General features: G+C 39.5%; 2 protein-coding genes across 5 annotated transcripts; one reads left to right on the top strand and one right to left on the bottom strand.

The window, feature by feature from the left end:
• The first annotated feature begins 22,007 nt into the window (after positions 1-22,007).
• On the top strand, positions 22,008-40,519 carry ELMOD2 (ELMO domain containing 2). The gene is made up of 9 exons (XM_075199495.1): positions 22,008-22,260; positions 24,221-24,366; positions 25,990-26,018; positions 28,177-28,274; positions 31,604-31,733; positions 34,176-34,309; positions 36,886-36,954; positions 37,918-38,051; positions 38,164-40,519. The coding sequence occupies exons 2-9, from the start codon at positions 24,222-24,224 to the stop codon at positions 38,301-38,303; spliced, it is 879 nt and encodes a 292-aa protein (XP_075055596.1). The 5' UTR covers positions 22,008-22,260; position 24,221; the 3' UTR covers positions 38,304-40,519.
• A 2,275-nt stretch (positions 40,520-42,794) lies between these two features.
• On the bottom strand, positions 42,795-47,686 carry UCP1 (uncoupling protein 1). Of its 4 annotated transcripts, none has more exons than XM_075189510.1 (6): positions 47,561-47,686; positions 46,039-46,252; positions 45,758-45,952; positions 44,719-44,820; positions 44,010-44,190; positions 42,795-43,161 (listed from the first exon to the last, which is right to left on the bottom strand). In XM_075189510.1, exons 1-6 carry the CDS (start codon positions 47,684-47,686, stop codon positions 43,047-43,049), a joined length of 933 nt encoding a protein of 310 aa, XP_075045611.1. In that variant the 3' UTR covers positions 42,795-43,046. The 4 variants fall into 4 exon arrangements, with proteins under 4 accessions (XP_075045611.1, XP_075045612.1, XP_075045613.1 ...); XM_075189511.1 differs by having other exon boundaries at positions 45,758-45,955; positions 46,045-46,252; XM_075189512.1 differs by lacking the exon at positions 44,719-44,820 and having other exon boundaries at positions 45,758-45,955; positions 46,045-46,252.
• Positions 47,687-62,225: the final 14,539 nt, after the last annotated feature.

The raw sequence follows: 62,225 nt of genomic DNA, 5'->3' as shown, positions 1-62,225 counted from the left end.
AGTGACCATCTTGCTTGTCGGGGGTTCATACATTGAGCTGACTGTAAATAGAGAAGATTTTTGTGGTCAGTAAAAAAGTCAAGGGGTGACGAGCCCCCTCCAGTAAATATCTCCACTCCTCTAAAGCCACTTTTATGGCCAATAGCTCTTTATCCCTGATAGTATAGTTCTTCTCGGCAGGTAGAAGAGCTCGGGAGTAGAAAGCACAGGGATGGAATTTCCTTTGTTCTGATCTTTGGGATAGAATGGCCCCTAGTCCAATATTAGAAGCATCTACTTCGAGGAAGAAGGGAAGGGTCACGTCAGGTTGTCAAAGAACAGGAGCGGTGGAGAACGCCTTCTTAAGGAATTGAAATGCTTGAAGTACCTCAGCTGACCATTGCTTGGTATTGGCGCCCTTACGGGTCAGAGCCACGATTGGGGAGACAATGGAGGAGAAACCTTGAATGAAGCGTCGATAATAGTTCGCGAATCCTAAGAAGCATTGAATCGCCTGAGAGTAGTTGGCTGGGGCCAAAGTAGCACTGCATTGACTTTCTCCGGATCCATCTCTAGACCAACTCCAGAAACAATATATCCCAAGAATGGAATCTGGGATAATTCAAAGGAACATTTTTCTAACTTGCAGAATAGTAAATTTTTTCGGAGTCTAGAAAGGACCTCTGCCACATGCTGTTGATGGGAGGACAGATCTTGCGAGAAAATCAATATGTCGTCCAGATAGACGACGATACAAACATACAACAGATCCCGGAAGATTTCATTCACGAATCCCTGGAAGACAGCTGGGGCGTTACACAACCCAAAAGGCATGACTAGATATTCATAGTGTCCATCCCTGGTGTTAAAAGCTGTCTTCCATTCGTCTCCGGCCTTGATCCGAATTAAGTTGTAGGCGCCACGAAGATCTAGTTTAGTGAATATTCGAGCTCCATTGATGCGGTCAAACAGTTCGGTAATTAACGGGATAGGGTAGCGATTTTTGATGGTAATGGCGTTAAGGCCTCGATAGTCTATGCAAGGTCGTAATGACCCATATTTCTTCTTAACAAACAAGAACCCCGTTCCAGCGGGAGAGGTGGATGGCCGAATAAACCCACGATGGAGATTTTCTTTGACACAGTCAGACATCGCCTGAGTAGCGACAGAGGGTATACACGACCCCTAGGAGGGTTCTTGCCAGGTTGTAAGTCTATCGGACAATCCCAAACCCGATGGGGTGGAAGGCGTTCTGACTGGGCTTTATCGAATACATCCGCAAAGGAAGCATACTGTGGAGGAAGGCCGGGCGGACAAGGTGCTATAGAAGATTTATTTATTTTTACTGGAACAACTCGAGTCAGACATTTGTGATGACAATTCGGACCCCAGGAAATGACTTGCGGAGTGTTCCAGTCAATCTGAGGAGAATGGAGTTGAAGCAACGGAAAGCCAAGTACAATAGGACTGGTAGTAACGGGAAGGACCAAAAAAGATATTTGCTCTCGATGTAAAGCTCCGATTTGAAGGGTCAAAGGAATGGTACGTTGAGTAATAATTCCATTGATAACTCGTGAGACATCTATAGCGGTGACAACAATAGCTGTTTCTAAAGGAATCACTGGTAAGGACCACTGACACACTAGTGAACTTGAAATAAAACTTCCGGCAGCACCAGAGTCCAGAAGTGCTTGAGACGTAAATGACTTGGTAGAAGTGGAAACAGTAACAGCGAAAGAACAAATTTTAGAGTCCATGAGACATGGAGAGGATTCCAGGGACCCTAACCTTAGCTCTCCGGAACAGGTTAGGGACTCGCGTTTCCCGACTTTCTGGAACAAGAGTTCAGCATATGAGTAGGGTCAGCGCAATAGATACAGAGTCTATTTTTCACTCGTCGCTCTCTCTCCTCAGAAGTTAGTCTAGAGCGTCCTATCTCCATGGGTTCTACAGGAGGTGGAAGGTGACGAACTCGAGATGTCGGGTGAACGGAGACTTTAGATGAACTTTCTCTTTCAGAATCTCTTTCTCGAAATCTCATGTCTACTCTGTGGCACAGAGAAATCAAATCATCCAAGGAAGAGGGTAACTCTTGTGAGGTCAGAGCGTCTTTAATTTTGTCAGCAAGACCCTGCCAGCTATCAGCGCCTCACTGTTCCATTGGAGTTCAGAGGCAAGTGTACGGAAATGGATTACGTACTGGCCTACTGAACGGGATCCTTGGCGTAGTCGGAGAATACTGGAGGCAGCAGAAATAACACGACCAGGTTCGTCAAAAATTCTTCGGAAAGTTGAAATAAATATGGCACTATCTTCTAATAGAGGGTCATTTCTTTCCTACAGAGGGGAGGCCCACGCTAGAGCCTGTCCGGAAAACAAAGAAATTAGATAGGCAACTTTAGAGCGATGAGTAGGGAAATTGTGAGGTTGAAGTTCAAAATGAATGGAGCACTGGTTGAGAAAACCCCTACAAGTTTTCGGGTCTCCATCATATTTAGCGGGAGTAGGCAGGTGTAGTGTAGAAGTGGTAGACACCTGGGATGGCACTGGGGGAGAAGAAGACACTGGAGGATCAACAGTAGCTGATACATTTTGCACAGGGTCTCCTCGGGCGGCTAGGGCCTGAAAACATTGGAACAGCTGTTGCTGCCGAACATCTTGTTGTTCAATCCGAGTAACCAGATGCTGCAGCATCTCCCTAGCTGTTGGTTTCGATCCTGGGTCTGTCATGGCCTGTTCTTACTATCACGGGCACTAGGAGTTTCTACCCAGGATTCACCAGGTGTGATTATGCTTACCAGAGGGGCGGAGTTTATCACAGCGATCCTCTGGGCAGTATGGTGAATGGTTGGAACAGTACAACAACTTAGGATAAGGAATGTCAATGGAGAGTCAGCGACTTGCAGCTATGCAGCAGGAGAGTCAGCGACTTGCAGCTATGCAGCAGGAGAGTCAGCGACTTGCAACTATAATGCGGAGGAAGGTATAACAACTGATGTGCAGTGAAGACTCGTGCCAGTGCAGGTGGGTAGCGGGGAGAGTCAGTGGTCTGCGGATAGCAAGTTGTACCACTGCTGTGATGGGAAGAGTTGTCCAGGTGCAAGTAGGAGCGGGAGCGTCAGTGGTCTGCGGATAGCAAGTTGTACCACTGCTGTGATGGGAAGAGTTGTCCAGGTGCAGGTAGGAGCGGGAGCGTCAGTGGTCTGCGGATAGCAAGTTGTACCTTTGCGGTGATGGGAAGACTTGTCCAGCTGCAGGTAGGTAGCGGGAGCGTCAGTGGTCTGCGGATAGCAAGTTGTACCACTGCGGTGATGGGAAGACTTGTCCAGGTGCAGGTAGGTAGCGGGAGCGTCAGTGGTCTGCGGATAGCAAGTTGTACCACTGCGGTGATGGGAAGACTTGTCCAGGTGCAGGTAGGTGGCGGAATAGCGGGTAGTCTGTGTCACTCACCGGACTGTGCCATTTCTCCTGTGTTCAGGAATCGTGGCCGTCCGCCATCCTGAGGGTCTGCGCATGTGCAGCCCTTATGAAACCTTCAGTACCTGTTGCTTTTAATTAATTGGATGATCAAGCAACCCTCCCTATTTAAACCACCTGTGATCATTACCTAGTGGCCTGATCTTGGAGTCTCATTCCCCATGAGCCTCTGAAGGTGTTCCTGTGTTTCCTCGTGTATTCAGCTCCAGCTGATTCCTGTCTACTACGATTGTGGTTTCCAGACCACTTCAACTCTCCTGTGTTCATCGTGTATGCACTTAGCTGATTCCTATCTGCTACTGCTGTCGGATCTCAGACTGTCTCTACTCTCCTGTGTTCATCGTGTCTGCACTCAGCTGATTCCTATCTGCTACTGCTGCCGGATTCCAGATCGCCTTAACTCTCCTGTGTTCAGCGTGTCTGCTCTCCGCTGCCTCCGTTACTACTGCCGGGTTCCAGACCGTCTCAACTCTCCTGTGTTCGTCGTGTCTGCTCTTCGCTGCCTCCGTTACTACTGCCGGGTTCCAGACCGTCTCAACCCTCCTGTGTTCATCGTGTCAGCTCTCCACTGATTCCTATCGCTACTACTGCCGGATTCCAGACCGCCTCTACTCTCCTGTGTTCAGCGTGTCTCCCCTCCGCTGCCTCCGCTACTACTGCCGGATACCAGACAGCCTCAACTCTCCCGTGTTCATAATGTTTCCAGTTTTACTTACTACTGGTTCCTGAGTATTGCTCCTTTGATTACCGGTTACCTTTCGTGCGCTGCACCAACCTGATTACCGCTTACATCCTCCAGTTGTCTCTCCTCCTGCCGGCGTTCAGCCGTTCAGGTATCCCTGCACTTCTCCTTGACAGCCTGCTCTCCCCAACCGCGGTATGCATACTTTCCATTGACTTTGCTATTGTATTGCATATCCGTCTGGACTGTGTTGTGTTCATCTCCGGAGTCTTCCATCTACTGAAGCTATTGTTACTATTGACTTTGTTTCCTATTACCTGGATCTCTATAGTGACTTTGTATACTTCAAGCAGCGCTTGTCAGTTATTATTTTATTGTGGTTATCATCGTGGGATCAAGTTCCGTGTGCCCCCCGTGTATCCTCTGTATTCCATTCATCTCCTCGTGCCCCTCCTCACATATATATATAGCAGTGGTACAACTTGCTGAATGCAGACCACTGACTCCTGTTTCCCATTGGCACCAGTTTCAAGTATCCTCTCACATAAGCAGTGGTACAACTTGCTGTACGCAGACCACTGACTTCCCCGTTACCTACTTGCACCTGGAACCCATTCCTTCACTATAGACAGTGGTACAACTTGCTATACGCAGACCACTGACTTTCACTACCTCCTCTCTATTCCTGGACATTCCTCCTCACTATAGCAGTGGTACAACTTTCTGTACGCAGACCACTGACTCTCCTCACGTTTACTTGTCCATCTGGTTCCTCGTGTTCATACATCTAAGTCATTACCAGTTGCTGCTAGTCATAGACTTTCATTGAGCATTCTCTCACCATCTGCTGATTCTCCTGTTCCGTTGTCACCCTGCTACCAGAGGACCATAGTACCAGCTATAATACTCTGGTAAGAACATCATCTGGTGATATCCTGGGCAAAGACTCCTAGTGCCCGTGACAGTCTGTAGCGGCAAGTATACCACTGATGAGCAAGGGAGACTTGTCCAAATGCAGGCAAGCAGCTGAATAGCAAATAGTCTGTGGCGGGTACGTTACCACTGATGAGCAGAGCAGGCTTGTCCAGGTGCAGGTATGCAGCGGAATGGCAAGCAGTCTATAGAGGGTACGTTTATCACAGAAGAGCAGATAAGGCTTGTCCAGGTGTAGGCATGCAGCGGAGTAGAGGTAGTCTGTAGCGGGCAAGTTTACCACGGATGAGCAGAGAGGACTTGTCCACAGCAAAACCGATCACACGAGCAGAACACAGGAAACACCTAGGAGTCTCAAGGGAATGAGAACCAAGAACAGGCAACTATACTAAGGACACAGGTGCCTTAAATAGTGAGTGGTGATTGATTCACCAATAGGATTAAAAGCAAGGTTTTAAGTTCAAGAGTCCTGCACATGCGCAATCCAGTCAAGATGGCGGCTGGCCACGGCTTAGGACAGGCGCCGGCAGGAATGAGAGAGAGCCACGTACCAGACCAGAGGCACTAACCGTCCGGTGAGTGACACCCTCATCCTTTCTCTTGCACGTCCAGTTATTTTCAGTTTGTATTTTTACAGCGTGTTCAATTTTCTTTTTCATTAAAGTGAGTTTTTTAATCGTTTTTATCTCTGATTATTTGCATATCCTAGATTTGTTACTTGATCTATTGATTCAGCCGGTTCACTTATCTTGTTTGGGCTTCCTGACACATATTTTTGTTTATTTGAGGTTAATGAGCCCCTCAACTGTGGTCTCCATGAGAAGTTGAAAGTGTCACTTGAACTGACTTTGTGATCCTCAAGAACTTGTATACCAAGCTGCCATTGGGACAGTTAAGATTTTCAACTTCAGGACTTTGTGGACAAGCGTGAGATATATATCCCTTTCTTCCCTTCCTTGGAGGCTACTGTTTCTCATTTACTACACATCATTTGTACACAGTGCATTTGGTTGGAACCATCTCCCTATAAAATTCCATTTATTTATGCTGGGTATTAAGATATATGATCATATACAGTTATTCGGTTGGATTACCCCTTTTCCGTTACCTTGTATTTATTGACGTTGTTTTGTTTTGTTTTTTTGTTTTTTTTATTTCACATGTTGAGCTTCATGACTACAGACCAGTAATATCAGCATTGTTTATTCTTGAACTGTTATTTTTATATTTGGTATGTACTATCATCATTACTGCAAGCGCAATTGGAATGCATTTGTTTATCAACTGAGACAGAGAGAGTGGCTGGGGTGAATCCAAAGTGGACGGTAGGCAGTCATCGTTTAGAAGGTAAGACATCTGTGTGTGTCTGTTCCGTTCCCCCACAAGCATTACAAATATGCAAACATATTTTTTTTATTAATTTAATGGTAATGGTATATCAACCCTACATCAACAGTGCTATTTTTGTATTTCAATGATAAATTTATTCCAATAAGGTCATACTTACTAACAAGTGGGATTAATAATGATCATTTATCTGCACTTATTGCAGCAATAAAAAAAATCTGTTATTGCAATTTATGATTTAAAATCTACTCAGTTACCTCAGCGATACTGCGTGGGGCCATAAGGTTCAACTTACCTTTACAATGAGCCAGTCTCAGGTGATCTGCGCATGCGTGACCTGGCTAGACAGACTTTCAGTTCCACTAAAATAAAAAAAATAGCAATAATAATAATAAATAAATTGGTAAACATAATAGATAAAAATATGAATAAAAAGAAATAAAACTATTTAAAATATATTGTCTATATATTTTTTATTTGAAGAATAAAGCATTTTTCACTGATTTTCTTCTGTTATTGACTAGAAATGCTCAGGCTCGGTTCCCTGAGAACCAAACACACCCAAACTTACAAGATCCGAGTACCGAGCCGGCTCGGTACTTTCGCACGCCCTTGGAATTGAAAATGAGGCAAAACGTCATTGTTACGTCGTCAGATATCGACGTCATGATGATAGTAATCCCTCTACGTCATCTGGTAAAGCCTAAGTTAAAGTGCATAGTGTTTGTAAGTCAGGGAAACAAAAATGTAAAAAAACACCTTTTACTTTGGTCAAGAAAAAAAGACCTGTAATCCAGGCCTTTCTCTATGAGTGCTAGTTCTGCAACTGTCACTGAAGCATCTTCTTGTAAGGTCAGTTCATGACCAACCAAAAGTGGTGTCCAAATACTGTTACGTGTGAAAGCCGAGCTGGAAGAAAATAGTAAGGCATTAGAGGAAAATGTATTTTCAGATTCATAAATGACACAAATCCTTGAGGAGAGTCTATCCACGAGTGCTGTGTGTAATCCTGACCATTCTGATAGAGTACCCATAAAGAAGGCCCCTTTCATCATTTCTCCAGATGTGTGCATGAACAGCCCAAGTGTAGCCGGTGATACACAAATTGAGGATGCCACTTTGGAATTGCAAGAGGATGAGGGTGATATTTGTGTAGCCGACAAGGGCGCTGATGAGGATGTTGATGAGGATGATGTTGTTTGTGTAAGTCCTGCACCGGTGGAAGCAGTTCTTGCACGTGATTAGAAGAAGGCCATTGGCATGCCTGGACATAAGACCAAAAAATACACCTCTTATGTGTGGAATTATTTTTACCCAAACCCTGACAACAGTTGTCTAGCCATTTGTAGTGTATGTAAAACCACAGTCAGTCGAGGTAGAGACCTTACCCATCTAGGAACCTCATCCATGTTACACCATTTAAACCGAGTTCATACAAAGCTGTTGGGAAAATTGGAAACTTATGCTAAAAAAATAACAACAAGCAGTCCATCATCAGCTAGGTCCCTTCTGTCAGCTAGATCCCGACACTTGCAATCTACACCCACAACAACGTCCTCATCAATATCCTCAGTAGCGATCAGAGTTAGACCTGCATCCAAGTTGCTAAAGCTCCACTATCCTGGATTCATCAGAAGAATTATTGAGCGTTAGTGCCAGTGCTGCTGCGGGTGAATCTTCTTCCCAGAAGCAGACCAAGAAGAAGACTACTAGTAGTTTACAACAATTGACTGTTAAACAATCCTTTGCAAGAGGAAGAAAGTATGAAAACTGAGGTCTTGTGTCCCCATTACCAAATTCCATCACAACACCATTTCACTAGAAAAGCTATTCCTCACCTCTACCAAAAGGTTCGTAAAAATGTAATTACAAAATGCCATTCTACCCACTGTACACTTATCCACAAATATGTGGACAAGCGGAACTGGGCAAAATAAAGATTATATGCCTGTGACAGCCCACTGAGTTGGTGAATTGCCTTCAGCAGCAGGAACAGCAGCAGCATGTACCCAACAACGCCAGATTATTCAAAGGCAGGCTACTCTGTGTACAGTGGCTTCACTAAGAGGCATACCGATGATAACCTGTTTGAAAAACTAAGGGATGTTATTGCAACATGGCTTATCCCGTTTGGAATCTCCTGAGGATATGACATTTATAATAACAGCAAAAATATTGTGAGAGCATTACAGTTGGGTGAAATCCATCACATTCCCTGTTTTGTTCACACAATCTACTTGGTGGTACAGAGCTTTTTAAAAAATGACAGGGATTTGCAGGAGATGCTGTCTGTGGCCCGTAAAATATCTGGACATTTCCAGCATTCGGCAACAGCATGTAGGAGATTGCAGCAGCTACAAGAGAAATTTAATTTGCCCTGCCACCAACTGAAGCAAGAGGTATATGCTTCTGGTGATGTAGGAACAGCGGAAAGCAATCCACGCTTACTCCACAAACCATGAAATTGGGAAAGGAGGGGGATGTATTTTACTCAAGCGCAGTGGAGAATACTTTCCGTGTTGTGCAAGGTGATGAAACCATTTGAAGCAGTCACCTGTGAAGTGAGTTCAGACACTGCTAGCTTGAGTCAAGTGATTCCCTTAATTAGACTTTTGGAAAAGCAGCTTGAGAAACTGAAGGAGGAGATTAAACAAAGCAATTACGCTAAGTATGTTGGACTTGTAGACCAAGTACTTTATTCGCTTTGCCAGAATCAAAGAGTTATCAAAATCTGGAAATCGGATCACTACATTTTGGCGACTGTGCTTGATCCTTGGTTTAAGAGCTTTGTCTTCTCTTTGTTTCCAACTGACCCAGATCAGAAGAGATGGAAGGAGCTCCTGGTGAGCAAGATGACAGTTCAAGTGTTACGTGACAGGACGGTGTCTCCTCCTTCAGTTTCTCACTCAACTGCTGCTAGGAAAAAACTTAGCTTTACGAAGAGACCCAGGGATGATGCAGATGACTCAGCAGAATTAACTAATTGTGGAGTTTGGATTGTAGGAAAAAGTGTGTGGGGTGTGCAGGATCATCAGCATATGGGCTCTTCATATTACTGTGGTGTCCAGAATATAGTCTCTGCATTTGCACTCTGGTCAACAGAATATGTGTTCTTTATTATACAGAATATAAGCTCTGTAAAATACTTTGGTCACAAGAATGTGGGCTCCACATTCCTATTGTGGTCACCAGACTAGAACAATGATTTCTACTGTGGTTACCAGAATGTGGATTTTACTCTAGTTACCATAGTATGGCTTCTGCACTGTACTCGTGTCACCAGAATATGGACTACCTATTGTATTCTGTATTCTAGTCATCAGAAAATAGGCTCTGTATTTTTATTTGGTCAAAAGAATTTTGGGTCTGCATTTTTACTGTGGTGACCAGAATTTAAATTTGGGTTACATTATACTATGGTCACAATAATGTGGGTTATGTATTATACTTTAGTCACAAGCTTCCAACACTTGAGGAGAGGCCATTATAGCCCTAAAATGGGGATTCCCTGGAAAGTGTGTATATAAGGATCTCTAAAGCATTTCAGTATGAACATCCTCAGAAAGAACCGAAGACCTCTCTTCAGGATTATAACATTTACAATGGACTAAATAATGAAGGCAATCTGGATTCCAATTACATACCCTAGTCAACATCAACAATGACTGGAAAAAGCATGAGGAGTCTTTGTAAGTCTTAAGCAGACGTCGGTTTTAACAAATATATGTGAAAAGCCCTAGGAAATAAATATAAATAAAAATAAATAAGAAAGTAAGACACCGGATTTATAATTCTAACACTTGATGACAAAGGGCGTAATTTGCCACAGGAATCTAAGAGAGGAATTAGGTGACCAACTGCCAGTCTGCAGGTAAAGACTGCATACAGGGTTACACACATGTACAGCAGTGCACCTAAGATAAGGTATACAGGTGTAAGACGTGTGACAAAGTAAAAGTATAAAGCGTGAGTTAACTTGCATGCTTTGAAAGTGTGTTTTTCCACAGCTAACAGCAAAACTGACAGGGTTTGTCTGCAGTGAAGAGTAATTATGGAACACCTGCAGAGAAATCCCTTTAAAGGCAAGGTGTCACCAGTCCATGAAACTAGGATGATCGGGAGGAGTGTCAAGCATTTAAACCTGTATTGTGCTACTGTTAAGGGTGACTGATAACAAACAGTGACCAGTGACCAGACAGAAAAAGTATGTCTAGTCAGTGTTAGGTTACTTGGTGTCATCCAGACGGAAGTGTATGCTGTTTTATTGTGATGGAACAATAAAAGTACTGCTTATACCGCGAGAAATTGTTAGTATATGCATCACCTAAGGGTGCACATGTCGCAAGTGGTGTTAGAAGTGGGATCACAAAGGACAGCCAAAGCCCAGCTGTCCATCTAGCCAACCACATGCAATGGTGGTGAGTTAAATGTAATGTCATACACCAAACTGTTATAAAGCTGTCAGTTGCAGTGGGGAGGTTGCTGTATTGCAGAAACAGCAAATATTTTGTCTGTGGAGAGAGAAAGGAAGGAGCAATATTACTGAGAACTGTTCAGCACCTGTTTTTGTTTTTCAAAGAAAGCAAAAGTTTTACAAATTGCGGGTTATTCACTGAGATGTGAGTTGGCTGTGGGCCATAAAAAAAAACCTGTACACAGAAGTTTGCTGTTTGCCTGTGTGGGATGCTAAAACACCTGTTTGCTTTCCTAATTGCCTGTGGAAAGTGCTGGATATATTTAAAGATCAGGTTTGTTGTTTAAAGGCTGCAAAAGCAAAAGAGTAAATGTTGCCAGTGCAAATTGTTTTTGCTTCAGCCAAGATGGACAAGAGAAAGAACAAAATATGCGAAAAAGAAAGTTTGCAAGCAGGGGGTGTCTGAAATTCAGTCCCAGCAGGAAAATTTGGAAAACCTGCATGGAAATTTGTAAAAGTTGAGGAAGTTGGAAAAGCTCCTGCTCTGTGCACAAACCTGGTGTTACCTGCATCAGATTATGTGGCCACGGAAGAGTATGACTCCTTGGAGAAAACTTTTAGAGATGAAAACCGCTGTCGTGTAGAACAAGTGTGGAATTTAAAGCAACAATATTATGAAAAGATAACAGCCCAAGAAACTATTTCTGTATACACTTATCCTGGGGTGAAACTTCCCACTCTTGAAAGAGGTTCTCTGTGAGCAAGTCTGGCTAGGCATGTCGGCAACTGAAACAATGGTCGGAAATCTTGTCTTAAAGGACCTGTCCAAGAATTCACAGTGTCTGGACCTTGATCAAACCAAACCAGAATAGTGGACACATATGGAAAGGTAAAAAGAGAATCAGTTCTTCGCAGGTTTTACTGGCTTGGAGTCTACTTAGTTATAAAAAGGTTTGTAGGGATTGTTTTGAACATCAGAAAACAAATTCCAATGTACAGTACAGTCACAGTTAGAAAGGGCTCATAAGCGTTCTTTTACAAAAATAAGGGGCTATGAGTGAAGAGAGAGAGAGAGAGGACAGCCTCTTTCAGAACAGTGTTCTCAAGTGCCAAGAAAACAAAATCCCCATTCAAACGCTGGTAGGCGAGGTTGAAAAGTGGTAATGGTAGACCCCAAACATGTGAGATATGTCATTGAACAAGGTTTGGCCAATTCTCAGTCAAACAGAATCAAGCATAGAGCAGATATTTTGCACAAAAATCCAGATACACTGTTACGGAAATCTGCGTTCTTTGAGAAGTGTGTACCACCCTACCTGGTGACGCTAGGGCCGTGATGGCTAACCTATGACACGCGTGTCACTCATGACACGCCGAGGCAGTTTGACTGACACTGCCAGACATGTCAATCAAACTGCCGGTTTTAAACATGCCAAATATTTTCTCTATACAACACCGCCGTGGACGCTTCTTTGACAGCGCCGTGGCTGCTGAACAACTCCCCATCGGCGAAATGGAGCTGCTGCACATGTGCGGTCGCAGCAGTTCCTCCCTTGCTTATCTCCCAGCATGACTTCACTGGCTGGCTTCCCTGTGGCACAGTAGGGCTTATAATAGATATTTCTAATATTTAATCGTAAAATAGCCTCAGATACTGGCCACAAGCAATCTTATGTAGTGTTTTTATTAATAGACCAAAGACTCCATTTCTGGTGAGCCTGCAGGGTATGCAGAGCTGTGTGATTATATATAAATATTTTATTATAGGATTAAAAAAGTAGGAGATTCCTCTACTTCTTTGTATTTGTATAAAGTATAAAGTACTGTTGTACTTTTCTAACTATATTTTCCAGAGTAACTATAAGAACCCTTGAAGGTACTGTGTAGGCTTCTCTGGCATAGTAAGACACCCCTGGGTGGGCAGCTAGCGTGGAGTGGGTAGAATTGAGCCAGATAAACCCAGTATCGTCAAACCTTATCTGATGGTAGATAAATAAACTAGCTTATGTGCAGCAGGAATGCCTACAGTACCCATTTGATCACCAGACTAAAAGCAGTCTTGGACATTCCTACCGCCACAGCTACTGTGGTCTGGAATGATATAGATGCAGAGAAATATAACATGGCCAACAATTTAGTCAATGGTGGTATTGCTATGTGGATGACAATCATAGGTTCTAGGTCAGTCTGCACAATCTGCAGAGTGTCCATAATGACATGATGTGGTGTCCAAAAGCAGCTTACCTGTGACCTGTAGACATGCTCCCTGGGACAGATATGTCCTTGTTGTAGCTGGTGGTAGAGGTGATGACATTGCTGGCCAAAGTGTAGATGTCCACTTCAGCATCAGTTGTCTATATGTCAGAATAATGAGACAGAAACAATTATTTAAAAGAATACCAATAATACCAAGCTAAAAAAATGAAAAACAAAATAAGTTGGTATGTCATCACAAATGATTGATTAGCAAAATAATATATATATATATATATATATATATATATATATACACACATATATATATATATATACAAGTTAACTCGTGCATGATACTCATGCATTCTAGTCAAATCAAGCTACTTAAGGTGTTAAAAAGGTTCTTGTCATGCATTTGGGCCATAGCCCAGGCCTCCTCAGGGGAAGAGCGTTACTTCCTGACGTAAGCGTCCTTTTTTAACGTGGTTTTGTCCACATGTCACCACCTCATCATTCTTCTTCATCACCTCATCCTTCATTTTCATCGCCACATCTATCCAGATGTCTATCCAGACACAGGGATCTCTCTAAGCGGTCCTGAGTATCACACTCCTCTCACTCTGTCACCCCCGGCAACCACCAACCACTCCCCACTGTCACCCCCGGCAACAAAAAACCACTCCTAACTGTCACTTCTCCTTCAAGAAATATATATATATATATTTTTAAATCTTTATAAACACTTTTAACAATTAAGAAATTAAATTAATAAATTAAAAACATCTTAGTATACCAAATTTCAGCCCTTTCTGAATTTTTTTTCCACACTCACTAAGAATATAGTAGGTCAGTGTATAATTCCGCCCAGCAGGTGGCGCTGCAGCTTGGTTTTATTTTTTCCACACACAGACAAACACACGCCACTAGACATTTATATTATAGAGATATATATATATATATATATATATATATATACATACATATATATAAATATACATATATATATATATATATATAAATATACATATATATTATATACATATATATAAATATATACATATATGTACATATACATATATATATAAATTTACATATATATATATACATATATATATATATATATATATATATATATATATATACATATTAGAGATGAGCGCACTCGGATTTCGTGAATCCGAGCCCACCCGAACGTTGCCGATCCGAGTCGGATCCGAGACAGATCCGGGTATTGGTGCCAAATGAAAACTTGAAAGCGAGGCTCCGAGTCATAATCCCGTTGTCGGATCTCGCGATACTCGGAACCTATAAATTCCCCGCTAGTCGCCGCCATCTTCACTCGGGCATTGATCAGGGTAGAGGGAGGGTGTGGTAGGTGGTCCTCTGTTCTGGTAGATCTCGTGCTGTGCTGTTTAGTTCTGTGCTGTGCTGTGCTGTGCTGTGCTGTGCTGTGCTGTTCTGTGCTGTGTTCTGTTCTGCAGTATCAGTCCAGTGGTGCTGTGTGCTGTGCTCTGTTAATTTTGAGTTCAGTGGTGCTGCTGGGTCCTGTGCTGTGTCCTGTTCAGTCCAGTCGTGCTGTGTCCTGTGGTCTGTGCATCTAAGGGCATAGTTATTTCCCCATTATTCCCAAGTGTTTAAAAAATTAAAAAAAAGTTAATAAAAAAAATATACAAAAAACTAATTAAATTTTTTTTTAATTACAACAAAATTTGCCAAACCAATCCTGCAGTATAAGCCCATTGGTACTGCAATATTACCAAGTTCACACATTCAGCAGTAAAAGTCCACTCCTCTACACAGTCCAGATACATTTATTGGTGCGAATCATACAAGTTCAGGGTTTTTAAATTATATTGTGGTGACCCACTCCTCTACGCAGTCCAGGTACATTTTTTGGTGCGATTAAGACCAGTTGATGGTTTTCTTATTATATTGTGGTGACCCACTCCTCTACGCAGTCCAGATACATTTATTGGTGCGAATCATACAAGTTCAGGGTTTTTAAATTATATTGTGGTGACCCACTCCTCTACGCAGTCCAGGTACATTTTTTGGTGCGATTAAGACCAGTTGATGGTTTTCTTATTATATTGTGGTGACCCACTCCTTTACGCAGTCCAGATACATTTATTGGTGCGAATCATACAAGTTCAGGGTTTTTAAATTATATTGTGGTGACCCACTCCTCTACGCAGTCCAGATACATTTATTGGTGCGAATCATACAAGTTCAGGGTTTTTAAATTATATTGTGGTGACCCACTCCTCTACGCAGTCCAGGTACATTTTTTGGTGCGATTAAGACCAGTTGATGGTTTTCTTATTATATTGTGGGGACCACTCCACTACGCAGTCCAGAAAGATACCTCGTTGCAACGTTTTGGACTAATAACTATATTGTGAGGTGTTCAGAATACACTGTAAATTAGTGGAAATGCTTGTTCATGAATGTTATTGAGGTTAATAATAGCGTAGGAGTGAAAATAAGCCCAAAAATTTGATTTTTGAACTTTTTATGCTTTTTTCAAAAAAAATCCGAATCCAAAACCTTAAATCCGAACCAAAATCTTTCGGCAGGTGTTTTGCGAAACAAATCCGAACCCAAAACATCGCGAAAATCCGAATCCAAAACACAAAACACGAGACACCAAAAGTCGTCGGTGCACACCCCTAATACATATATGTATATATATATATATATATATATATATATATATATATATATACACACTTATACATATATATATATATATATATATATATATACATATATATACACTTATACATAAATATAGATATATATATATATACACATATACTTAAATATATATATATATATATATATATATATACACATATACATACATATATATATATATATATATATATATATATATATATTTACATATATACATATATATGTACATATATATGTATATATATACAGTGCTTTTTTTCCCATAGAACGCTGGGAACGGCGTTCCGGGACCTTTTTTTTTTTGATTAGCGGCGGCTTCTCAGCCGGCCTTTAACAATAAAAAAAATCCAAAAAAAATCCATCTCTCCGGCGCGGCTGCGCCCTCCTCCCTTCTCTATTTGCTATGACTGTCGGGAGCGACGTCATCATGCACGTCGCGCCCGCCTTTCATTCACGGAGGTGTGAGCTGAGGAGCATATTCAACCTAAGAAGAGGAGCGCCACGCCAGAAAAGAAAAGTGAAAAGAAGTGAAGAGGAGAAAGGATGCAATAGAGGTAAGTTAAAGGAAAAATGGGGCGCCGTTTAAAAGAAGTGGACAATAAAATAAATGGTGAAAGAAATAATTAAAAAGGCCAGCATGAGGGTGGGGGGAAGGGGGGGGGGTATAAAAATTAGTGGGGCACAGCATAAAAACTCAAGGGGGACCAAAAATTTAGTAGGGGCACTGGCACAGGATGAACACTGAAGGGGGACATAAAAATTATTAGGGGCACTGGCACAGGATAACCACTAACGGGGGACATAAAAATTATTAGGGGCACTGGCACAGGATGAACACTAACGGGGGACATAAAAATTATTATTAGTGTGTATGTGGGGCACACTTTGGATTTAATACATGTGTGGAACAGGTTCTATATATAAAGGGCTAAAGTGACATCAATGGCTTCCAGTATTCTGTTGTCCGGTTTTTATTGTGTGAAATTGTTTGTATCAAATTGTTCTGGTATCTGCTTGGTCTATATATGCTATATGACCATCATATAATTGTTAGCCATATACCCTGATATATGATCAAAACATGACTGTGCCAGCTATAATAGTATATGCCTTAAGATTTATTTATTATTTTCTGATGTTTGGCTGGCTCACCGTCATCTAATAGTCAGCTGGTTTGTATCTAGTCTAAGGTCCCCAAGCCAAACCAGAGAGAGGTGCAAAGTAAGATCTTAATTTCCTTACTGAGCACTATGTAATGTGCCACATTATTTAGTGATACAAACTTGTAACAGCTATACTGTATGTATGCCACTGCTCAGCTTGTGGCACTGCTAATGTTGTCATTGGTTGTGTGGTCGAGTGCTCACTGCGGGCGGCGAGCGTTATGTTTCTTTACACTACTGACGTGTGTGGGGGTGTGAACAGTTAATGAGTACTTATAAAAGGTAAATAATTTTTTATTAGTAAAAAGCGTTGGTGATTAGAATTGTTTTTATTTATTTTTAGTGTACACGTGTGACCCCAAATTGAAAAATGAAAAAAATTACTAATTACTTCTCAAACACGGGTCCTGCTAATAAAAAGGCCCGAATATTACCAGACACAACAACAGAACATACGCAAATAACGACACATGTTGATATTTGTGAATCTGATCTTGAGAAGCAAAGCCAAAGTACAAATGACTGGCCGGACTGCTGGACCTCTGATCAAAAAAAAGATTTTTGCTTGAAAAATGAATGGCTCTGTTTTGCCAAAATGAAACTTGGCTGTACACCTTGTAGAAAAGTTGGAACTCTTGGAGTTGAAACGCAAATGGGAATGAAGCTTTCCAAAGAATGGTCCAACAATGAGATAACCTATTGTGGCAAAGATAGGAAGCAACAGTTGAGTTCACTTAGAAAAATTTTTTTTGATCATAGAGAATCTGCTGCACATAAAGCAGCATTAAAAATACTTGACAAAAGTGAAAAAATTACTATTGAGAATGTTTTTTTAACATCATTATCTCAGTAAAAAATAATAACGGCAAAAATCTTTAGAACTGCATATAAAGTAGCAAAGGAAAATCAATCATTCCATAATTTTGAGAATGAAATTGATCTGCAACAACTGAACGGAGTTGAAATGGGTCGTATTCTTCATTCTACAAATGCGTGTATTAACATTGTTAATCATACAAGTGAAGAAATGAGGAAAACTGTGGCTAAAGAAATTGTTCAATCCAATAATAAAATTTCATTGCTAATTGATGAATCAACCACAATAAGCAAAAAAACTACCCTCATAGTATATGTTCGCTGCTGTATCAAACGTGTTGGAATGAATTCTCCGATAAATTTGTTTTTGGACTTGGTAGAACTTGAAAAAGTAACAGCAGAAGGAGTATTTGATTCCTTACTCAAATGTCTTCACTCTTACGGGATGACAGAAGATTATTTAAAAAAATATTTGGTTTCCCTGGCGTGCGACGGCGCTGCTGTGATGTTAGGGTGTAAAAGTGGAGTGAAAAAATTGATGTCAGAACGTTTTCTTTCTATTATAGTTTGGCATTGTAGTAATCACAGACTAGAATTATCAGTAGGTGATGCTGTCAAGGAAACTTCAGGAATAAATAGATTCAAATCATTTATTGATAAACTTTATGTCTTATACCATGCTTCACCAAAGAATAGTAGAGAATTACATTTATGTGCAGAATTACTAGGGGCTGAGCTGCTGAAAATTGGAAGAATTTTAAGTACTCGTTGGGTGTCATCTAGTTTGCGTACAGTTTTGGCTGTGTGGAATAATTTTGAATCCCTTGTATATCATTTTGAAGAAGCAATACATGATCCTACAAGAGATAAAAATGATAAATGCACTTATGATGGCTTGAAAAGAAAAATCACATCTACAGAATTTCTATTGGACCTAGGATTGATGTGTGACGCTCTCCAAGAATTATCAGAATTAAGTTTGGAGCTACAGGACCGCAACATTGACCTATACAAGGCAAATAATAAAATAAAAATACTGGTACAAGTTTTTGAAGAAAGAAGACAGAACTTTGGGCCCTATTATAAATGCGCTGTTGATGCTGTACGTGATCTTCGCTTTTGTGGAGTTTTACTTCACGAAAAAGATTCAAGAAAGGATCCTCCCATTGACCCAAATACATTTTATACAAAATTGAAAGAGTCAATTGAAAAAAGATTGCTTGATGGCAAAGACGCTGAGTTGGCGTATTGGTCTCGAGTACTTGATCAAAAACATTGGCCTGAAGATGTTAATACTCAACTGACATTTGGAGAAGTAGAAATTAGAAACTTGTCACTCAGACTGCAACTAAATGAAAGAGAAATGATTCGTGGATTCCGTGAATACATTCTCGAAAAGACATATCCAGAAAAACTGTTGCATTTGATACGGACTCTGAATACCATTCCCATTTCTTCAAGTGAATGTGAACGCGGGTTTTTCGCAGATGAATATAATTGCCACCCCAACAAGAGCTTCGTTGAAGACTAAGACAATATCAGCACTTTTATTCATCAAACTTGTCGGACCACCTCTGAAACTTTTCAATCCTTCAAAGTACGTAGATCTGTGGTTACTCAGAGGACGACATTCAGCCATAGATACTAACAGCAAGGAAAGGAGTCGAGAAGATTTGTCGGACGAGAATTGGACAAAACTTTGGAATTTACTATGAACATTTGCCTGAAATACAATACATTAAAGGTATGTTTAGACATTAATATATTATTTTTTTTTTCCTAAAATATTAACAAGATGTGAGTTCCACCACCTTTTTTTTTTACAAAAAAAGTACTGTGTATATATATATATATATATATATATATATATATATATATATATACAAGTTAACCAGTGCATGATACTCATGCATTCTAGTCAAATCAAGATACATAAGGTCTTAAAAAGGTTCTTGTCATGCATTTGGGCCTAGCCCAGGCCTCCTCAGGGGAAGATCGTTACTTCCCAACGCAAGCGCCCTTTTTAATGTGTGTTCATGAGGTAAAATTACCTCACGAAAATGAGTTTGACCCCTCAACTCGTAAATTTAGCCTTTACTACCCCTCCCACGGGGGGAAGGGGGGATGATGGAAGTTAACTGACTTGACTATTCTATTTTTTTTGTCAAATAATGTCAGTATACCAAATTTCAGGTCAATTGGATGAGCCCTTTCTGAGAAAATAGTTTTTTCCACACACACACACACACACACACACAACCATGCCTCTACACATGTGTGTTCATGAGGTAAAATTACCTCACGAAAATGAGTTTGAGCCCTACCAAATTTCAGCCCTTTTTGAATTTTTTTTCCCACACACACTAAGAATTTAGTAGGTCAGTGTATGACTCTGCCCAGCAGGTGGCGCTGCAACTTGGTATTTTTTTTTCCACACACACACAGACGCTACTAAGCATTTATATATTACATATATATATATATATATATATATATACACATATATATATATATACATATATATATATTACTACAACAAAACACAGGCAAGGCGCCTCATAGTGTAATACCAGGATTGTAATAGATGGAATGTGTATTAACATGCGCACCATGAGGTTAGAGTAGGTGATCTTGAAGTAAGGTGGATCCTCTTTGAGAACTGTGCCTCTGGATCTCAACTCAATAAAAAGATAATGTAGAAAAAGCAAACATAGCGTAATATTGTAACATATAGTGTGATACGCCACGTGAAGGTGACAACACCACTACACTACCACTACAACAGCCAGCTTAGATTGGTTCAGGTGTTAACCCAGATATACACCATTCAGCCAAGGCACCAGTATAAATACATCTATATAAAAATGTATAGTATGCGTACCAGATGTCCCAGAATAAAGATAGCACTTTCCAATTGATGATCAGGAAACTTCCTTATAAAAAGCATGTGTTCCAATACTAGAACACTCTTCCAACGGCGGTGTAATAGAAATTGAAAGAGAGTACAATGTAATGTACAATACAGGGTTTATCAAAAAAGAGTAAGCAGTAAACTCACATGTGGTAATGGAAACACAGCTAATAACCAGCAGGGCTCGATGTGTTTCGTCTTGGTAACAAGAAGACTTCCTCAGGAGCAACGGAACTAATATATATATATATATATATATATATATATATATATATAAATACATATATATAATATATATACATATACACATATATATTTAGACCATACTTACCAACTTTCTGTTGGTGAAATCCGGGAGCCTGCAGAGGAGGTGGGCGTAACGGGGGGGGGGGGGGGGGGGGGGGGGCTCCAAATGGCGTCATTTTGGACCCGCCCCCATGACGTGATGACGGAAAATGCGTCATTTGACAGTGGGGGCGGGGCCAAATGCCGCGATTCACCAGGAATCGCGGCGTTTGGGACTTAATTCTGACCACTTCACTAGGAAGTGGGCAGAATTATCCAGATGCGGGGGATTGCCACACTCACCCGGGAGACTCTCGCAAAATGCGGGAGTCTCCCGGATATTTCGGGAGAGTTGGCAAGTATGATTTAGACTGTAAGCTCCAATGGGGCAGGGACTGATGTGAATGAGTTCTCTGTACAGCGCTGTGGAATTAGTGGTGCTATATAAATAAATGGTGATGTTGATGATGATATATATCTATACATTATATATATATATATATATATATATATATATATATATATATATATATATATATATATATTGACTTTCATCTGTGTTTGCAGCTGAGAGTAAGATGAAATCTGTAGCTCATTGATCATGTATGTATGTATATGCTCTGGTCAACATCTGGCCATGTTCCCAGGCTCTGCATTTTTACTATGGTCACCAGAATATGAATAGGTGCAATACAATGTACTGTAGAGACCAGAGTATGGTAATATATATATATATATATATATATATATATATATATATATATATATATATATATGTGCCGTGCATGTCCACTTTTGACTTTAGCTAAAACATGGCAACCCAATTTGGTTATTTTTTTTTATTACGAGGTGCAATAAAGGTTTAAAGGCACTGTGCAACTAGCAAACTGCAATTATTTACTGCTATCATTTAATTTCACTATCTGTCGAAATCGAGCCTGTTAAATAGGCAGATAGAACAAAAATAAAACACATACCATTTCAATGTTACAATATGAAACAACAAATGTCACATGACCGCTACTAACGACTCATTTGGTCTCCATGGACACAGGGGAGACGTAAGTCGCGTATGATCGACGTCATAAGGGCTCCAGATCTGGTATTACCAGTTTGTGTCTGCAGACATTTGTTCAAGAGTTTAGGTAGAGGCCATTTTACAGGAGATCGTGATACAGATAGTTATAGGGAAGCTGACATCAACAATATGGTTCCTGCCGTAGAAACTTTGTTCTACTGGTGCTGTGCTGCTCTACGGGCTTGTGACGTGTTTGACAGATTTCGTGTATAACCATATAGTTGTATACGTGCGGTATTGAGATCCACACGATCTCTTTTGGAATATCTGCTTTACGATAAGGTGAGTTTGTTGTTCACATAATACTTGTAATAAATATCTTTATCAAAGCACAATTGGATATTTCCAAAAGCTGGTAGACCTTTGATTCTGCAGTTCCAAATGTGTAAGTGTTCTGTCTAGCCCTTCAGCTTTGTGTTTTTAAATTAGACGATGACCTGCTGGATAATATGTTTCTGTACAGATGCATATGAAGTCTGTTGTCCAATAGCAAGACGTCATTATGATAATCATAAAACAGGAATATATTAAATATTAATGACTGCAGTCTGTATTCTAATAATGTTTCATTGGGTTGGTTTTGGAATTTGTAAGTTTAGTCAATCAATAATTCTTTTTACAATATCGCAGTCTTATTCATGTGCAGTATCTGTCACACAGTATCCTAGTTCATTCATACTTGTGTTGTAGTTGTGTACACATAGCTAAAGACACTTATTCATTTTGAGAATTGTAACTGCTATCACTATGTTGTTAGTAAATGAATAATTACATTAATGTGTGACTATAAGCTGTATATACTGTACTTGGAACCAGCATAATATGCTACAGAATCATCATATATGTATGTCACTTGTTTTTGCATCTTATAGTTGTAATAACTTTAGTTGGTAGCTTTCACATCACCTACGAATAATACAGGACACATTTTCAAACATTCTTGCAGCATTTAGAATAGAAAATGTGTCCTGTATTATTCGTAGGTGATGTGAAAGCTACCAACTAAAGTTGTTACAACTGTTTCATGTCTGTTGTATATAGTCCAAATATTACAAAAAGATGACTGCACAAAAAATATGTAACAAAAAACTGTCCTAAAGGGAAGGATAGAGTATACTAATTGTCAAAAAAAAAGCTAAATAAAATTGTATGCTTAAAGCACTTTGTAACACACCTGTTCCTTTAGAAATATAAAACGAATTTGGTGGTGGCAAATTGCTTTAAGCACAAGATGAGTTACCACTGCTACTTATCATGCTGGGGCTGCTCTTGGCATTTTATCGAAGACCCCATGTTTCACAAAGGATTTTTACTCTTCATCAGCAACACATGGTGAATAGAGTAAGTGCTATGTGCATGCGCAGCTAACGTCCGTACATGGTGATCTGATCAGCAAGAGATTAAATATAGCATTACCGGCTTCACTCCACCCCATAGACAAGGTAAGCTAACTCCATCCTGAGATGGCGTTAGTTTGCGATGCAAAGGTTTTTGCTTTTTGATAAATTGCTCATTTTGCAGTCCCCATAGAGGTCTATGGGGACTGCTCTAACCAATGAAACGTAGGTTAATGTAGGAGAAATTCCTGATTTCTCTTGCGATAACTCCATGTTGAATTAAGAGAATACCTGCGAAAGCCATTCTCCAGAGAAAAAAAAAGCTGCTTTCTCACAGTTTGATAAATAGACTTATAAGTGCCTGATTCATTAAGAAAACTAAAGCAAAACAAGGCGTAACTTTGGACCTTGGCAAAACCATGTTGCATTGGAGGGCGGTGTAAATTTAATATGTAATGGCAGATTTATAGTTTGGGTAGGGCACGTCCTAGATCAACTTTAAATTTCAGTGTAAAAATAAAGCTATCGTGTGCTACATGATGAAGAGCCAGTATTTAACTTATGTGCAAAATAATAAACTAATGTGCACACCTTGCATTGTAACATGGTTCGTCCAGGAGAAAACGTACTCTTTTTTTTTTGCCTTACTTTCCTTAACGAGTCAGTCACTGAGGATTAGATTTACTAAACTGCGGGTATGAACAACTGGAAATGTTGCCCATTCTACTGGTCAGATTCTACTGGTCAGTTATTTAGCACATTCAACAAACTGGTATCTAGAATCTGATTGGTTGCTATAGTCAACATCTCCACTTTTTGAAACCTGCTGTTTAGTAAATATACCCCTAAGTGTTTGCAGTCTTTTTAATAATGAATTGCATCATCATTTTTGTTTTGTATTTTAGGATGCTCCTGTACATCTGTCAGTATCTCTACAGCAACTACTTTAGATTTTGGTTGAAATGGTTCCGAAGACAAATAGATGGCAAGTGTGAGTTGCAGCGGATTTGCGATGGATCCAAGGATGGTGCTCGCAGAACACATAGGATAGGTATAATCTGTTTTGCTGTTTAGCAAAGTGTAGCAAGTAATGAAGACTTAGGGGGTGACCCACTTACTTTTTACATTAAAGTGTAATTTCTGTTGATATACATTTCACAGAAAATGGTTTCACAAATGCAATAAGACAGATTGGCTGTTATTGTTCCATAGTTTAGTGAAAGACAAATGCTGAATAACAGAAACACACACATGAAATGTCTGGCAGTAGCATGGACCTCATCTTGTGACTTGCAACAATGTTTATGGTCTATCATTTAACCTACTCAGTATCAATCAGAACAGTACATTCCTCGTCCAGAAATTATATGGGCACATGAAATATCTTTAAACATTGAATATATTGCGTTTAGGTTATGGTTTACTTTTTGTGCTGTCTCAGCTGGTATAACCTGAAAAACCTCAAGTTAGAAGTTTTTTTTGAAGCCACTACTCTTCCAGTCAGATCAAATGAAATCAATATAAAACTATTGATCTAGTAAAATGACTTCTTTTAGAAGACACTAGTGTGTCTTCGTGAGTCTATAAAAGTGGCCATCACATTTTTATAAGTAGCATGGACAAGAGGTATCCTTTTTATAAATGTGTCAATCAATACGAAACAGAACTTGGTTGATGTTTAAAATAATTTATTCAGGCTGTTCTTACCTACAATATTATATAGCATAAATGTCACAGCAATCTGATAAAGTATCTGAGTCATTCAAATCCTTGCAGTTCCATTTCAGTATTTTGAATGAAAGGCCTGTCTGAAGTTAACAAAAACTCCATCACTGTGCTTATCCAATCAGCTTCAAGCTGGTTAAGTTTGAGTTTCTGCAAACTGTGCCTGGAGAACTATAGGAGTTCAGATGCTGGCTTGGATGATTATCTCCCGGACCCCTTATGTCCTATGCATGGTATACCCATGGGGAGTTTATCCTTAACCTCATTAGAGTTTGTTCCCATGTTGATTATTAATTGCATTGGAGATGCTACTGGACCACCAATGCGGACACCTTTTTGTGGCACAGTTTGTATTTCTTCAGCTAATGTACACATTGGGCCTGATTCATTAAAGTAAAGCAAAACAAAATAGCAACTTTTGACCTTTGCAAAACCATGTTGTATTGAAGGGGGAGGTAAATTCAAAATGTGAGGACAGATTTATAATTTGGGTAGGGCATGTCCTACATCAAAATTAAGCTGTCAAGTATTTGTGTCCTACATGAAAAAACAGCCAGTATTTTCCTTGTGTGCCAAATAATAAACTAATTTGCACCTCTTGAAATGCAACATGCAAGGTTCAAAGTTACTCATTTTTTTGCCTTTTTTTCCTTGAATGAATCGGGCCCATTATGTTTCCAGCTGGAAACCTGATAAATGTGTTTGCTTATTATTATTTGTTTTTTATAACTAGTGAGCCGTCAAGCCTTTTAAAAATGGGTGCAGACAACTTGCCCTTATAAAAGTACATATTGTGGTGCCAAGATTCAAGTTGGCACATATAGGAGGAAAGATCAACATTACACAGCTAGCCCTGTAGTCTTCTACTTGTAGTTTAATCTGTTAAAAAAAAGTGGTGCTAGTGTTTGGAATGCAACCAACTGTTTGTTTTCTTTTTTTTTTATTTTAGAATACTCTTTGGAACACTCAAAAAATAAGGTAAGAGATGTATACATCTGGTTCAACTATTAGTTGCAAATCTTATCAATCTAAAATAATCCATTAATGTTTAAGTAACTCCAAAAGTGACATGTAAAGTTTATTTGCTGTTTTAATCTATAGTACCACATTCTGGATTGAGTCATATTTTTGGAACAATATACTACAACACCACTGTACCTGTTGCCATATTACAATAAAATCAAGTGTGTAAATTGTTTTAAATGCAATAATTCCCTCTTCCGCCAACTGTTTACGACCCTCTTCATTGCCATTGTTTATTTTTTTAATCAATGCGGGAATTGCCTTATAGGTAATTTACTACCTGTTTGTGAGAAGGTGGCTAGAAGGACAAATTATTAATTTAACTGTAGGTTCCCTTTTATTTTATATGCGAGAAGCCTGAAGGTAAAATACATAGTTCAGTCTCTGACTGTGATCACACCAAACTTTCTTTGTTCCTGTCCTTCGGGTCTTATTATTGACAAGTGAGCAGCACGATGCTCTCTTAGGGATCATTGATCTGTGGGGTAAATGCATGTATAGTCCATTCAAGCTTTAAAGAAAATGCTTGAAGCAGCATGGATGGGGAAAATTCACGACATGTATAAAGTACCTATGCACTGTACATGCAGTTCCTATGTTGGCATCTGGCTCGCCACCTGGCAAAAACGGACTGCCCTAAAGGCACATAAATACATGGCCATATGCCCAAGCCATTAACCTGAGTCATACTGCATATACACATAAGCTAAATGAGTGAATAGGAACATGCATACATAAACAATAGCTTACCGGTGCTCTCATGTCATTTAAAAACTTCCACCATATTTTGCCCAGTAGCAGATATTTTATCACCAGGGCCAGTGCTACCATTTAGTGAACGAAGATGGTCACCTAGAACTACGTCATTTTTGGGGCACCTAAAACCCTGAATGAGTGTCTCTGGTTTTGGCAGATGAGGTATTTTGTCTTAATTGTAGTTTTAACTTGAGCGTGCACTGTGCTCTTCTTACCGCTGAAGCTGCTGTCTGATGCTCCTCTATGTCCATGATAGTGCTGGGAGTTTGGCAAGACACTGTAACAATATAATAATTATAGGGATTTTTTTATTGTTTTTTACACATTGAAATCAAAGTAAGGAGCTATAGATGATACATGTTTTGCATGCAATGTGTAGATTGAATTATTTTTGCTATAAAGGAAGGTCATGCTTTTCACAGTAAGTATACTAGAAATGTAATAAACTCAGTATAGTGCGCAAGGATAAAAGAATCAAATAAAATAAATATTTAGAGACCCTCTATGTTTGTATATTCAGCATTGCAATGGCAGGACTGCATTCACTGCTGCACACCAGTGATTAATGTCAGGCACTGTAGTGGACACTTCCACAAGCAGTTCTGCATTTATAGGGGAACAACACCAATTAAAATATAATAAAATACATTTCTTAGAAAAACATATAGCTTTTACTTTCTATTGCATAACTATACTGCAGATGCCAGTTAAGATATCAGTTATTTTGTTACCAAATTGGTGATTATCACGGGGTGGATTTCTCCTGAATGACATGGGTTCTGTGGCAGGGACACTTGCTGTTCTCCTATTGGGATAAAAGTGACATTTCTGTTTGAAGTAGGACTGGAGCTTTTCTTGAACCTACTAGTAATGTTTTGTTGTTGGGTGATCTACATTCCTGACACATTCTGATTTCGCATATAGGGTCTCGCTTAGAAGTAAATCCATCTAGGAGGTGCAAGTTTACACCTTGGTATAACCATGTTGTGCTGCAGTGAGGACACATTTAAGTTTAGAAGGGGCATGTCCTACCTCAACCCTAAATCACTGTAAAAATAAAGCCGCCTGTCATTTCTGTGCCACATACAAAGCGGGCAGTTATTACACTGCATGCAAAAAAAAAATACCAAATTGTATTTGCACCCCTCGTTAAAGTGTTCATTTGTACATTTAGCTGCATTTGCTGTTCGCGCTAAAAAAGGACTTTGCTGAAACATTGTAATACTGTATATCTGTTCTCTTACATGCTACAGAAACTAAATCAAGGTGTAGAATTCGGAGTAATGAATTTAATCTGCCCTAATGTAAAAATAATTTATATTCCATATGAACAGATTGATTGTGTGGCTTTCAACAGGTACTGCAGTCTGCAATACAGATTTGTGAAGATGAAGTTGACAAATGCGTGTCTGATATAATAAAAGAAAAGCAGATACATTTGGAAAAATGTAAAAGGTTTGTAGTTTTAAATATCTACTAAGCACTGTTACATTTGATATATGTGACAAGGAGTAGTTTAGGAGTATTATATGAACCACAATAATGCCTATATGTCATTCTTAATCACATATTACACATATAGTCCAGGAAAGTAGTGATTCATCATGTTGTCAGTGTCCTATAGTTGCAGTTGACACATGTAGGGGGGGTATTCAATTGTCAGCGACTTTTTCTTTTGTCCGTGTTAAGTCATTTTAACGCTGTTTTTTTTATCATTTTCGAGTGGGTTAACTTTACCCACGATTCAATTCCATTTTTACCGCTCAGTTTTTTTTTTTTCATGAAACGGTCCTCTCGCGGTCCACTAGAAGGTCTATTGAAAGTATAGGGTGTGCGAGAGGCAGCCGCGTTAAAAGCTATTCAATTTTTTTAACACAGTTGAATACCCCCCATATAAAGGTAAAGTGAGTTTAAATTTGCTTTCTTTAGAATCTTCTTGAGAAATAAAACATAGGTTATGCGATTCTTTATTCTAACCTTAAGACTTTCCAAAACATAGGAAAATTTTGTCAGAATATTGCTATATTTCTAGTCCTTAGTAAATGTCAGAGCTGGATTTACACCTCATGGGGCCCTAGGCAAGATATCGGTTTGGGCCCCCCCTTCACACACACACAGTGGCCCCTCACACACACATAATACACGCACGCAGTGGCCCCTCACACACGCGTAATACACGCACGCAGTGGGGACACACACACACATAATAGACGGACGCAATGGGGACACACACACATAATAGACGGACGCAGTGGGGATTCCATTTAACAAAGAGCCAATGTGTCTTGATTGGGGCACTCAAAGGATGTGGTAAACATAAAACATTATTAAAGTTTATTAGTATACATTAAAATTTAGATCATTATAACACATTGAGCAGTGAAATATTAAAAGTTGAAAATAGAAATATGAACCAAACACAAGGTATTAATAACTGTTAAGACTAGCAATACTTGCTAGCATGCGCTGTCCACTCTTTAATTATATAATTAGGGGTATAGCTACTTGTATTCTATGTCTAGGAGCATGTCAGATGTAAATCTTAAGCTCAGGTTATATATCTATGGGTGATACTATGATCAAATATATGATACTCTCCCTTCCTTATGTTGGAGTTCAAACAGTGTAATGATACACCTCAATCTTATATTGCTAACCGTGTCGGACTGTTCTTTCTAATATATCAGGCTAAACCAGCTGGCTAGTCTGCTATGAATCATCAGACTGTCTCTCGTCTGACAGTGTTAAGTATCCCCTGCCAGTTATTGGTCGTATCTGTACACTGCAGATTCTTTACGTTAGTACCACATATGAATAAAATTCTAGATGGCTGAGGCTTCCTTAACTCTTGTTGTGAGTCCTTGTATAGTATTGAATTTTTAATATATTTCTTGTTACCGCTGAATTAATCTAATCAGCGGTCCTGCTGCTAGCCGAGTTCTATCTCTGCTAGCTTAACAGCCTGGTAGGTTACGTTCTAATTCAGATTCTGGTAAGGCTGTTATAAAGATCTGATAAGCTTGTTATTCATGCCGACCTTATATATAAGCGTATAGCATTAGTACCACCCCTTCTATGTTATCCTGCTCTCTAATAATCTGTATACCCTATTTGCATTATAAATCACATAATGGTGAGAGAAATGGAACAGCTCGTGTAACGCCAACGCGCGTTTCACTACATTGAGCTTTTTCACACACACATAATACACGGACGCAGTGGGGACCCACACGCACAATACCAGGACGCAGTGGGGGGGCACACACACTTAATATACTACCCCACCCCTCCCCCAACTTACCTTTTTCCTTGTAGGAGCTGTGGAGTATTCATCCCCTTCACACATGGGACGGCACTTGTGATGTAGTGCATGTCCCATGTGACACACAGCAGGCCACACAGAGGAGGGAGGGAGGAGACCAGCCACCACACGAGTCGAGGGTGGGGGGGGTTGCCGGGAGTCGGGGGAGGGGCCAATTTTTTTTTAAAAATTTTTTTAATTACTCCTGTCCCCCCCAGCTGTGCCCCCCGAGAGCCGCTAGCCCCTAGGCAGGTGCCTAGGTTGCCTAGCAGTAAATCCGGCCCTGGTAAATGTTACACCATAACATGACACAAAGAGGTATATTTACTAAACTGCCAGCTTAAAAAAAGTGGAGATGTTGCCTATAGCAACTAGTCCGATTCTAGCTGTCATTTTGTAGAATGTAAATAAAAAATGACTAGAATCTGGTTGCTATAGGCAACATCTCCACTTTTATAATGTCTCATTCAATATATAATGTAGTGCTTTTCAATGGTTTTATTGCCGAGTCAACACAACAGAAATGACTGCGATGAGCTGGACTGCCTTATAGCAGAAGGATCTAAATATGTTATACCAGAAATGTCAGTCATGATATATACAAATTAACATTTCTATTGTATAATTAACCTTTCTATTCATTCACTGCAAATAAGTACATTGATAATGAATTTAGCATACACTCCCAATTTCCCAAAGTTGCACCTCTATTATTGATATGGTGGGGACCACTCCCTAGCAAAGTAGTAGTGATAGTGCAGTTATCTGACCAATATTATTTGATAACACCATGTAGTCTTGAACAGCACTACATCAAACATTTTTTTTTTTAACCGTACAATTTATAAACATTTTATTATTGTGTATTGTCAATTACACCTTTCACCAATAGGTGGCAGACTTCAGAGCACAACACTAATGTCAAGCCGACAAAGAAAACAGTTATTCTAATAGAAGGCACTCAAGGGCTAATGAAAGAAAAAAACTTAATATTTATTTATATGCATTAAAAATAATCAACCCCTTAATATGTTGGGGGAAATATAAAAACAAAGTGAAAAGTGTTGTTGAATAAACTTGAAAAACAAACAATATGAAAAATTGAACAGTCAATTCTTGTTCATAGCAATTAAATAAAAAAAATGTATTAATTTCCTTCTTGTTGTGACTGGCATCAATCCAGACGATCACAAATGTCTATCAACAATGAAAATATTTTATTTAGAAATGAGTAAACACTTATTCAGTATTATCATTTAATTTATTTAGTGTTTTTGTTTTAAAGATACTGTTTATTTTTCCATAAAAGACATTGTGAATATACATATTACTTTCCATGTATACAAAGATATAAATTGAGCACTCAATTGAAAACAGATATGGAAAAATGACAATCTTCAGTATTATCTTATCTAAGTATTATTTGAGTTTGAGACAGACAGAGTTGGTTGTTCTATAAAATATACTTCTCTTCCCATTTTAGGTTTAAGATAAACCTGCGCATATGCTTGCTACAGATATCTGGATATAGTAAGCTGTATTTGAATGTGGAGGATGTAAGAAAACAGCCCTATGATTCTGCTAATCCTCAGCATGAGCAGCAGTTACTGGAGGTAAGTCACCACTCTATATGTGGGGGTTGCTTCAACCAGCTGTATTTACCTAATACTACCTAAGACTTTCAGCAACATGTTTCTATGCCTTTGTATTTAGCATATCCAATATACACTTCTGTAAAAGTGTCTGATAGAAGCATCACAATATTGCATTAAGAGCTGTCTTTTTTTCATGTTTTATATGTGCTAACACCAGGCTCCTTAACTCCCCATTTTCTGCATACAACAGTGGCTCATTATGAAACCGTTATCATTGTCACAGATTTGTGGGAAGAGATAATGGCAGTCATAGATCTGGCCTCTGCATCATTGTATTTGCGAGTTTTTGAGTTGCTATTAACTGATTCTGTTTATACTGTAGCAGATGTGTCAGGTGCATTTTGTCCCCTTCCCTGCATTTTTCAGCGTTGCTTATAATAAACCCAGGCCACATATTTTATTTCTCCTCTCTTGTGACCGTTCATTTTAAAGATCTTTTTAAATTAATTAATAACCAAACCAGGGGCTGGCTTTCAGATGACCTAAAAGTGATATAAAAGTTTCTGTGGCCTCTCAAATGTAAACCCATAGCAGGCCATATATATAGTACACTTTAAATTTAAATGCACATGACTGGTTTCTACGTATTATGGCAGATTTGGGCATATCCAGTGTTTCCTTTTTTGCTTGTTTTATGTACTTGTCAGAGGTGATTGGAACTCGCACATATAAACATTTTGATCCAAATGGAAATGATTCTGGAAAATCAACTGTGAGCGCGTTTTACTCTTTATTTCTATTTCTGAAATCATATGTAGAATTGCTGTAATTGTAGAAGGTCCATCCTCAATTTGTGACTTCAATCAATAATTGAACTGTCCAGTAAAACACCTGATTTACATACCATGCCTTTTAAAAAAATAGATAAGTAGATAGCATGTTTTGCTTTCCTACATTTACCTTATGCTCTCACTACCTGTAGTACAGAGCCACTCATGAATGTCTTTGGCATTTGTGAATAAATGCATCATACTCAGAATTTTAAACGCAATGCTTTCCTTATTGGGTCTACTCCTACTATAAATTGTGGGGCGGAGTTCAATTGTCAGCAATGTGGGACATGGACATCGCGCTGTGAACATTGCCAGCAATTACGGTAGATATCTTTCCTTGAAATTTCCGCCGCAAAGTGTCTCACGGATGTTCTGGAGACACCTTGCGGCTATTTGAACCCCCACCCCCCTTCCCCCTATATGTCTGTATTGGATATCACAACATAAATCGGTAAAAATTAGGCAATGTCCAATACACTTATTTTATGGCTCTCCTTGTGAGGACTTTTCTGCTTTCATAGTATTTTTTTGACCTTTTAACCCCTTTGGTACTGAGGTTTTTCACACATTTGCTGAGCGTATTTTGGTGCTTTTTAAGCTGGACACATTCCAACATCAATAAAAGTAATTTGTTTATTCAGTAAACATACAAACTGTACCTTGTTTTTTCTTTTTTGGGGGTTTTTTTCTTTTTCAAAAGACTTTAAATTGTCAGAAAATATCATTAGTTTGCTTATACCTCCTGATATGGCAAAAGAAAATCTGCCTAAAATGGGCATAGCAAAATTTACACTTGAAAATGATCGGTTTTTTTTTGCACTGTCTTGAATGAAATGCATAAAATGTGTAATAATTACAAACAGGGCACACCAGTTATTTATGTAGTGCAGTGAAATTACTGGTAGGCAACTGGTAAGTTTCATTTTTACTGAGTTGTGCACGTCCTTAGCATTTTTGAGGTTTTTGTGCAGTAAGAGTTCCAATTTATTATCATCAAATATATTCCAGATCTAGGAGCTCACTTACTTGCAGGTCACAACTAGGTTTTTTTTTTTTTTGTTTTTTTTCTTATTCTCTTTTTTTTTTTTTTTTTTTTTTTTTATATATATATATTATTGTGTATACTAGAGCAAGAACAACTAGTTATGCTAAGTTTAAAGTTCACTGTAGGGTTCCCTAATGTCTGCTGCAGTACCGTCCCCAATGTCTGTCTTGCTTGTGCCTGCAGCAGTTGTGGATGAACAACATGCTGCCTGTTTAAAAGTGGCATGAGCAAGCGGAGCATTGCCAAAACCTAGCAGAGCTCATAAAATCCACCGGATCTCCTGGAAGACAGCACCCTAGGTAAATAATATTCACTGATTCAATGTTAATGTTTTCTGTAAAGCCACCTAAGATTGGATTTTTGATTTTGGATGACATAGACCTTTACAGTGTAACTGATACAGTACCTAATACCATTTAATGACAAATGAACAGACTGGAATGTGTTGCTCTAGATTTCTACACAAAGGGACCCATACTGCACCAAGAGAGTATTGATAAAAATAACTTCAGATTTAAAGTCTATTATTTAGCATTTCATTTTAAAGTTTGTATATCATTTATATGCTTTGTTTCTTTCCAGCTTTGGGACTTACTTATGCCACACGAGAAGCTGAAGTCTAGAATCACTAAGCAATGGGGGGATATTGGCTTTCAAGGTGATGACCCCAAAACTGATTTTCGTGGCATGGGCTTTCTGGGACTGGCAAATTTACTGTAAGTTCATCATTATACTGAAGGTATTTTGAGTCCTAGGGGTAGATTTACTAAAGCTTCTAGAATGGAAAAGTGGACGTGTTGCCTGTAAATTTTAGCTATCATTTATCTGCATTCTAATTTTAAGAAGTTTTAGTAAGTCTGCCCCCTAGTCACACTTAGCAGTTAAGGGCAGAGATGGATTAAGTTTCTGCGGGGTCCGGGGCACTTAAGACAGGGGGTCCCCCTATTGTCTAATATGGTCTTCATATTAGACAAATAAACGGGCACTACAGTCAGATGCTCGCAGTTCTGCCATCACCAGTAGTACTGTGTGAAGCAGGACATACCTCCCAATTGTCCTTGCAGTCGGACCAAATCCTGACTAAGCAAGACAGTTACCCAAATTCTGGACTGCCCTACCATATTCTGGATAGTTGGCAGATGGTCTTGCTCTTTCCTATCTGCTCTTTTCACTTTCACTAGCTGCGGCTGCTGGTGTCTTAAGCTTAGTTGCTGCTTGTGTAGATTTTGGGATGTCGGGGCCCTATTTGGAAAGAAAAACAGGTACATAAAGTTTAGGAGTGCCCAAACAGTCCCGTTAATAAATCAATAGCACCCCCTTTAATAATTAGGCCTCCCTCCCTGCAATCAGCCCCAAATTTGCTATTAAATAAAATGAATACTATTCACATTTAATAATAGAACTTTTCCCCAACCAGCCCCGACATTAAATTAATAGCGTACACATTTAATAAATAAACCCATTTCCCAAAACCGTTGCCAACATTTTATAATTCATATCCCTATTTAATAAATAGTGCTCCTTCTCCCCAAACTCACACACATTACATACCTCACCATCACTCCACAAATAAATTAATATCCCACCTTCTACCCACTTTACATTAAGAGCCCTTTCCTCACACATCCGAGCTGTCTTGGCAGAGGCAGACTCTTCTGTTCTCCTCTCTAGCAGCCTGCAATTAGAAATGCTACTTACCTGGGGCATGGAGAGAGGGTCTACAATAAATAGAAAATCTAGGTCTGAGCACATCGTACTCCTCTGTTCTCCGCTTATATCCCAACATCTCACTTCTCAATGCCTTTCTTCATCTTCATCCTTTATCCCCCTTAAGGCCATTCTCTGTCTTTCCTCTCACTCCTCATTCCGCACCTACTTAGCATCCTCAACTCCCTTCTCATCAGCATGGTTTCCTTTCCTGTGATGTCACTCTGCAACCACCTCCTTGTGCATAATCACCTCTTCCACTGGATGAAAGACACACACACCAGATCTCTGCTCCTCTTGACACTGTCATCTGCGCAGCAGCTGCGGAAGCCCGGAAGACTCAAGAAAGAAAAAAAAAGCATACTGTGCTGACAGAGCACTTAAACATGGGACCCTGTGCTGCCTCTTGTATACCAACATTTGGGGGCAGCAAAAAGAGCCACACCTGGTCCAGTGGTCCCCCTGAGTGAGGGGGGCCCGGTGCACGTGCCCCCTCTAATCCGGCCCTGGTTCAGAGTAAAATACATTTAAAATATAATTTGCTTTTAATGTGCCTAGCAGACTCCATATATACATTTACCATGATGGAGGAATAGGTTTTGTGTGACAGGTTTAATTTTGGATATGTGATTGGTGAAAATATCTGTATTGTTTAAGAAGATTATATTAGCAATACTACACGTTATAGTCACATTAGGATCATGCTAAGATATTTTTGTAAGTTAGTCTCCCTTTACATTTGGATGTTTCTGATTTGTTTCCTAAACCAGTGTTTGTCTTTTAAAGAGGTTGCTTTCTAATATAACATCACCTGTTTCTATGATTGGTTTCTAATTATCATTTCCTTTTTATTTATTTCATCCTTGAGGACTTTTTTGAGGAACTATTTTCTACCCAAAACAAAACTATCTATGACCATGTTGTATTTCTGCTTGGTACCACTTTTCTGTTGCTAAGACAAAGGGCAGTATCACTACTGTTAGTCTACATGACTTACCTTGTAGTAAATATTCTTATTAACATTTGCACCAATGGAGTATCTATGATTAACATATGTGATTGGGGTTTATTATGTAAAGCATCACATTTGATTCTAAGTCCAGTTCCTCTCTTCCCCTGCGTTCCTTAATTTGCTGCACTTAAAATGATTTTATTTTATCCACACCTTTCTCGTTTTCTTAAATCCTATCTTTACTTCTGGTATTACATTTTTTTTCACAAGCATTTTCAATGTGTGGAATGTGATCATTTAAATGGTTAAAAATACTTTGTTTAAAACTTCATTTACTAAAGCGTTGTCCAGTCAGCACGGGGCGTCAAGTAGGTGAGACAGGAGCTCTCCAGGCTGTGGGAAATCGCTGCTCATATGGAAATAAGATAGGCTGCGACCTCTGTATATTGATAACTTGTATATACATAAACGTGTATATCCTACTACTTTTTTTTTTTGTAAAGTATGGTAAAGCTGGGTACTAGAGAATTGTCCTTTCAGCAGGGAGTAACAGTAGCTTCTTTTCTACTATAAATGAAGTCCATTGACCTTGTTCATCATTACTGAAAGTGCAATAATATTTTTTTCTTCCAGGTATTTCAGCAGAAATTATACAGAAGAGTCTCGTTTAATTCTGTCTCATTCCAATCATCCAAAAATTGGGTAAGACTGGTTTAAAGTTTAAAAAAAAAAAAAAAAAAAGTTGCTTGTTGCACAGGCATCTTTCTTATAGTGCACCTGTAGCCAACAAACCAGTAGCGGAAGTCATTTTGTTGTGGGCTGAACCAAAATAGCCTATCAATTCACTGGGAACTAGTGCCTTATTAATATTAGTCAGGATATGGCTAAGTTATCTAACTAGTTCCAATTTATTTCAGCCCACAAAATACATGCTTCAGCTGTGCAGATGCACAAATGTCGCTCAGTGCCTTACACCCATTTTTATGTTAATTCACCTTCTGTGCAATCTTTCTCATGTTCTGACGGGAGGAGCTGGGGGAGTTTGAGACTTCCCTTGCTGAGTTTGGGCTAATAGCATAACCGTGCCTAATTATGCACACACATGCAAATACAAGTTTTCATTTTAGGGGACAGGATTATTTCTGTGAGATTCAAGGCATGAAGGGGGTCCCTGTCTTGAATGTCACACCCAAAACTACTTGCATTTGTATATCCTCTGCAGTGGTGAAATCCTGGCCGTAACTTTCTAGTGCTCCAGGTGCTCTCTGTGCAGCTCCTTTATACCCAGAGCATTTAATAACTGTAATAGTGCGTGGGCCGCATTACTTTCACGAGTAGCGCAGCCAATTAAATTCCCCCCCATGGAATGACAAATTGGTGGTGGGGGATATCTTATGAAAGCTCACACTGCACAGAAGTTGGTCAATGAGCGCAAAAACACATTCTGATGTAGACAAAGGCTTTCCAGATTTTTGACCATGGTGATTTCAGGCCAATTTTATGTTGAAAACCAAAACAGCTGATCAAATTACCATATGTGTCCAACTTATAGGAGCCAGTGCCGTTTACTGTAGTAACATTTGTGTTCTCTAAATTGTCATACATTAAGGGAACAGTACCTGTGTGTCTGTGCTGTTGTGCCTCACTACTTTACTCTCTTTCCAGGTATTCATACGCTATAGTTGGGATCAATATGACAGAAATGGCTTACAGTTTACTGAAAAGTGGTGCTCTGAAGTCTCACTTCTATAACATGGTGCCAGGGTTCCCCGAGATTAAATGCTTTCACCAGCTTTTTTGTAAGTATTTCATGGCTGAGACTGACGTGCAGATGAATAAGTGTGACTGCTTTAAATTGTTTTTTTAAACAACATGTATTTAGCCTCCTTTATCTGCCACCTTTTATTTCAGGCTATCTTCTGTATGAATTTGACAAGTTCTGGTTTAAAGAAGAACCCGAGAGTATTATGCATTTCAACCAATACAGAGAGAAGTTTCATGACCAGATCAAGCTTCTGCTCTGTGATCCTGACGTCGTACTGACCCTTTAACAATGGCAAACTGTTCATATGTTATGATTTTGACTCATCTGGTACCCTGTCTTATTTAACATAAAAGAATATGCCATCCAACATATTTTATGTAATGTTTTGTTAATTGTTTATTTGTTTTACAAAAGCTAAGGGACAATCAAGTTTTGTGTAGGTTTGTACAGAAAAAAGGTCTATGCTGGTCACCTGAATGGGTTTGCTCAATCAGTATAGACCAATGTATCTGCTCTCACTTAGTACATATGTTTATAAAAGAATATATTATCCTTAGATTCCACTTGAACTTTTGTGTCTGTGGCATAATAATTACATGTTCAGTATAGATGGAGTAAAGTTTATTTAAGTTAACTGCACACCTGAAACTGTGTTTTTTGTTTTTTTTCATTAAATTGAATATTTTGAGCTTTTCATAGTTACACTAGTTGTAGATTTGTCAGAAGATGGTACGGGTTCTCCAAGTAATCCTTAGTGATTGTTTACTGCAATAAACTCTACTCCATTGTTATGTATTACTGTTCTACAAATACATACACAGTGTACTACAGCAGTCTCCATGTGTGTTCACCACAGTCCTTTATGTCCTGTTGTAATCTAGGCCCAGTATTGTAGTTTAGCATATTGTAATGAACAAAGTAGTTTTGTTCAGTATTTGCTGAGCTCACAGCAGTTTGGACAAACTCACGGTACACTTTACACTACCCTTCACGGCCTCAAATATCTAGTTCCTTGCAATCATTTTGTAGTTATTATGCTGCTGAAAGCAGAGATCATCTTTATCTAACACTTGTAAGTATAAATTCTAAAAATATTTTAATGTTTTAATAGGCCTTCTTGGTTTATCTCTTAAATTCAAGTCAACATGTATTGTTCAGTCTTTTTTTTTTTTTTGTGCATGTGTGATCTCCATTGCTGGCAATGGATTCAGATGGGAAACTGTCCAATAATTATATGTATTTCAAATTTATTGTGGCTGTGTATTGTAATGTTGTCTACTGCATTTCCTTGCAAGTTTTAACAGTCATTTACATAAGCCAGACTTGGACAACCTGCACTAAACATCTTGTTGAATTACAACCACTAGCATGTTCTCACAGCTGTTCAGAATGAACAACCACATTAGACTAAGTTATAGGCTCAGTAATACTAAAATGTAAGGGAACATTAAACCTGAAATAGAGGGGTTTATATTAATGTCTCAGTTGCCAGTCAAGTCATCAGTGGTTGTTATGGAGGCATAGAAAAAGATTGCTAGAGGGCTGTCTAAATTGTGGACCATGAGCCAAAAAAAGATAGTCGTACTGAAAGTAATACCTTAAAGTTTAACTGAGCTGCTCCTTCCCCTTAGCTGAACCTCAGGATTTGCAATACAGCTGTAATAGAGACAGACAATTATTATAATGCAGCATATGCCAAATCGCTAAGAGATAGTGCCTCATAAAATGCTTGAATGATGGCATTGCTTCCTAGTGCGTTGTTTAGGCTGTGTTCTTATGAAAAGGGATTAAGACACTGTATACAGCTACAGTAGGCGACAGTTGCACTTTCAAGACTAAGATCACCTAAGGCTAATTAGAGTTTTTGTTTGTCTTATTAAGTCCCATTTATTTTTTTCATTATTTTTGTGCTCTAGATTGCTAGAGAGCTGTCTAATTTGTGAACCATGATCTTTATTTAGCCTTAAAGACATTTCCATTCTATTGTATGATAGTTTTTGAACATGTTATGTACAAAAGATATATGGCATTACTATTTTCAAAACATTGGCATAACATAATATATATTGCACCATGCAGATGTATATTCTGACTATAGCTTGATCAAAATACAGGACAGTTCGGTACCTGTATTCAGGTGTAATCAAACTCTTGGCTGTGTGTGTCCAGAGAACACACATTTACTGGATAATTGTATGTAAAGTCATTTTGTTTGTATAACACTAGTTTTATTATAGCTTAATGCAGTTTGTGTGTTCTCTACTTCTGTTTATTTGTCTGTATGCTCACATAAACACATGAGACTCCACTACCAAAATTATTTTATACCACTAGTAAACGTCATCTCTTGACAATCTGATGTGTGTTTTCTATTTTGTTTTACGTTAACATGTTGCCATTGTATGTATGACTTCATGGAGCACAGTGCATTTTGTAACACTCGAATTGTTGGTGAATTTGTTACACGTGCATGAGAAATGCCATTAAAAGGCACAAAGAAATTATTTATTTTGTTGTCGTTTCCCATCCAGATTTGATATATAACTGTCTGCACATTCAGTACACATTTCCTACTGTAGATATATGGAAGTTCTAGGCATGAAAGTCAACAGGTTGCATTGTAAATTAATAAAATCTTTCCATATCTCCTACAATCTGGGCACACTTATAGTTGTAGCAGAGTCTGATACCCGTTTCCAACCCCCACATTTGTCAAAACCCACACATAGGGGCAGATGGGGAATAACGCGGACTCACTTTTAGCAATGTTACAGTAAAAAGTAACACAGAATTTTGATCACACCTCTATAGGGTGTGAGCTAAAATCGGCGTTGAATTTGTTAAAAAAAAATCTATTTGAATCTGCCCCATAGGGCGAGATTCAATTGCCAGCGATGAGGCACATGAACATTACACTGCACACATTGTCCGCGATTACGGTAATAATCTCCTCTCGCCCCAGAATGAGCGGAGATTCCAGCTATAACATCGATGTGAGATGTCTCCCTAGATGTTCCGGAGTCACCTCATGCCTAATTGAATCTCTGCCATTAAATCGGGTTAGAGTAATTCTGCACTGTGTTGTAAAGGTTGTGTCCAAAAGCTATTTTACATATTGTTTTTTTTGGAAAAACACAATGTTCGTATTGTAACTATTATTTCACGGAGCTCTCTGACATAAGCATTACATATTACTTGCTAATGGGCACATTGATTTCTGTCACAAGCACACGATATTCAGATACTGCTCACTGTATGGTTGGGAGGAGGGTAATGCTCAATGCTCTCACTGGTATATATTCCGGCCATGCAAATAGCTTTTATATAGCAGAGCTAGGGTGGTCATAGGGTAAGTCTGTGAAATGACTGATATGTATGTCTGTGTGTGTGTGTAAATATGACATGGATAAACTTGGAAATGTTTATAAAGAACACAATTGAGATTGATGTAGACTAGCCAGGTATACTTAGTTAATATTACATGATATTTACCACAATGAATATGCGCAGCATGGGCAAGTGTTGGGAATAGAGTGAGCTGAGGGCTATTCAGCAGGCTGAAACACATTTGGTCTGAGTAGTTTTCTCTGACAAATGTCGCTGCAAAATGGCAGCTGAACATTTTTCAGTGGTGTTCAGTACTGAACCTACTCCAAAAAGACTTAGGGCTAGATTTACTAAGCTGCGGGTTTGAAAAAGTGGGGATGTTGCCTATAGCAACCAATCAGATTCTAGCTTTCATTTATTTAGTGCTTTCTACAAAATGACAGCTAGAATCTGATTGGTTGCTATAGGCAACATCCCCACTTTTTCAAACCCGCAGCTTAGTAAATCTAGCCTTAAGTGTTAATTCTTTTTTGTGCATTTACAAAAAGATCTGTTAGAGTGATTCAAAGTTATGGGGAGAGTTCACAGTACTTTCTTTTTTTTTTTTCTCCCTCTTCTACATTTACTATTTATTCACTAGTGCGGAAAAGAACGCAATTTATGTCTTCCTGACACTACACTTAAGCTAGCCACATGCCACTTTTGTCAATAATATTTATTTTTACTACATTGGTTGCCATCGTATACTTGTTGGTCCTAAAAATCCTCTCTGACAAGACAGAGGTCTGAGTACTCAGCTGGAAACATGGAGCAATTGTGACCTGTTTATTCGGCCAATCGGTTATGGCCTGTGTGGCCAAATTTGATATTGATCCAGTCTTTTGACAACTGAATTATACAACCAGACGTTTGGTAGTTAAAAGTCTAACTGCTGTAGGAAACGCATACATTTTTTCATGTTTTATTTAAAATATTTTTTTTTATCTTTTTCTGATTTGAAAATGCATAAAAAAATAATACAGAGAAATATAACGTACATCTATTTCCCATTAACTACAAGAAATGAATGTATCCTGGCTAATCTTCTAACCTGTTCAACATATTACAATGCTACTCAACAGATCATTGCTGCTCTGCAGATTGCATATAACATAAAAGTGCAATTGTGTGCAAATTCTGATATTAGGGTAAAAAATGAGTAATATCTAATCATAATTTTGGATAATTGCTGGATATTTGTGGCCAAAATTATCTTTTTTTTTTCAAAATGTTTATTTTAAATGATTACTGGCATTGTTTCTAAAACGTTGAACCACCTGCTAAAAGTACAAATAAATAAATATTTAGCTATTTTATCTATTCTAAACAATTATAATTTAATAAATAATGCTCACGCCTCCTTCATGTACAGTCCTGTGGCCAGTATGCTGACTTTGTTAATGAAGAGCACAAGGTGGCTACAATAGTGTGCACTGTATATACCCCATAAGTGAGTAAGGTTTGTCATCCATTTAAAGGCAAGGTTGTTTGTTTGCCTTTGACAACAAATTGATTTACTGGTTACAGGCAACTCCTTCACTATACACGTGTATGACGGACACGCACACACAGTCTGTCAGTGGACTCCATCCCAGTGAATCGCAGAAGATTATCTTTGATCTGGATTTTCCATAATTTTGACAAATGTTTCAGATACGGGATATCACACTGCATACTCCGCTCTTTCTCTGGACCTCATCATTGCCCTTTTCAGTTGTTCATAAGACACAAACATTACAACGTTCCAGGATCCCAAACGCAAGAATGAAGGAACAAACCTGTAAAGAAAATCACACGTGAGATACAATGAACATTTTGCGACTGGACTATTTTAATTGAAACCAGAATGTGTGAATACCCAAGTACAAAAATTGGAACAAAATATATTTATGTCTTCTTTTATTCTCTTTGGATCCAGCTTGTGGAAGTAATGCCCATTACATTAGTGATGGATGTGGTATTTGGGGATTTACCTGATTACTGAATCCTTTTACAAAATATTCTGCTAAATCTGGTACTGAATCTTAATCTGAATCCCAATAAGCACATGTCCAGTTTGGATAAGATCTACTCATTCATTGGGGCCTGTTCGGTCGAAAGACCAATAGTCCTACAACATCTTGATTAACAATCTCAACGATTTCAATTGGATTGTTATCAGGGATCAGATTTGTATAAGTGGTAAGCTAATTATTAAGCATGTGTGGCCAGTTTAAGCATTAATAATAAAATATTATGTTTACCATAGTTCCAGAAACTAACAACCTACACTAATGTTGCAGGTAGTTCAAGAATTTTATTTGGTTGGATGAATGCAGAGTAAGAACATTTCAGATAAGGTTATAGCCAAACATCTTGTGAAGACCCTTAAGATTACCCTGACTACTGCATTTGGTTCATCCCTAATATCATAGCTCTCTACTGTTTTGATTTTGGTGGGACATACTGATTTACAGGTCGCAAAAGGGGTAGGGCATAACAGAGTGGGCGGGCTTTCACAAGAATTTGTTGATTTATGGTCGGAGTTTGGGTAGGATGGGGTGGGGCTTATTTTGTCCTGATTTTGTGATGCTAAATGCTGGGAGGTATCTTAACATCCATAGCGTATTCCCTAATATTCACTTACCCTTTGTAAAAGGCAGTTGGTCCTTCCTTAGTGAGCATAGTCCATGCACAGTTAATAGCTGACTTGTATTGTCCAGGAGGAGAGTTCATATATCTTGTCTTTACCACATCCACAGGGGAAGCAATGACTGTGGTGCAAAACCCAGCTCCAAATGCAGATACAAAATGGCATGGAAGGTTATCTGCAAAACATTAATGCACAGGGATTGAAATATAGAAGTACAAGATGAGTGCTGATATATTAAGGAATAATTCATTGTGTTTACTCACACATAAATAATGCAATAGGCCCCACATCAAACAAGACAAATTATAAGTTAAAAAACAAACTACTACCCTCGCGCTCCAGCAGTAGTCTACAAATTAAGTCAGAAAGAAATATATATCCAAATGATCATCAAAGTAAAATTGGCAAGGTTTTGATAAATGATTGTCCCCAATTAGTCAAATCAGTAGTAGTTACTAAATATATTGCTAAGATTAGTCGATCACACCTAGGGAATGAGCATTAATAGCATTAAATTGTCACATTGGTGGCTCAATGATGTCACTAGTTCTTAGTGCATTTACAGGCTGCATATTAGTTCATCCCACAACATGTCTGCTTCCACCTTATGTGCACAACAGGTACATTTTAAGCCCTAAACAATAATGTTTAACGTAAGTACAATGCTGGAGCAATCTGTGTCTTTCCCTTTATGTGTAGTTACCTGTCAGCAGCTTGTACTGCAGCAGGGCTTCCTTTATTAGGTCATAGGTCACCAGCTCAGTACAATTGACGATCGCATTTCTTGTCACATTTGGAAATGTTCCTGCAAGTGAAAAAGTGAATTCAATTACATGTTGACTTATTCCATCAAACACATTGCTTTATTACTGATAGTTTGTAGCGTTGTTTAATTATTGTGGCACAGTGACACCATTGGTTAGCACTGCTGTTTCGGAGCACTGGGGCCAGAGGGCAGATTCCTACCAGGGTCTATATATATGAAGTTATATGTTCTCCATAGGTGTAGGTGGTTTTCCTTTGGGTACGCCAGTTTCCTCCCACAGTCGAAAAGGATTATTGGTAGAGTAATTGGCTTCTGACAAAAATTGTGCTAGTCTGTGTGGAAGGGAATTTACACTTACTGTAAGGGACTGATATGACTGATTAAATATTTTCTGTAAAGTTCTGTGTAATATCCTGATGCTGTATAAATAAACTATGGTAATAATAGGTACTCACAAGAATAATTCATTAAAAAATTATAGTGAATCAATATTGTATGTGTTACACTATTAATAACTACGTATTCAATGTACACATGGATGTATTACCGCTACTGTGCGTTCTATGTACACATGGATGTATTACCGTTACTGTGCATTCTATGTGCACATGGATGTATTACCGCTACTGTGCATTCTATGTACACATGGATGTATTACCGCTACTGTGCATTCTGTGTACACATGGATATATTACCGCTACTGTGCATTCTGTGTACACATGGATGTATTACCGCTACTGTGCATTCTATGTACACATGGATATATTACCGCTACTGTGCATTCTGTGTACACATGGATGTATTACCGCTACTGTGCATTCTGTGTACACATGGATGTATTACCGCTACTGTGCATTCTCTGTACACATGGATGTATTACCGCTACTGTGCATTCTGTGTACACATGGATGAATTACTGCTACTGTGCGTTCTATGTACACATGGATGTATTACTGCTACTGTGCATTCCATGTACCTTTCCAAAGTCCTTTCATCCCTTCTTCCTTGGCAATGGTTTTGTAAGCATCCAAGGTGCCATTGTACCTCTTCTTCACCCCACGAAGGTTGACCTGTGCCTGAAATCTGACTTTTATGACATCAGTGGGCTGGGCCACCGTGACTGCCAACGCCCCTGTCGTACATCCAGCAAGTATTCTGCTTCCAATCCCAGCTTCTGTACAAACAGGAATACACAATAATCTCTGAAGTCTTACATTGATATAAGTAATGCATACATATGTGTATATATTTAGCTACACTTACTCTCTTTCCCATTGGTGTAGAGGAGTTTGACTGTATCGTATAGCCCAATTCTTATGGAAGCAAAACTCATCTGTCTCTGCAGTCCTGCCACCAATCCATTGTATAGGCTCTTGGGCCCTTCAGTCTTTACAATAGTGCTTATGGTTCCAAACACGCCCTTGTACCGTATTCCACTCACAGCACCAGACACTGCTGACTCTCCTTGAATCTGACATTTAAAAAGAGCACAATTGTAATTATGGGCTTTTATTCTGCTAAATAACTACAAGGAAAAACAAAGTTTTATGTAGTAATCAAAGTAATAATAGTAATTAATAATTAATAGACATGTTAAGGGACGTTGGGACAAAATAAGTAAGTCTCATTAGTGTTACACAAAACCGTAATTAATAATAAAAAAAAGCTATGTTACAGTTATAGCTTGGTATCTAGAGAATTGCCTTTCAAGTTGCTCCAAATTTACAAACAGTGGCATAATTTATGCCTCGATTTTACCGGTCACTGCCTGGTGAGCGCCAGCTGACAGCCCAACATTGACTACCAATAACTATAGTAACTGGTTGTGCCTAGAATCACCACTGCCAGTGACTTCTAGAAGGTGGGAGGTTGTAAGGGTTCTAGGTAGAGCCGTGGTTCCCTGTCACGGCCCAGTGAATGCTAGAAGGTACCAGTTCAGTGATAGCATGTGGGAGTAACTGGCCAGGTAGAGGGTATATTGGGGCACCTGTCACAGTGGGTGGCATGTGAAGGCAGCTGCTCCAATGTATACTATACAAAGGGCATCTGACTCAATGGACAGCGTGGGAACAGACCTGGCTCAGTGAATGGCATGTAAGGGCTCAGCATATAGCATTTGGTGAACAAGGGGTTCAGTGGATCACATGCTTAGTACATGCTAGAAAACCTTGACAAAACCATGTTGCACTGCTTGAGGGGGGAATTAAAATGTGTGCACAGTGAGGAAAACCCAGCTGCCCAGTACCTGTAAAACAAAAGCAGGCAGCATTTCCCCTACATGGAAAAAAATTGCATTAGCACCCTTTGTATTGAAAACTTTCAAAATGAGTCACTAATAAGTGATACTTAACAGGGGAATTTATAAACCACAAAATAATGTAGACTTCAGGTACCAGCCGGAGAAATCTAGGAACTGATACAGTTTGTAAGGAAGCCAGGGCAGATGTGCATCAATTGATATCTACAGAAATAACACCAAAAATGTGGCACATGCAGTCATTACTTAGATGCCATGCCTACTGGGCTTCTGGGATTTCTCTACAACTGTCTTAAAATATAGCAAATGCATGGTTTCACTTCTCTCATTTTATATACTGGATGTGGATCTTGTTCTGTATGTAACTGCACAGTACCCCCTCTCATATTGTGTGTGCCGGGTGTAATTATCAACCAATATACCAACACAAAGGTGGTGTCAAATTGTGCTGAACTTGGCTGTGGCCATGGACACTGGATCTTTGAGAGCCCAGCAATGAGACAAAGTAAGTAACGCTCTTACCTGCAGCCGCACTTTTGCTGTGTCCAAGGGGAATGTAAAGAGGTCGGCTATGCATGCAGCTGTTCCAGCACCAATGAATTTGACAGCTGGTGTAGGGGGGATGTCAGAGGGTCTCAGTCCAACCATTTTTATCACAATAATTTGACACTGTGTGGAAATAGGAACACAGATGCACAATAGTTAATAATGTTTGATCTAAAGCTCTCATCATATCCAGCCACACACATAGCAGAACACTAATAATGCAGTAACAAAACATAACTTTCATAAATAATATCTGTAAAACCCTTCATTACAGAGAACACTTTGTAATCCATTTTATGGAAGTGCTACCTTTAATTTAATTAGAAGTATATATTGTGGATTAATTATTTGATCTATAATAAGGCCTCTTCAACCAACATTTAATTGCAGTAATATCACTTACACTATTATTAGCAAAATCACACATTTATGTTGGCAGCTCTCAATATAAAATCCAGTTTTCTGCTAGGCTGACTGACAAGTGTACAATGGTTTACATGTAGGTAACAGATTTTGCATATAGTAATCTATGGTTGATTCAGTAATGTATTGCTAGTACTTACAGTTCACTTTGGAAAGAAAGACTGTTCTTGCTGAGAGATTTCCCTCTGTGCCAATTCATTCACAAGGATTTCTTATATACAGCCAGCCAGCTATGATGTCACACCTAGGTGAGATGCTCAGAAGGAGGATTTATCTGTGAGAGGTGCAGAGTGCACCTGCCCTTTATCCAAGCCCTGCCCTCCAGAAAATGTTCTGTATCATGTACAGCAGGCAGCAAACCTATACCATTATTCTTTAGTGAGGGACAACTATGCAATGGATTAGCTTGAGTTTTTCACAAAAGTATTTTTCACTTGTAAAAAGAAACTGTATTGAGTGTTTGCCTGTGATATGCAATGCTACAAAACTGATATCAAAACGGTGTTATTATTATTATTATTATTATTATTATTATTATTATTATGTGCAGATTTAAAGAATATATTTTGTTATTTTGTTGCTAAAAGTGCATTACCATAGAACCATCTTAGGATTTTTATTTAGGGTGATGATTAAAATACTACAATGACTATATTCTTCTTTTATCACAGCTATGTATAGTCATAACCAGTGGTCGAAGTGTAAATGTAGTGGCATGTAAAATGTAATGGGAATGTAAGTGACAGTGTTACAATGAAGGCAGTAGGAGAAGTGGCGGTATGGCATTCCACCGTATACACCCCCACTTCCACCACTGTATATATACGCTATATGGACCAAAGTATTTGGCCACAACTGTTAATTATTGAATTGAGGTGTTTCAATCAGATTCATTGCCAGAGGTGTATAAAGTCAAACACTTAGCCATTCAGTCTCCATTTGCAAACGGGTCGTTCTAAGGAGCTCAGTAATTTCAAGCGAGGTACTGTGATAAGATGCCACCTTTGCAATAAGATGGTTCATGATATTTTATCCCTGCTGGATATTCCAAGGTCAACTGTAAGTGATATCACTAGAAAGGGAAGCATTTAGGAACAACAGCAACTCAGACATGAAGCGGAAGACCATGTAAAATCACAGAGCGGGGTCAATGACTGCTAACGTACATGGTGCGCAAAAGTTGTCAATGCTTTGCTGATTTCATAGCTGAAGAGTTCCAAACTTCCACTGGCATTCATGTAAGCACAAAAACTGTGTGGGGGAGCTAAATGGAATGGATTTCCATGGCCGAGCAGCTGCATGCAAGCCTCACATCACCAAGACCAATGCCAAACGTCGGATGGAGTGGTGTAAAGCACACCGACACTGGACTGTGGAGCAGTGGTAGCGTGTTCTGTGGAGTGATAAATCACGCTTCTCTGGCAGTCAGATGGGGGAGTCTGGGTTTGGCAGATGCCCGAAGAACGTTACCTGCCTGACTGCATTATGCCAACTGTGAAGTTTGGCGGACGATGGATAATGGTATGGGGCTGTTTTTCAGGGTTTGGGCTAGGCCCCTTATCTCCAGTGAAGGGCAATCTTAATGCTTCAGCATACCAAGTCATTTTGGACAATGCTACGCTTCCAACTTTGTGACAACAATTTGAGGAAGACCATTTTTTACTCCAACATGACTGTGCCCCAGTGCACAAAGCAAGGACTACAAAGACATGATTTGATGAGTTTGGTGTGGAAGAACATGACTGGTCCCCATAGATCCCTGACCTCAACCAAATCGAACATCTTTGGGATGAACTGGAATGGAAATTGCGAGCCAGGCTTTCTCGTCCAACATCAGTGCCGGACCTCATAAATGCTCTACAGAATCAATGGGCACAAATTCCCACAGAACCACTCCTACATCTTGAGGAAAGCCTTTCAAGAAGAGTGGAAGCTGTTATCATTGCAAAAAGGGGGACCAACTCCATATTAAAGTATATGTATTGGAATACACTGTCATTACAGTCCCTGTTGGTGTAATGGTCAAGCGTCTGCTTACTTTTGTCCATATTATGTGTATATATATATATATATATATATATATATATATATATATGTACATAAAATTAAAATAGGTTAGAAATGAATGAAGTTTTAGAGAGAATCAGATGTCACTCTGTAAGATAAAAGCTTGTAGTTAGAGCATACTTGTTTACTCCACAGAAATCAACGATTGAAATTTGGTTGGTCCCGAACTTATTCAAGGAGGGTCGCAGCCTTCTGTTTTGCAGGAGCTTTTCACTTTATTAATACAGAATTGGATATAATGTCTCTATATTGATTATAATTTGTGGCCCCTATACAGGTATTATTTTTCTATACTTGCTTACTCTCCTGGAATTTCCAGCAATTTTCTCAAATGTTGTGTAGTTTTCTCAGACTTCGAAATCTGGCATTTCACTTTGAGGTAGTGAGGCGGTTCATTTTTTTCTTGTGAAAGGGTTATGTAAAAGTGTCTGTTCTGATGATCACTAGACTTCTGTACTCCTATGCTTGTGGCCTCCATTTTAGGCAAAAGGACCAGAGATGTAATAAGACAGAGTTTTTATTTTTTTTACTGTACATCCAGCCTGCAATTATCTCTTTATTTCAGTTCATTCAATTTATGTTTTTGACCCTGGAAATATATTTTGCTAGCATGGGTCTTTATTGCTTACACATTATTTTAACTGATATAATGGGTAGAGGCAGGGTAGGTCATTGTGATGAATAACACGTATAGTGGTGTCATCTTATGCAGAGGTGCACAAGGAGTAGGTTGAGATCCAAGTAAGGCGCACAAGATGTAGGTTTAGGATCAAGATCCCAAAGTCTGCTTCTGAGAACCCTTGTTATCACACATGCCAATAACAATGGGGTTCATTAACAATGATGACACATCAACACTTGGGGTCCCAGGTAAAGGTTGAGCATCACTGATAATTGTTCTCTTATCTTCCTATACAGATTGGACCTCATTGTCTCACACATTTTCATCCAAAATAAGTCATGTCTCAGTGCAAATTCCATCTATTGCATACAGTCTGCAGTGATTGCACCTAATATGATGTATAGAGAAAAGTATATTAATGGTACACATAGTGCTTTAATAAGCACCATTCTATAATAGTTCTTAGAACATTTCCTCCACTGTTTTCTCTTAACACACAGCTCAGAGGCCAATGTTCTGACAACTGTTCAGTGACTCAGCTGCTGTCAGCAGAGGCTCGCCTTAGCAAGCCAATGAAATAAGAGGCTTGTGTGTTTGCTCCAATGAATTGCTAATCTGGTCCATCAGACAAGAGAGCTGTATTTCCGATGGAGGCAGTGCAGGGGTGTGTGATGGGCACACAGGCCAAAAAAACAATTTATTAATCAGTAACCTGCCCAGTACAGAGATCACTCCTTTAAATGTGAAATCACTGATAACTTCTAAGAAAACACCTTGTTTTCTGCACTTCTGTCAAAAGTTCCTTAACAACATCACCATTACTGCAAAGATTTGCATTTTTATAACTACTCTAATCAGACCTGATGTACAGAGAGGTCTTTGCCAGACCAGACCTAGCACCTTTTTACAAGAGGACCATTGAGCACATTCATCTTCAAGATCTATAGATATGTCTGATATCAAGCGTACAGTCACAGCATACATTTTGCTATATGAGATAGAACCCTTTTAAGTAGATATATATATAGAATATCATCATTCCATATTGTTCTTCAGTTAGATACTTATCTCTCTTTATGTCTCTGATTTCCATCTTTACTCAAAACACAAATATTTATGACTGAATGTGCCTTTTATGTGGATTTAAATATGGGTTACCTTACTGACCCTTTGAAGCTGCCCACTCATACTACAATTTAAAAAAAACAATCTAGCCATTTAAACAGGTGAAAATGGTCATGTGTGTGGGATAAAATGATTGCCTGTTCTTTGATTGCATGCAAATATGTGTCTGTGTCAAATCCTATCATCAAATGACCACACTGTATGGTGTGCTGTCATTGATTGTCAAGTAATCTTGTGCATAGAGATATCTGCTTCTTCAGCTCACTCTTTGCTATTTTGTGACACAATAGCCTAGCATGTGAGGACAATTTGGAAACAGATCCAGCAGCAATTGGATTGCATGTGTGTGTGGACAGCTTGAGAGCTCTGTCGAACACTTTTCTGTTGCAATGTCCTCTCCTACTTCCTCTCCAAAATCATCATCATACTATGCCAGACTTTTTGTATGAGTGTCACTGCCACACACGGTTGTGGCTACTATGAAGCAAGAAGGCATTGGGATAGCAGCATTGGAAGCTCTGGGTTCTGCTTCCTATGTAACATCTGTCATCCAGCCATTGGTTATTTACTTATATTTAGCCTGGCCTTCATGAAAAACCAAGGGCTAGATTTTACTAAACTGCGGGTTTGAAAAAGTAGAGATGTTGCCTATAGCAACCAATCAGATTCTAGCTGTCATTTATTTAGTACATTCTAGAAAATGATAGCTAGATTCTGATTGGTTGCTATAGGCAACATAACCACTTTTTCAAACCCACAGTTTAGTAAATATGCCCAGGTCTGCCCAAAATTCCCTGTTGACCGGACTGAGTTTCTTGCATGGCAGTGTGATTTGTGGACTTTCCCAGAGCAAGTTTATTTTTACTACAGTTAATTTGTGAAGAGTCACAGTGCTCCACATCACCGGACAGTGAAAGAAACAGGGTACACGTAGAACAGGGACATTCAATAGAAACAAAATAAATGCAGATATGAAGGAGAAAAATGTAGGGATGGCGCTGCTCATGAGAGAGCTTACAGTCTAATGAGGAAGGGCACAGCTGAGACAAGAGGAGCAGGTGTAGCACAAGTGGAGATTGGGATAGTTGTGGGGGTGTACCAGTGTGGGTAGTATAGGTGGGAGAGGGGTAGTTTCTAATAAAGAGATGGGTTTTCAGAGATGGTTTAAAGATTTGAAGGTTGTGGGAGAGTCTAATAAGGCTGGTAAGGATTTCATAATTGGGTAGTGGCACAGGAGATGTCTTACAGGCAGGAGTGTGAGGCGGTTGATGAGGTTAGAGGCAGGTCAGAGGTAGATCTAAGTGGGCGAGTAGGAGAGTATTTTGAGATGGTATTGAAGTGATATTGTTGTTGAGGGCTTATTTAGTAAGGAGAGTCATTTGTATTGAGCTCTGGAGGACACAGGGAGCAAGTGTAGGGATTTGCAAAGTGGTGCATTAGATGTGGAGCTGTGAGAGAGAAAGATCAGTATTGCTGCAGCATCTAAGATGGATTGACGTGGGAATAGATGGGTGAGGGGAATGCCAGGTAGAGGGAGGTTGCAGTAGTTGAGGCAGATTGTTTGCTATATATAGCAAACTTTGCAGCATGTAATAGTTGACATATAACATGAATATTTTGGTGAAAGGCAAAGTTGGACTTCACTGTTCCAAAATCCTGCACTTGTCCCTGATCATGTCAATATGTCCTAAATTTTCATCTTCTTTTTTGCTCCCATTCCTGGTATTGGCCACTTTGGCAATCTTTTATTCAGTCCTCTACCTGCTGCAGATACAGTGCTCCAGGGACGTCAGGCAACAGTGGAAGCCCAAAAGAGGACAACCCCATTTAGTTGCCTGTAAAATGCCCAGTTAAGTGCCCAGTACTGCATCACACATACATCATAATGTGATTGCCTTGTACAGCTCTTCAATGCAAGGTGAGACATATATTTTTATATTGTATTACAAGTTTTAACCTATTATTTACCACTTTCATATTAAAATTGTCCTTTTTCTCTTATCGTTACAATTGTTTTTGTTTTTAAACTATGATTATTTTTTTCATAATAAGATTTTGCCTCAGGTCTTAGTAAACCTGGTGCCATGACTTGAGAAAGGCCATTTGTCAAAACAGATTAAAGATTATCGTATGAGAGATCTTGTAAACACAATCTAGGTAAAGACTAGAACACAAATAAATATGCTATATCTCTAATTATCCCTTGTCAGAACCTGTTTTCCCATTTCTTGAGCAAAGGTTATATAATATAGCAGTGTCATAAATATATATCTGTTCAAAGAACAGGAAGAAGGTCGTAGGTACAGAAAAACACTCTGCATTAATTCTTTATGACTGTATTATGTCATTCATATTCTTATACTGTATGATATGTATTAAAAGAGGGACAGGACTTTCTATATTATCCTAGATTCCATACTGCTTTCCACCAGCCAAGATGGGCAACAATTTTAATTTGATATCAACCAAAAATGCCAAAAAGGTTTTAACTCAGTTTTAAGTAAATAGGGGTTCACAGCACTAAACTCTAGGCAAGATCACATTATCTACTAATAATCTATATCAGACAACATAATTTAATGGGGCAGCACAGTGCCTTAGCGGTTAGCACTTCTGCCTCACAGCACTGGGGTCACGAGTTCAATTCCCAACATTGGCCTTATCTTCGTGGGGTGTATAGAAATACTCACATGACCGCGGCGCCGGCGTCCCTCTTCCCCTCTCTGTTTGCAATGAATGTCGGGCGTGACGTCATCACGTCATGCCCGAAGTTCAGTGAAGAGCCGAGCACAGAAGAAGGCAGAAGACAGAAGAGAGAAGAGAGAAGAAAAGAAAAAAAGCAATACAGAGGTAAGTGAAAGAGGAGAAACGCAGAGAGGCACAGGGGGTTAAAGAAAGGAGGGAACAAAGCAGCATGGCACAGGGGCTTAAAGAAAAGAGGGGCAAAAGCAGCATGGCACAGGGGGTTAAAGAAAGGAGGGACAAAAGCAGCATGGCACAGGGGGTTAAATAAAAGAAGGACAAAAACAGCATGGCACAGGGGGTTAAAGAAAAGAGGGACAAAAGCAGCATGGCATAGGGGGTTAAAGAAAAGAGGGACAAAAGCAGCATGCCACAGGGGGTTAAAGAAAAGAGGGACAAAAGCAGCATGGCACAGAAGGTTATAGAAAGGAGGGACAAAAGCAGCATGGCACAGGGGGTTAAAGAGAAGAGGGACAAAAGCAGCATGGCACAGGGGGTTAAAGAAAGGAGGGACAAAAGCGGCATGGCACAGGGGGTTAAACAAAAGAGGGACAAAAACAGCATGGCACAGGGGGTTAAAGAACAGAGGGAGAAAAGCAGCATGGCACATGGGGTTAAAGAAAAGAGGGACTAAAGCAGCATAGCACAGGGGGATAAAGAAAAGAGGGACAAAAGCAGCATGGCACAGGGGGTTAAAGAAAGGAGGGTCAAAAGCAGCATAGCACAGGGGGATAAAGAAAAGAGGGACAAAGGCAGCATGACACAGGGGGATGATGAAAGGACGGGACAAATGCAGCATGGCACAGGGGGATAAAGAAAAGAGGGACAAAGGCAGCATGGCACAGGGGGAGGATGAAATTAGGGGGCAAAGGCAGCATGGCACAGGTGGATAAAGAAAAGAGGGACAAAGGCAGCATGGCACAGGGGGATGATGAAAGGAGGGGGCAAAGGCAGCATGGCACAGGGGGATGAAGAAAGGGGCAAAGGCAGGATGGAGGGCGCAGTGCGATCATAAGGGGGCATAGCGTGGTGATGATGAAGGGGAACAGTAATGTGTGTGTGATGGCACAGGGAGCTCTTGGCAATGTAGTGTGTGTGAGGTAGATGGTGGCTAATTAATGGTTGCTATTTTGTTTGCGTGGCAATGGGAATACTATTTTAATGTTGGGGCTGGAGGAAGGTCTAATTATTAATCATGGGTGCCATTGATTTAACGGTGGGGCTGGTTGTAATTTTCTAAATGTAGCCATTTTTTTCCAAATAGGGTCCCCCAACATTCCAGGACCCAGACAATCCGCAACTAAAGAAACCTGCGGCCACATTGGGTGAAAGTGAGAAGAACAAGTAGGAGAGAGCAGGAGAGTGTGTGAAATGTTGTGATTCTAGTGGGACAATGTAAATTTTTGGTGAGTGTTCTGCCCAATGTAAGGTACAGGCCAACACTGTGAACTCTCTGTGTACACACTGCATTCTTTCTGTACTAGATGTCTTGAAAGTCAGGAGTGCTTGGACATATGTCACACTCTGGCGAATTCAGGGCCTAGCGCTTTTCTTCCACCAGCAGCATGCCCCAATGATGCATAACCACGCCCTCAATTGTATGACCACACCCACCTACAACTTTGGTCCGCCGCATAGCGGCAGCGCAAAATTTTTCAGCATGCGCACCTATAAGGGGGCCCCATGAAGTTGTTGTACCGGGGCCCTGAGTTCCTCTTGACAGCCCTGGCTACTGATACCAACATGCCCCTCAAACAAACAATACAGAAGTGGAGTTTGCTCAATCAATTTATAGGCTCATAGCAGGTGGTTGAAAGGGTGGAGTTATCCTGAAAGGAACAAACACAGAGAAAAATCCCCCAGCACACTGATTATCTATGTTAGCTTATTGATTTTATGATCTCATGTTCCAATTTCACTGTATGATTGTTCAAACTTGTATTGAATTAAACATATTTAACAAAATGCACCTTTTCCCAAAAGTGCAACTAAACGGTACAAAATGCAACCCCACGGAAGTATAGGACAAGCCCTGATCGCCGATAACTCAGATAATGTAAAGTTTTCATCTCTGCAGATGCTGCTATTTTTGCCCACAAATAGATGCACTGACCCATAAAACGGGTGAATGTGCACAAAAGTTGCCATGTGATATGACAAAAGAGGTGGACCATGGGATGTACATTCAATATTCAGAGCAAAATAGGAATGGAGAATTAAAAGCGATTTCCAAATATTTTTGTTTCAATACATAACCACCAGTTCAGAGAGTGCCTCACAAACTTTTTTTTTTCATGTTACTGTCTTTAGGGATCATATGCATGGGTTCTAAAATGTAATGCTAATTAAAAGAGCAGACAAAACCTTGAACTTTGGCCTTGCTTTACCTGAGCGAGTGGCTTTGTACTTAATTAGTACTGCCATTAAACTTCATAATATTTTACAGAGAGTTAATTTTTGTAAATGCGCAGGTAGCATCAAAAAACGAGAAATTTAGAAAGTGTATGTTTATGGGTCTGTTCATTTAGAATATTCTTGAACCCGTGCTCAAACCATTAAAAAAAGTTGGAGCATTTTATTTTAAAACCCATACGTCTGAGGACTTGTAATGATAAACATTATATACTGTAAAATTTGCAAATATTTTCGATTGCAACACAAAAGGGCATATTCAATTCTCGGCAGAAACGCCAAAAATCTCGCGGTCCGCGCACGATTACCGTTATTACGCGGAAAAACAGTTAATACTGTAATTTACTCGCTGGATTTCAGCTCGCAGCTCCCTGAGCCGCGAACTGAAATACAGCTAACTATTACCGTATTAACGATAATAGTTTTTACACGCCGCGAGAACTAAACAATTGAATATGCCCCAAAGGGTCAACTTTTTTACAGAGCACTACAACATTGTTGTAACAATATAAGAAGGTGACAGCAGAGTTGGCTGACTGCCAAGTAAGTGACTAAGGAAGGGAGTAGGAATGTGGCTATTATGTTTCTAACTGAATTGATACATGTTAGCTAAAGTCTCCAATCTACTTTAATATATGCTTCATTTTCTGCCAGAAGGTAGTGGGCAAATTAGTAACAATACTCTGTAAATCATCATATTATCAATAGTTGTAATAATGAAAAAAATTAATGATGGCTGATACTGAGCCTGTCCCTACTAATCAAGATAGGTTACATCTAAACCGCCCTGGTATGATAACAAACGGACATCCTCATTTTCCTGAGGCTGCATCTCCCACTATAATTGGTTGTGGATCAGTATCCCTGCTTATTTGCCTGAGCACAAATTGTTGCTAATGCTGCTCATATTGTTCTGCACCAGCAACTATTGGCTCCCTTTGTCCTTTTGGCTAAGATCACACTGCCTCACCTGCAGCCCTTTCACATGGTGGTCTCCATTTCACCCACACCCCCAGACCAGGAGGCAGACAAGGAGGGGGGGTTGGACAACTTCTCTCCCCACAGTGCACATTCACAGTTCTACCAAGTGTCCCATCACTCACGTTCACATCTTTTGAAGTACATGCTGTTAGGATTTTTAACCCATTCTCTATGCGTGTTGCTGTTCTCTATCGCCCCCCTGGTCCACACCAACACTTTCTTGAACACTTCTCTGCATGGCTCCCTCACTTCTTATCTACTGATATCCCCACCATCATCATGGGTGATTTCAACATCCCTATTTCTAATCCACGTTCCAATGCTGCTTCCAAACTACTCTCTCTAACCTCCTCACTTGACCTCTCCCAGTGGATTGAATCTGCTACTCATCAGGATGGCCACTGTCTTGATCTTGTTTTCTCTAGACTATGCTCAGTTTCTGGTTTCCTTAACACTCCTTTCCCCCTCTCAGATCATCACCTTATTAGCTACGTGCTCACCCCCAGTTCTTTACTCTCCCTAGTGTCAAACTCTGCCAAACCTCTTCACAACCACAGGAATTTCAACTCTATTGATTTTCAACAGTTTTCCACCTCTCTCCAACACCTCCTTTCCCCAATTTCTACATTCTCCTCCCCTGATCGGGCAGTACCCCATTTTCATCAAACCCTAGCAAATGCCCTGGATCAAGTGGCTCCAGTGACACTACATACTTCGCGTAGAATTCGTTGCCAACCGTGGCACACTACAGTAACACGAACTCTACAAAAACTTTCTCGTAAAGCAGAACGTCACTGGCGTAAATCTTGCACCTCTAATGATTATATCACATATACTGATATCTACCACTCCTATAGAAATGCTCTGGACACTGCTAAACAAACCTACTTCCAATCTCTCATCTATGCTCAGGCTTCTAATCCTAAACGCCTCTTTAACACATTTAACTCTCTTCTGAATCCTCCTGCTCCAAATCCTCCAACTAACATCAGTGCACAGGATCTTGCTTCCTATTTCAAAGACAAAATTGATAAGATCAGGCTTGAAATGGTATCATCTCCCTTGACAAGCAATCGGCTCAATTTCTTTGTAGCATCCTCTGACACTCTCTCTTCATTTGATCCCACAAATGAAGAGGAAGTTTCTACTCTCTTCTCATCTTCCTACTCTACCTCCTGTCCTCTGGATCCCATTCCCTCACAAATTGGTATGTCCCTGTCTCCTGTTCTCATTCCCACTCTAACTAAAATCTGTAATCTATCTCTTTCTACTGGTATTTTTCCATCACTATTCAAGCATGCAGTGATTACTCCCATTTTAAAAAAACAGAATTCTGACCCTAACTCTCTCGTAAATTACCGCCCTATCTCCCAGCTCCCATGCCCCTCCAAGCTTCTCGAGAGAATTGCCTACACTCGCCTCACACACTTTCTTACAGCAAACAACCTATTGGATCCTCTTCAGTCAGGCTTTCGCTTTCAACACTCCACAGAGACTGCGCTAACCAAAGTTGTCAATGATTTGATCACAGCAAAAAATAATAACCAATACTCTCTTCTAATTCTCCTGGATCTCTCTGCTGCATTTGACACTGTTGACCACTCTCTCCTCATACAAACGCTACAATCCCTAGGTCTTGAAGGCACTGTCCCATCCTGGTTCTCATCCTACCTATCTAATCGCTCTTTCAGTGTTAATTTCTCTGGATCCACCTCTGCTCCGCTTCCTTTATCAGTTGGAGTACCACAAGGCTCAGTCCTAGGTCCTCTGCTATTCTCTATCTTCACCACTTCTCTTGGAAAACCAATAAGCTCCTTTGGATTTCAGTATCATCTCTATGCGGATGATAAACAAATTTATCTATCCTCTCCTGATCTTTCACCATCTGTGTTGTCTCGCGTTACTGACTGTCTTTCTGCCATTTCATCTTGGATGTCTTCTCGCCAACTCAAACTCAATCTCTAAAAAACTGAATTTTAATATTCCCACCCAAACACGGAAGCTTCCTGCCTGACATTTCTATTTCTGTTGATAACATGACCATAAATCCCACCCCGCAAGCTCGTTGCCTAGGTGTAATCCTTGATTCACAACTGTCGTTTATTCCCCACATCAACTCTATATCTAAATCATGTTACATACACCTAAAGAACATTTCCAGAATATGCACATATCTGACACAAGACGCCGCAAAAACATTAATTCATGCACTCATCATCTCCCGCATCGACTATTGGTCTTCCCAAAGTCAGACTTGAACCCCTACAATCTATTTTGCACGTAGCGGCTAGATTGATTTTCCTTACAAACCGTTATTCCTCTGCTAAGCCACTCTGTCAGTCTCTACATTGGCTACCTGTATTTCAACGAATTCAATATAAAATTCTTCTACTAACATACAAGGCCATCAACAAAATTGCACCGACATACATTTCCTCACTTGTCTCGAAATATCTCCCTACTCGACACCTCCGTTCTGCACAAGATCTATGTCTCTCCTCCACTCTCATCACATCCTCCCATTCTCGGTTACAGGATTTTTTCCGGGCTGCACCCACTTTGTGGAATTCCCTCCCACGCACAGTAAGACTTTCCTCTAGTCTTCAAACCTTCAAGCGTTCACTGAAAACCCACCTCTTCAGACAAGGTTATGATATTCCTCAACCATCATCTTAATTTCTCTAGATTACCCTATTACCATCCTCTACACTGCTAACGCAAGACAACAACCCTCTGACCAACATTGCCACACACACAGCACACTCAATACTTTTACCTTTGCATTCTAGCTGGTCCATTGTGCAATATGATGTAGCACATGCTCTTGTGTTTTTAACTCCCATTGTCCCATAGATTGTAAGCTTTCGAGCAGGGTTCTCTTACCTCTCTGTCTGTATGTATTACCCAGTATTGTCTTATCAATGTTTGTTCTCAATTGTAAAGCACTACGGAATTTGCTGGCGCTATATAAATAAATGTTGATGATGATGATTGATGAAGTGTAGTATTGCTGTAGGCGGGAGTGGTGACCCATCTGATAATGGAGAGACTACCTCTTTGGTCCTCTGGACAACCTGGGGGTGCCAGAAAATCACTGAGGGAGCGTGGAACTTCATGTAACAGAGTAGAACACGGTGCACATTTTACCCAGTCTTCTTTGCTATACTTAGCTTCCTTTCGTCCCTCAAGCCTTTCTTTTTAAAATAGCTCAGCCATGAGGTTGAGGCCGTTTTCACTTGGCACTAATTTATTTATTTCACCTCCTGATTTGTCACCTGTACTTTTATTTTTGTGGTTGTTTTTTGCTTGGATCCAAGGCGGGCATTATGCCCTTTTGGGCTCTGCCTTCCCTACTGATATGGGGGGGGGGGGGGTTTGAAGCCCTGAGGCTCGCACTCCCAGTAAAACTATGATGTCCACCCTTCTGGGCAGAGCAAGTTCCCAGTCCCTGGGTGAAGCTTCTATGGACTGCAGGGTAAAGGGACCCCCCTAGCCTTTCTGCAAATGTCTCAAAGGGACCTTTTGGTCTCATGGTTGGGAATAGAGGAGTCTTTCCTTTTTCTGAAGTTTACTGCAACCTTGGGCACTTTTTTGGGCTTACACCTGTTTTTGCACTTGGGTCACAAAAGCACCCATCCCAGGCTTTTCAAAAAGAGAAAAATTGTCTGCCTCTGACTCCTATTCACTGTGGTTTGCACTTCATGAGTTATTTCTTAAGTGCTGTATAGCAGGACAAATGATGTGATTAACTTCATTGTGCTGTTGATCACACACAATTAATGATATCTCCAATTTTAGTTAAATTGTCTCCCTCTTCCAAGCCAAACTGAATGATGGAAATAAAAAGGAGTTAGAGATTACAGAAAGGCAAGTTTTGGTTTTATAGATATATCCTAAAGTAATAATTCCGTATAGCAATTTATTGATATCAAATGCTTAATATATCTAAATTAAAAATATATACACATATATCACTCTGAAGATGCATATAAGATAAATCACTTGACAAAGATAATCAATATTTTAATAACCACACATACAGAGAAAAATGAGGAACTCTACAATGCAAGTTGATACTAATACGATCAAGTTATAATCTCCAAAAGTTCAATTAAAACACATCAACATATGATCAGATTATAAGTGTGTTGTGGCAGGAATCAGTTGTAATTAAATCTCAGAGACTCTATTTATATGCAATCAATCTGTGCTCTGACAACTATGTCTATGTATCATGACTCCATCGTATCTATCAAACGTAATAATAAT

The sequence above is a fragment of the Mixophyes fleayi genome, chromosome 1, assembly GCF_038048845.1.
Source record: "Mixophyes fleayi isolate aMixFle1 chromosome 1, aMixFle1.hap1, whole genome shotgun sequence".
Taxonomy (NCBI): domain Eukaryota; kingdom Metazoa; phylum Chordata; class Amphibia; order Anura; family Limnodynastidae; genus Mixophyes; species Mixophyes fleayi.
The sequence above is the reverse complement of the archived record's forward strand: the minus strand, read 5'-3'. Positions and strand labels throughout refer to the sequence as shown.

Coding starts and splice junctions, on each gene's coding strand:
- ELMOD2 (XM_075199495.1), top strand. CDS start 24,222: ATGCTCCTGTACATCTGTCAGTATCTCTACAGCAACTACTTTAGATTT. Junction 31,734..34,175: donor ATGAGCAGCAGTTACTGGAG/GTAAGTCACCAC, acceptor GTTTCTTTCCAG/CTTTGGGACTTACTTATGCC. Junction 36,955..37,917: donor TCCAATCATCCAAAAATTGG/GTAAGACTGGTT, acceptor CTCTCTTTCCAG/GTATTCATACGCTATAGTTG.
- UCP1 (XM_075189510.1), bottom strand. CDS start 47,686: ATGGTTGGACTGAGACCCTCTGACATCCCCCCTACACCAGCTGTCAAA. Junction 45,953..46,038: donor CAATGGGAAAGAGAGTAAGT/GTAGCTAAATAT, acceptor TTTGTACAGAAG/CTGGGATTGGAAGCAGAATA. Junction 44,191..44,718: donor GCAGTACAAGCTGCTGACAG/GTAACTACACAT, acceptor AATGTTTTGCAG/ATAACCTTCCATGCCATTTT.